Source organism: Amyelois transitella, chromosome W (assembly GCF_032362555.1).
Source record: "Amyelois transitella isolate CPQ chromosome W, ilAmyTran1.1, whole genome shotgun sequence".
Taxonomy (NCBI): domain Eukaryota; kingdom Metazoa; phylum Arthropoda; class Insecta; order Lepidoptera; family Pyralidae; genus Amyelois; species Amyelois transitella.
In genome coordinates, this window is record NC_083536.1 from 12,055,715 (window position 1) to 12,127,803 (window position 72,089).

The following is a 72,089-nucleotide window of genomic DNA, read 5'->3' on the forward strand; positions in this document are numbered from 1 at the left end:
ATGCATGTTCACCCTTGATATGCTGATAGTATTGTAAGAGTTCTGGTCTAGGTTTTGATGTCTTTGTATAGGAATATACCTGTTCTATGTAAAACAGAAGAGTTCTGATTGCCTTGACATACACAATATTTTTTTTCTATATGTTTTAATAACATCGATAATTTCAAAAAATTATTGATGTTCACCCTTAATATGCTGATAGTATTGTAAGAGTTCTGGTCTAGGTTTTGATGTTTTTGTATAGGCATATTCCTGTGCTTTGTAAAACAGAAGAGTTCTGATTGCCTAGACTTACAGAATATTTTTTTTTTTAGATGTTTTAATAACATCGATAATTTCATCAAAGTACACCCTTGATATGCTGATAGTATTATAAGAGTTCTGGTCTAGCTTTTGATGTTTTTGTATAGGTATATTTTTGTGCTTTGTTAAACAGAAGAGTTCTGATTGCCTAGGCTTAAAGAATATTTTTTTTCCAGATGTTTTAATAACATCGATAATTTCATCAAAGTATTGATGTTCTCCCTTGATACGCCGATAATATTATGAGAGTTCTGGATCAGATTTTGTTGTTTTTGTATAGATCTGTTAATATTCTAGGTAAAACAGAAGAGTTCTGATTGCCTAGGCTTACAGAATATTTTTTTTCCAGATGTTTTAATAACATCGATAATTTCATCAAAGTATGGATGTTCACCCTTGATATGCCGATAGTATTATGAGAGTTCTGGATCAGATTTTGCTGTTTTTGTATAGATCTATTAATGTTCTAGGTAAAACAGAAGAGTTCTGACTACCTAGACTTACAAAGTATTTTTTTCTAGATGTCTTAATAACATCGATAATTTCATCAAAGTATGGATGTTCACCCTTGATATGCTGATAGTTTTGTAAGAGTTCTGGTCTAGGTTTTGATGTTTTTGTATAGGCATATTCCTGTGCTTTGTAAAACAGAAGAGCTCTGATTGCCTTGACTTACAGAATATTTTTTTTCTAGATTAAATTAAATTAAATTAAAAATTTGTTTATTTTCTCTCCACATGCACATCCAAGTTTTATGTATCTTCTATAAGTTTGTACGTATGTTTATGTCAATCTATTGTAAAATCCACACCGTGCTAACTTATTTGTACTTTTCCTAATTTGTTTATATATTTATCACAATAAAATAAATTTCATTTCATTTCACATAGGTGAATATAGGTAAGTACAGACTTCTGTTGTAAAACTTATAGTGGAGAGAACTGGTGCCTGAGCTAGGTAGGATTAAACCTCCTGTATTACAAGTCACCAGGCTCTCTCACACCTAACGATACATACCTAACTAAGTAAAATTTGACATGGCAAAGAAAAGAAACATCGAAGAAATGAAATTACTAGGAAGAATAATTTTGTTTTAACACAAATAACTACTTCTAATAAACTATAACTAAGCGTAGAAAAAAAGTTCAGTATAAGATTGTGAGACGGTATGAATGGATGATAGGGTATGTTAGTGGATGTAAGTCATTGTCAGTGTTATGTCAGTGAAATAGTTCGGTACATTAGGATAAGATTTGGAGAATTTCTTCAGTGGAGTCATAGTCAAGAGATAAAAGCCATTTTGTCAGAGATCTTTTACACGAGTTTCTTGGCATTGAGTAAATATTATTAACTTTGTTGGCTTTGTTATAAAGAAGGGCTCCCAAGAAACAGAAGAATCTTCGCGCAAAACAGGTGTTGAATTTTTCAATAGAGCAAACCGTAGTTTTTCTTCTTTTATTTAAAAAGAGATTCGGATTGAAGCCAATTTGTGAGTGCATTCTCCGAAGAATGGAGAGGATGAACATTTGCCTGACCGTAAGAACCTCCCACCTCTGATACAGATCATAAGTCGGGTGTCGAAAACTCAAAAATGCAGCCACCTTTAAAATTGCTCGTTGGGCGACTTCGACCTCTTTTAGGTGTGTTTTAGCAGCTCCACCCCAAGTGCCTATGCAATATCCAATAATAGATTGGCACAGAGATTGGTAAACTAGTCTCAAAATTTTGCGGTCCACTACATGGCGAAGATTTTTAAAAATATAGATGAGTTTACGCAATTTCGCTGCTAGGTTATGCAAGTGAGGTTTAAAAGAGAGAGCTGTGTCAATGGTTACACCAAGATGTTTGATGGAATCTACACGTTCTAGAACCGGGCAAGAACAAGGAGAAAGGCTATTATCACATATATGAGCAGTAATGGAGCCACCAGTAGGATATTGGGTTTTGTTTATAGCAAAGAACATATATTTAGTTTTTGATATATTTAATGTAAGTTTGCTATCACTAACCCAGGAAGAGACAATATCAAAACCGAACTGGGCACTGCAATAAACCTCACTCCAATTCCTCCCAGTGAAAATAAGAGCGGTGTCATCCGCAAAGGTAAATATATTACAGTTGGGTATACTCAGTTTGCACAGATCGTTTATGAAGAGGAGAAAAAGAGTAGGACCCAGAATACTCCCCTGGGGAACCCCAATAGTCACAGGAAGCTCGTCGCTAACTAGATGATCAATTTTTACCCTCTGAAAACGGTCACTTAGATAATCTATAAATAGTGTCAATGGAAGTCCTCTTATCCCATTAGCTTCAAGTTTTTTGATAAGCAGGGGGACAGAAACCGTGTCGAATGCCTTTGCAAAGTCTAGAAATATACCAACACTTTTGTTACCGTTATCAATATTCCGAACAAGATCTGTGAGATCATGTACCGCATCATCAGTAGATTTGCCTCTTCTGAATCCATATTGAGATGGTGCCAATATGTAATTTTTTTCAAGATAATTAACCAGACGGATGTTGAGAAGGCGTTCCACGATCTTTGAAAGAGCAGGTAATATAGATATAGGCCTAAAATTGTCGACACAGCTTCTGTCTCCCCCCTTGTGAATGGGTTTAATTATAGCGACTTTCAATGCGCGAGGGAAAATACCTGTTGTAAAGATAAGATTGCATAAAAATGATATATACGGTGTGAGTAAATCTACATATTGTTTTAATAGTCGACTAGGAATGTTGTCTATACCGGCGGCACTATCAGTTTTGAGAGATAGAATAGTACTTCTAACCTCTTTTTCGTCGGTAGGTAGTAGGACAAATGAGCTAAGTGGAGTATTGCTTATACGATGTTCAGTAATACATAGTTTTCTAGCAACTACTTTATTTGCAAGGTTGATTCCCATATTGGCAAAAAACGAGTTAACGTTATTGACACTCTTCATAGCTTCACCAGGTAAGACCAGGTTTGAGGAATGGTCAGTCTTGTTGGTTGATTGTGTAATATCACGTATTGCATTCCAGATTTTTTTATGAGAGTTTCCCGCTTCGTGTATTAAGTTTCTGTCATAATCTCTTTTAACTTTTTTTAATATCATATTACAATAATTTCTATACCTTTTATAGGTAGTTGCTAAAATGGTGTTTTGAGGATCTCGTCTAAGTTTTTTGTGTCGGTTATCTCTATTTTTCATACATCGGAGTAATCCATTTGTTATCCATGGTTTGAGAATTCGTTTCCTAGCTGTGGTTTGCTTAATTTTAGTATTAACAGTTAAAGCTTTCTGTAATGAGTTAATGATAAAGTCTGCAGCTGTGTTGGGATCTGTCATTTGGTAAATTTGAGTAAAGTCAATATCGACAATTGATTTATCTAGTCCATCATAGTCAATTAACTTTAAAGTTTTATAGCTGTTATTTAGTGAGAGTTGAGATTTAAGATTAATATTCAGCACTATGGCTCTATGATCCGTAATCGTTGATTCAGAAATGAAGCATTGAGGTTAACATTTGGTCTTTAACATAATGTGATCTAAGCAGGTCTTTTCCCTCGTGGGAAATGTGTGACCAGCTAGTATGGAATTGGCCGCTAGCATATTTAGATAATCATGAGATCTTGGATCAAATTTTTCAGGACGGATACTGAGATTTATATCTCCGATAATGAATATATTTTTGTAATGTGAGAGTTTAGTAAGAAGTATTTCTAATGAATTGATGAAGTTAACTGCTGACAGATGATGAGGTGGTCGATATATACCAATAAGACAGGTGTCCTTATTAACATAAGCTAATACAGAGTTGGAATCCGAGATAAAAACCTGATCCGTCTTAATTTTGAGAGATTCTTTATAATATATAACAACACCTTCATTTTTTGTGAGATGAGATGAGGGAGCAGACGTGGCGAAACTGTAACCATCTAAAGGGGGTATGTTATTTGTCGATGGAAGGAAACACTCAGTCAAAACAATGATATCCCAGTCAGTTTGTGAACGAGTTAGTAAAGTCGCGAAGTTGTTCCAGTTAAATGAAATGCTTCTAATGTTTTGTGAGATAACCTTCAAGTTATTCATACCCATGTCGAATTCTTTACTTATGTTGTCTATATCACAAATAAAACTCTCTGAAATAGACAGAGAGTCTAGTTCTGAATTTAAATTCCAATTCATATTATATTTTTGTTTAAATTTTTAAAAAGAAAAAATTTATTTTGTGATTGAAACTGATATAGACAAAGTAAGCAAACCATCAAATAGGCATAAACAGGAAAGAGGTATACAAAAAGTATGTAAATAATAGTAGTTTTTTTAAGGAAGTCGGATGGGTAAGTGAGTGAGTTTGTAAAGTACTGTGTAAATTGGGTGTCGGTGAATATATGAATTTATGAGAGATGTGTGGATTACTATAACTAAACCTTTGACTACGCTTTCTATCCTATAAATTACACTAAAATAAATGATAGACATATGAATGAAAAAATAATAATTAGAACATGTAAAGTAAGGGACATGAGGAAATCTGACTAGTCACAATTCAAAAATTTTAAGGTTTTCTTCGTTGTGGATTCTAATGGCGTCTTGATCCTCGCATTGTTTTACGAAAATTCTACCATAGGAGGTCCATGTAGAATGCAGCTTCCTTTCCTTTACCAGACATCGAGCAAGGTAGGCCAGTCGTTTATTTTTAGAAGTAAGCATTTCGGAAATATAAATTGGCCGCTGGGATCCTGGGAGGCGTAGATATTCCGTGTTGAGCTGCGGTTTTTTATTCATTAAGTTGCTCTTATTAAATTTCTTGACCTCGGTGACAAACGTTTCCTTTAAAGTAGCGGTCACAAAGTCCACGACAATAGTTTCTGACTTAGTACGATAGATGTCTCTGATTTGAGAGCCTTCTACTTTTACCTCGATGCCCACTATTTTGGCCACTTCACTTACGTACCCAATATATGTCTGTTTATTTTCATGCTCCCTGCCACGTTTAGGTATGTTTCTCATTTCGATCGCAGTAACATTAGATCTTTTCTCCAACAATTCAAGACGATTTTCTAATTGAGCTATGTGTTTTACTTGCATATTATTAATTTTCTCAAGTGAGTCCACCTTATTTATTATGATGTCATGTCGACTGGAGAGAAATTTCACTGACTTTTGGAGTTCTTCATTTTTGGAAAGAAGAGCGGAATTTTGTTGTTGGATGGTGTTGAACATTTCCTTAATTTCCCACATAGAACTGTCGGAGCTGGTTGGCGGCTCGTTAATACGACGTTTAAACCTTTTTGTAATATTACCAAAAATTTCCGCACTGGTCTCTTTATCAACTTCCAAATAAGATATATTTAATGCGGAGTCCGAGCCATAACATTCCTGATTTTTTGCACTTAGCGAAGTAGGCGATACTTTAGGTGGAGTGCGTTGCAGAGACATAATAATGCTTTAAGGTGCGAGTGTGCGTGCAAGTGCACGAGAACTTAACAGCACGTACGGAAGTATGCGTCAATTAGATGAAAGGGTGAGCAGGCTGTAGCAGAGCCGTACAAGCGAGACAGAGACGGGGCGAGGCTGCGGCCACAATTATTAAGCGCAAGGAAGGTGTAACGGTGATGTGTGCTCCTACGTCAGCAGCGTTTAATGAATGATGCGGGTGTGTGCGCCTGAGCAGGCAGCGCAGTAGTTACATGCAGGCAGGATGGCAAGCCGCGCAAAATATATCTGTCACTGTCTTATATACGTATTCTTTCCTACTCACGCTACACTAGACGTTGAACTGCCTCTTGTGTTCTTCTGAGCGCCTAGTAAATCACGCACGAATTATTTGAATTAAATTTTATTAAAACTTTTGTAATTGTTTAAAAATATTTGAAAATATTCCACACAGAGTTAAACTCGACACGTCTGATCGGTACAGAATCCAAGGGGGGAGAGGATGTTTTAATAACATCGATAATTTCATCAAAGTGTTGATGTTCACCCTTGATATGCTGATAGTATTATAAGAGTTCTGGTCTAGCTTTTGATGTTTTTGTATAGGTATATTTTTTGTGCTTTGTTAAACAGAAGAGTTCTGATTGCCTAGGTTTACAGAATATTTTTTTTCCAGATGTTTTAATAACATCGATAATTTCATCAAAGTATGGATATTCACCCTTGATATGCCGATAGTATTATGAGAGTTCTGGATCAGATTTTGCTGTTTTTGTATAGATCTGTTAATATTCTAGGTAAAACAGAAGAGTTCTGATTACCTAGACTTACAAAGTATTTTTTCTAGATGTCTTAATAACATCGATAATTTCATCAACGTATGGATGTTTACCCTTGATATGCTGATAGTTTTGTTAGAGTTCTGGTCTAGATTTTGATGTTTGTGTATAGGTATATTCCTGTTGTATGTAAAAGAGAAAAGTTCTGATTGCCTAGACTTACATATTTTTTTTTCTAGATTTCTTAATAACATCGATAATTTCATCAAAGTATTCAAAATTCAAAATTCATTTATTCCTTAAAAATATGTGTACATAGAGGTGGTCAATAAAATATGGTGTCAAACATACTTTGCCATCTGAGGCGTAGGAAATAACATTATGTCAAATATAAATTAATAGATTTAGTTCACACATTGTCAATTAATAATATTTTGTACAATTGGCCTATAGGAACTCCTTAACACTATAATAACATTCCTTCAGTAAATATTCATGAACTGCATTTTTGAATCTTCGGTGTGGCAAACATTTTATTGCTTCAGGTAACTTATTATAAAGCTTTATACACATTCCGTAACAATTATTGAAATACATTTTTGTCCGCGGTACGTGACCGTGTACTAGTCTATCTCCACGTCTTGTGTTACGGGGATATATGTCAGATGCCTTCTGAAAAAGTGACAAATTCAGTTTAACAAATTTCACTATCTCTAAAATATATATACATGGCAGTGGAAGTATTTTAAATTTTTGAAAAAGAGGTTTACATGATATAAATGGAGCCACTCCTGCAATGGCTCTAACACATTTTTTTTGTACAAGAAAGGCTTTGCTGATGTCGACATTGTTTCCCCATACAATAACACCGTATCTAAGCACCGACTCAACATAACCATAGTACGCAAAAAGAGTAGATTCCAGAGAAGCTATTTTCCGCAATCTGGATAAGACATATACATATTTATTTAGTTTGCAGCAGATGTTGTTAATATGTGTTTTCCAATTAAAATTGTCGTCAATAGTAATACCTAAGAATGTTAAAATATTAGCCTGATTTAAAAGTTGTCCGTCATACTCTATATTTATTTCTTTATTTCTATTCAAACCTTTATTAAAATGCATATAGTTTGTTTTACTTAAATTAACAGAAAGATTATTTTCACTTAGCCACTTTATGACATCCTTTACGGCCATGTTTACTTCATGTTCATGTTCTGCCGATGTCTTTTCATTACCTTTTATTATTAATGAGATGTCATCAGCAAACAGAATAATTTTATGTTTTATTATACCTGGAAGATCATTAATAAAAATTATGAAGAGAAGTGGACCTAAGACACTTCCTTGAGGTACCCCAAATTTATTCGTTCTATAATATGATCTACATTGCTGCTTTACTTTTTCATCATTTATATATTCTATCTCAACACATTGTTGCCTATTTTTCAAATACGTTTGTAGCCAATTTAAAGTGTTTCCCCTAATACCATATTTTTCCAATTTGTGAAGTAATAGATCATGTGGTACCATGTCAAAAGCCTTTGACATATCAAAAAAGAATACAGTAGTTTTCATTTGTATGTCAATATTATAAATGGTATCACTTACTAATTCAAAAACAGCTCCTATAGTCGACTTGTTTCTTTGAAAACCATGCTGTTCAGATTTGATTATGTTATACTTTTCAAAGAAACAAATAAGACGCAGGTGCATACATTTTTCAAAAATCTTAGAAAATGTTGATGGCAGAGCTATTGGACGATAATTATTTAAAATATTTTTGTCACCCTTTTTATACAATGGCTTTACTAGAGAGGTCTTAAGTGATTCAGGAAAACAACCCTGCTCAAATGTCATTGTCAAAATGTCATTCAATTAGTAATGCACAAAATAAGTCTACAAGTAAGTACACATTTTCCAAACGCGAAAAGAAATTTAAAGTGCCTTGGATGACTGAAAATATAAATCGGTTGTGCGATAAGCGGGATGAGTTATTTAAGCTGTGGAGATTGAATCCTAAAGATCCCCAGCTAAAACTAGAATACAACAAAACACGAAACAGGGTTCACAAGGCACTTGAATATCGTAGGAATTCATATTGCATGAAATATATTAATGACAACTTTAATAATCATAAAAAAATATATCAGTTAATTAATAAGATTTTAGGCCGAACAACATTATCTATAGATCAAATAATTCATAAAGCATTTGCTGCGCAAGGTCTAACAACGAAATCCATTGTAGATAATTTCGCAAACGCATTTGATTCTTCAGTGAACGCCATTATTCCAAATTGCAGTACTAAATTATTAAAAGAAAATTACTCTCGACCAGTAGACTGTAGCATGTTATTTCAGAAAGCCTCTAGCAGTAAAGTATACAAAATAATACAAAAGTTAAATACAAAAAAAGCTTCCGGCCCAGACGGTGTTAAAGTGTCAGATATTAAATTAGTAGGGATAGATATATCAATTGCAATTGCAAATCTCATTAATTGCAGCATCAAAGAAGAGCTGTATCCCAAAAACTTAAAAAAGGGTTGTGTTCGTCCTATATTTAAATAAGGCAAGCATGACGACTACAATAATTATCGACCAGTAACATTATTGTCTATTATTGATAAAATTGTTGTGAAATATGTATGCGAGCAAATACACGCGTTCTATAAAGACATCGGCATAATTTACCAAAACCAATTCGGGTTCCAAAAAGGGAGGAGTACAAGCGATCTTCTAGCTAAATTCACTGATGAAGTAAATGGCTACCTTAATGATAAAAAAAACGTATTAGTTCTTTTCATTGACTTTTCACGAGCATTTGATACCCTTGATCATAAAAAACTAATTAGTAAACTTGACGAGTGCGGTATACGTGGACCGCTGCTCGGTTGGTGCAAGGATTACCTTAAGAACCGGGAATCATACGTGAGTGTCAGTAACACTCACAGTGTTCCTATAGTAGCACATCAAGGCACGGCTCAGGGCTCGGTGCTTGGTCCCTTGCACTTCCTCTCCTATGTCAACGATATGCACAAGGTTATCAAACACAGTACATGTTATCAGTTTGCGGATGATACCTGTTTGGTTATTAGAGGTAGGAATTTGAGCGCGATTCTCGAGCAGTTACAGTCGGATTTTGATAATCTTACAAAATGGTGTCATGACGTGGGGCTCGTTTTGAATGCTAACAAGACAAAACTTATAAATATCAAATCACCTTACCTCAAACAACAGCATATCAATAACCTCATAGCGCACGATCATAACTGCTTGCATGACTCGTCTTTGGACAACTGTTGCTGTCCAGTCATTGAAATGGTATCAAGCCATACTTATCTAGGCGTAGTGATAGACAATAAATTAAACTGGGGCAGACATGTTGAACGAGTATGTAATAAACTCCGTCAATTCTTAGCAAATCTTAGAATATGTGGCCTTTCAGTCTTTTCAAGACTGTTGGCTCTGTCTACCCCGCAAGGGATATAGACGTGACCATATGTATGTATGTATGTATGTATGTATGTCTTAGAATTATCAGGGATCGCATACCCTATAAAGTTAAATTAATGTTGTACAACTCTCTTGCACATTCGTATATCCAATATGGTCTCAGTAGTTATGGTCGTACATTTAATACTTATCTCGATAAAATTTATAAATTACAATTGAAAATTCTAAAACAAGTGGTAAATAAAAAAACAAGACATCAGTTCACTCAAAATGAAATTGGCTTATTCAAACATTGCAAAATACTGCCAGTGCATTCTCAAATGTCATGTAACTTTCTAAAAGAACAATTTTTTAATAACACAGTTTGTCACAAAATAAATCATCCTACATATACTCGAGCGGTTGCCAGAGAGCAACTGTGCACGTCTATATCCAACAATACGTACGGGCAGAGGACAGCGCGATATCTCCTTCCGAGATTAGTTAACGCACTACCCACCTCTGTAAAAAATGACTTGACTCCTATAAATATTAAAAAGAAACTCAAGTCTTACTTTATCGAACAATTGTGATTTAATAAAACTTACTACTAGGTACTTGTTTTTTTAAATGGTCTACGTACGTGGTTCCTATTTTTGGTCTTAATTAACTATTATGTGTATTATACAAAATATTTTATACTGACGTTGATGTTAACACTGTGGACAAACCTCTGTGGTTTTTATCAGTGTTCTTATATATGTACTAGATATATTAAAATTTTTATATACATTCAGTCAGAAAAGTATCGGGAATGGATTATTTATTTATGGTTCCAAATTCAAATTTTTGTTTTTTTTGTTGTTGTTAGATTGGCACAACTGTTTTCCATTTTGGCGCGGAGTTTGAGTTGCATCTGTTGTTTACATTAAATACAGTGCTATATTTAGTTATATCATATCTAGTGTGTATTGCTAATTTCATAATGGATAAAAACATCGAACAAAGAGTTTGTCTTAAATTTTGCATTGCCAATGGAATATCGTGTTCGGAGTCACTGAAAATGTTACAGAAGGCTTACGGTGAATCGACTTTATCAAAAACTCGTGCTTATTATGAGTGGTACAAAGCGTTCAAAAGCGGTCGAGATGTGATGGAAGATTTGCCTCGCTCTGGTAGGCCATCAACGTCTGCAACTGAAGTTAACATCGCAAAAGTGAAGGAAATAGTGACTGAAAATCCTCATTCAACTTTGAGAGAGATAGCCACCGAACTTTCTGTATCTCACGAGTCGATCCGTACCATTTTAACTAATAATTTGGGTATGAAACATGTTGCCGCTCGGCTAGTCCCAAAAGACCTGAATTTTTTTCAAAAACTCAATCGCATGAGAGTCGCTGAGGACATGCTAGAACGAGTCAATTCCGACCCAACATTCATGAAACGCATTGTTACTGGTGACGAGACGTGGGTTTACGAGTTTGACATGCAAACTAGTCAACAAGCTTCGGAGTGGCGCCTTCCAACTGAACCGAAACCGAAAAAACCACGCCAAAGTCGTTCAAAAGTCAAAGTCATGTTGACTGTTTTCTTTGACTATCGCGGTGTTGTGCACTCGGAATTCTTGCCGGAAGGTCAAACGGTAAATAAGAAATATTATTTGAGTGTTATGCGGCGTTTAAGAGAGCAAATCCGACGAAAAAGGCCAGATTTGTGGAAAGAAAATTCTTGGATTTTGCACCATGATAATGCACCTTCGCACAAGGCCATCATTGTGAACGAATTTTTAACCAAACACTCAACAAATACCATCGAGCAACCACCATATTCACCAGATATGGCTCCAGCCGACTTTTTTCTTTTTCCTAAACTCAAATTACCACTTCGTGGCACCCGTTTTCAATCGGTAGAAGACATAAAAGAGAATTCGCGGCGAGAACTGACCTCAATTCTGGAAACAGCGTTTAAAAAATGTTTTGATGATTGGATTATTCGTTGGCGTAAGTGTATCGTTTCTAAAGGAGCATATTTTGAAGGTGATAAAATAAATTTGGATGAATAACAAACAGTTTGTGTATTATTGATCTTTTCCTGCTACTTTCTTGACAGAGTAGTATATTGTGAAATAAATAAAAAAAAAAAAAAAAAAAATTACATTCCCACTAGATAAGTCAAAATAGAACCTATTTCCTCACAACAGCATTTAAGAACTAGTGTTGATATGCCGTCATAGCCCACTGCTTTGGTGTTATTTAATGAGAGAATTATAGTTTCTATTTCATACACCTCAAAGGGTTTTAAATAAATTGAATTTCGGAGTCCTATCATGTCTTTTGGTTTTTTCATGTCAATATTTGATTTTTCTGTAATGTCAATAAAATGGTTGTTAAAAATATTTGCAATGTCAGTAGGATCACTATAAGTTTTGTTTAAGTGGGATATCATTTTAATATTTTGCTGTTTGGTAGGCTGCGATGTTTCGTTTTTTATGATGTTCCAAGACGTTTTACATACATAGTTACTCCTAGACAATATTTTATTATTTGTATTTTTTCTGGCAAATATAAGACATTGTTTTAACAATTTGGAGAATTTTTTATATTTCATTTTATTATGGTCGGACTTATTCTTATAGTAATTATATCTTAATTTTCTATTTGTCTTACAACATTGACGTAAACCCTTGGATATCCAATTAATACCTGTGTTTTTATTTATCTTAATTTTAATTTCAGGAAAGCATAATTTATATAATAAACAAAATAAATCATGAAACTCATTGAATGCCCTATTAAAATCATTTTCATCGAAAACGTTATTCCAGGAAATGCTTTTAAGGTAGCCCCGAAATTTAATTATGTTTTCCAGACTATAATCTCTTTTTATTAAGAAATTACATTTAGACTCAATGTTTTTGTTTTTTAATGGTATAGTTAACATTTGAGCTGTTTTAATGGTATAGTTAGCATTTGAGATGGTCTGATAGACATAGGGGAATTGTTGAACCATTCGCCTTTTTTATATTGCTTATAATATGATCAATACACGATGACTGCCGCGTAGGTTAACCAATATGTAGAATCAAATTATTATTTTTCACAATATCTTTCAGTCTTTGTGAGTAAATTGTATCCTTTAAAGTATTAATATTTATGTCACCTAATATAATAATTTTTTTTTTACAAAACTTTTTTGTTATTGTGAATAGCATTAATTCTAGTTTATCGAAAAACGTACTTAGGTTTTTTGTGACTGGTATACGATACAAACCAATAACAATAATATTAAAATTTAAAACCTCAATGGCACAGCATTCAAATGTATTTTTTTGAGCTAATTTATCGAATTCTCTAACTTTTCTGAAATCTAGTTCATTTGCAACTAGTAAGCAAACTCCCCCTCTTTCCTTTTCTATCCTAGAGAAGGATGCTTCAAGTGTATAGCCATTTATAATGACGTTATCTTCACATCCTGACTTCACAAAAGACTCAGTAAGACAAATTATATCTGGCAATTTATCCGATTTGTCAAGTTCATCAAGCGCCAACGTAAATATTTCTTTTTTTGATATTATTCCCGCAATATTTTGGTGCAAAAGTCTAAAGAAAAAACTGCTTGGGTACTGTGTTATTGTCAGAATTTTTATTTTTTGAATCTGTGGATTGTGAATTATTTTTTCCTCTAATATACGTTTTTGCAAAATAATACGGTATAGTGCCTTTTTATATATTGTGTCTAGTTTATTTGCTGAGGTATCTAAGCACTGACTATTGAAACTATTTTTTTTATCTACACGTTTAAAATAATATGGTATTGTTCCTTTTCGGCATTTGGAATAATTGTCAATACAAGTAGCATTTTTATTAATACTAAAATTATTAAATGTCATGTTTTTTTTATTAAAGTTTAAAAATTTATAATCATAGTCCAAACAATCTATCACAAAATTAATCTTTTGACAGATCATACTTTGTAAAGCAGGCAGTGTATAACCTTTGTTACTTCTTAGAGGTAAATCTAAAAACTTACAGTTAGAAAATTGTTCACATACCAGTTTTATTTCATTGTTTAACAAATTAACATTCAAAAATCTATTTTTAATTACGCTTAAAATTATTACATCATAATCAGTTATTAATTTAAGTGTGTTATACAATTCACACACTGTTTGTAAAGGATTAGTATCATTTTCTCCTATTGAAATTACTATTTTGTCCCTTTTCTTCATTTGCATAATGTTGGTGCATCCTTTCATTATTTCTGAAGAAGCAGCATATGGTTTCGATAGACAGGATACAGTGTATCGTTTATAGTTAGTGAGATCTCGCATATCAGACAGTAAGACTCCAATTCCAGTTACTAGTTGGCTTCCATATACCCAAATTCTATTTTTTCGTTGTATATGAAGATTTTTGACTGGAGAAGAAGAAGAATTTGACAATTTTGGTTGTTCTATTACACTGTGGTTTGTTTGTGTTTCTTGATTTATTTTATTGTGAGTCCCCATCTGCAAAAGTGGCGTGCTGGTTACATTTAGGCTTCTTCCTTTATTGACTGTTGTTTCGTGATTGCTACAAAAATTCAATTTCTTTTTTATAGAACTAAGCGCTTTCTTTCTTAATGATAAGCTCTCTTTGTAGGCGCTGGACGAGCATATATGCGTAAGTTCTTTAATTTTTAAATCACGTTCGGACAATTGTTTTTTTAATTCCAAATTTTCTAAATTTAGTTTATCTATTTCATTGTGCGCACATACAAGTTCAGATTCTAGTGTTTTAATCGTGTTTTTATGCTCATTTAATTCACTTGAGTTCAACGTTGATAAGTCTGGTAGACTCCTTGCTAATTCTGTATGCGTTGAATATAAACTGCAGTTTTGAAAACTTTCTATACCATCAAAGGAATTCGTCGGAATCGCGTTTTTTTTTTTCTTATTGTTATATTTTCACTCATTTTGATAAAACAAAATAAGTAAAAATATTATATATGTATATGTTGAGTAAAATTAGAAGAATAATATTTGTTTCCCTGCCTGCGGTGAGATGCGATCTCTAGTCCCTCGAGTGCCAGGCGCGCTATGTACGGCGGAGCCAAACTGTGTCTGACGTAGGCGGGCGAATTTCTTAAAGTGTTCAGTACGCTAATTGAGAGTTGTGATTTTTGTGACCAAATAAGGTAATAACATCGGTCGTCGCGATGTCAATCCATTAGTCATCACTTCGCTTACTCACTGTATTTCTTTGTTCACTGTCACTATTTGAATTGTTTAATTATTCATTCTACTATATAATTCTTCACATTTATGATTAAGAGTTTCACATATTATTAGTCAAGATTTTAAACACAATAATAGCTAAAAATAACTTATAAACAAAGTCACTTTCTAGCGTTTAAAAATAAATGACACAGGAGCCACTTTCTTAGTATGCTCGCAGGCGGGCGGGCAGCGCGCAACATCAATTATTGATGTTCACCCTTAATATGCTGATAGTATTGTAAGAGTTCTGGTCTAGGTTTTGATGTTTTTGTATAGGTATATTCCTGTGCTTTGTAAAACAGAAGAGTTCTGATTGCCTAGGCTTACAGAATATTTTTTTTCTAGATGTTTTAATAACATCGATAATTTCATCAAAGTATTGATGTTCACCCTTGATATGCCGATAGTATTATGAGAGTTCTGGATCACATTTTGCTATTTTTATATAGATCTGTTAATGTTCTAGGTAAAACAGAAGAGTTCTGATTACCTAGACTTACAAAGTATTTTTTTCTAGATGTCTTAATAACATCGATAATTTCATCAAAGTATTGATGTTCACCCTTAATATGCTGATAGTATTATAAGAGTACTAGTCTTGGTTTTGATGTTTGTGTATAGGTATGTTCCAGTTCTTTCTAAAACAGAAGAGTTCTGATTGCCTAGGTTTACAGAATATTTTTTTTCTAGATGTTTTAATAACACCGATAATTTCATCAAAGTATGGATGTTTACCCTTGATATGCTGATAGTATTATAAGAGTTCGGGTCTAGGTTTTTATGTTTTTGTATAGGCATATACCTGTTCTTTTTAAAACAGAAGAGTTCTGATTGCCTAGGCTTACAGAATATTTTTTTTCTAGATGTTTTAATAACATCGATAATTTCATCAAAGTATTGATGTTCACCCTTGATATGCCGATAGTATTATGAGAGTTCTGGTCTAGATTTTGATGTTTGTGTATAGGTATTTTTCTGTTCTATGTAAAAAAGAAAAGTTCTGATTGCCTAGACTTAAATATTTTTTTTGTAGATATCATAATGACATCGATAATTTCATCAAAGTATTGATGTTCATCCTTAATATGCTGATAGTATTGTAAGAGTTCTGGTCTAGGTTTTGATGTTTTTGTATAGGTATATTCCTGTGCTTATTAAAACAGAAGAGTTCTGATTGCCTAGGCTTACAGAATATTTTTTTTTTATTTATTTATTTATTTATTTAAACTTCATGCACGTAAAATGTACAACAGGTGGACTTAATGCCACAAGGCATTCTCTGCCAGTCGAACCTTTGGACCAAACTGAGATGGAAGTACGGGTAGTGCGATAACGGTAAAAAAAAAAAATTATATAAATATAAATAATAATAGGTTACTTAATACACTTGCATATAATATATTACAAACATAAGTATGACTATATATATATATATATATATATACTCCATATAAAATAAACATACATATACTACATACATTGGATGATTGTGTAAAGTTTAAGGAAATCTACTGGTCAAAAAGAAGATCGTGGACTTGCTCCCTGAATGCAAATCTATTAGGCGCCTTCCGAATAGATTCAGGAAGAGAATTCCACAATCTGATGGCTTGCACTTGGAATGAATTCGACATGAATCCCAGGCGGTGAGCAGGAGTGGCCAGAAGAAGGTTTTCAGAAGAGCGAAGAGATCGAGCGTGTGTAGCGCTTAAAAGTGGGAACTTCGATTTAAGATAATCTGGAGCACAAGGGTCGTTGAGAATTGTATACAGCATGGATAGGATTCTAGCTTTGCGACGAAGAGGAATAGGCAGCCAACCAAGCTGAGAACGAAAGGAGGAGACATGGTCATATTTTCGTAAACCAAATATGAAACGAATGCAATTGTTGGCTAGTCTATCCAGCTTTAAGACAAGTTGCTGGTTCAAGTCACAGTAACATACATCTGCATAGTCAATTAAAGATAGGATAAGAGATTGACAGAGTAATTTTTTGGTGTTCTGAGGGAGGAAATTTTTAAATCTGTAAAGAGAACGAAGCGTACCAGTTACTTTGCGACTTACTTCGGTAACTTGATTTACCCAGCTGAAAGTGGGGTCAATATGCAACCCAAGATCTTTGACGCTAGGGCAGAAAGGAATATTATTATGACCAAATTTAATAGGAGACACAGTTTCACAATTTAACTTGCTAAGTTGCCCAGAACTACCCACAATGATAGCCTGACACTTTTTCGGGTTCACAAAGATACCAAACTCTTTCGACCACTCAGCAATGTGATACAGATCATTATTTAACAGCGCTACAGCTGAGTTAATATCGTTAGCATCGCATGAATGGTAAAGTTGAAGATCGTCAGCATATAGATGGTAAGAAGTGGAAAGTCGAGTTGTAAGGGAATCAATGAAAATAGAGAAGAGTAGTGGAGACAGGATTCCACCCTGAGGGACACCAGAAGACAGATCTCGCCACGAAGAAAGGGTCTGGTCGAGGCGGACAGCTTGTTGTCGACCGCGGAGATAGGATGACAGCCAATCTAGGACGGTCGTGGAGAGATTATAGAGTGACATAAGCGCTAGCAGGACCTCGTAGTCAACTGTGTTGAATGCGTTGGAGAAATCAATAAGGACAAGCACAGTTATCTTACCGTGGTCCATACCAACTCTAATGTCCTCAGTAACCTTGAGCAGGGCAGTACTGGTGCTATGACCAAGGCGGAATCCAGACTGAAAATGGCTAAGCAGGCTGTTGGACATGACGAGGGAAGATAATTGGGATAGAGCAAGTATTTCTAGAACTTTTGAAAAATAAGGCAAAATAGAAATGGGCCGAAGGTCGCTTAATGAAGTGGGGTTGGTGATTTTTGGCAAGGGCAGCACAAAAGCTTTACGCCACAAGGAAGGGAATGCTCCCGTACTTAGCGAAAAGTTTATTATATGGGTAAGAACAGGGAGAATGAAATCAAGAAGGAGCAAAACCATTTGATGACTAATAGCATCATGACCAACAGCCTTAGATTTAATGGAAAGTAAGGCTTTGCGCACATCGTCAGAAGATACCAAAGAGAAAGAAAAAGACTCGAAAAGAAGGAGTGGCATAGAAGTAATATTAGAAATGGTTTGTGTTCTAGTAGTATCATCAAGGCAGGAGGCAGACGAAAAGTGAGTATTGATATCATCAGAGGAGAAAGGAAGGTTAAGAGCCTTGGATACACTTTTACCAAACCCAAGACTTTTGAGAAACTTCCAGGTGTCGGCCGCGGATAAATTGGATATATGGTCATGAAAGTAATGACGTTTAGCAGATCTTACCATCTGGTTGCAACGATTTCTTGCCTCTTTGTAGAAAGTCCAGTTAATCTCTGAGCGATCGCGCTTAAACTTGCTGAATGCTTTATTGCGCTTTCTCATAGCCATTCGAACTCCCAGAGTGATCCATGGACATGGTGGTCTTTTAAGTTTAACCATACGAAGTGGGGCATGACGATCAAAGAGTGTAACAATGGTCTCATTCAATAGGCTTACCTTCTCATTTATGGAGTCGGCTGCCACGATCGTGCTCCAGTCAGTGCCAGCGGCGTCTACACAGAGGGCTTCCTTGTTGAGTCTAGCATAATTGCGCATCAACACAGCAGCAGGCTTGTGTTTCCTAGTATGAATGTTGTATGACGCATAGATAAGGTCATGACGTGAGAACTCAGGGGCCGGATATTGACCGTGTAGAAGGACATCAGAGATTGAAGATGTTAAAATAAGGTCAAGCCAAGTGTCATCAGTATGTAGATTCTGATGCGTAGCGTTAAGGTGGAGAACAGAAAGGTTGAACGAATTAGAGAGTTGAAGAAACTTCGAAGAGAGGGAGTCGTCTAACATGTTATGATTAAAATCGCCGAGCAATAAGAAATGAGAGTGAAAAGCAACAAAAGGCTCCAAGGCTGATTCGAAACAAGAATAGAGATTAGAACGAGAAACATTGGGGGCGGAGTAAAAAACCCCAAGAAACAATTTTACCCGATTTACTTCCACTTCTAAAAAGAGGTACTCCGGGGATGCAGTGTGCGAATAAGTGGATTTGCTCAGTAACTTATACGGAAAATGGCTACGTAAGTATATGGCCACACCACCGCCTCGACCAATACCTCGATCATTCCTTATGATTATAAATCCTGGAACTGTAAAAAAAGATGAGTTCAAACTAGAGTTAAGCCAAGTTTCAGAGATCAGAATTGCATCAAGGTGTTCAACGGAAGCAAGATCCAGAAGACTTGAATAATGTGCTGGTACACTCTGTGCATTTATATGGCATACATTAAAATACTTTTTGACAGGTAACAGGTCATTATTTAAAAGAGTGTGAAGTGAATCACTGTCGTGAAATGTGGAGTCATTATCACTACAAGCAGTATGAAAAGAATCATCCATAATAATGTTATAATAATATAAATATTAATAAATAAAAATATATATATATATATATGTAAATCTAATTTAATTTAAAAATAAATAAAAGCCAAATTCAGCATTGGTCTGCCGGCTTACACAAAAATTACGTCACGTCAACAGTTTAAAAAATCAATATTACCAAAATGTCAATGTCATTCACAAATGACACTGACAGCCCGTGACAGTTAACGTACAAAACAAAGTAGGTAGGTAGCTATGGCGAAAAATGTAAACAAACTATACAACACTGAATAAACAACTACCTACAGGAAATAGTAATATTTACCAAAAAGAGAAAAAAATAATTGAATAAGTACGTAATTAAAGCAATTTACTACTTAAGTTTGGTAGCCGCTCGTTTCACTCGCTGCTGTCTGTCACCAGACCCAGGTGCAACTTCGCACGTCTTGGGGGGATGTTGGCGATGTTGTTTTAAAACCACCCCAGTCCCAGATGAGAAAGCAACAGGTGCAGTTTCCGCAAATGCATTTCCGGCCTGATCTAGATCCTCCAGTGCATTTATGTTGATGGGCTTCCCCGAGGGTGGTTTAACAAAAATGGAACCATCGAATGTCCAGCATTTGGTCATGCCGAATCGCCTACGAGCCTCGGTGAACAGAGCCTGCCGACGACGGGTGAGGAACTCGGAAACTACTGTCGTCGTTCCTTTGAGGACTGTCTTCTTACGCCATACAGTGTTCTTTATGGTAGGACAAACAAAACGCACAAGAATTGGCCTGGGACGGCTATTGTTCTTTGATCCCATTCTATGACACGCTTCAAAAGAACTAGACGAGATCCCCTCCATATGAAACCTTTCGCCTAGGATGGCGGAGATTACTGCAGAAGCATCTTCATTTGCGCCATTTTCAGCTTCCTTGATGCCTCCAAACAGTAAACATCTTCTCCGATGCCTCATCTCAATATTGTCTACGGATCTGACTAACTCCTCAAGCTGTTGTTGGAGAAGCTGCATGATATCACGGACATCACTCTTAAACTTACTGTAGTCTTCCCAGAGCTTGTTGAGTGATGCTGGCTCCTTTGACATCTTCAGCTGGTTCTCAAATTCAGTCATTCTCCGCAGTAGATCGGTCTGGAGAGATTTCTGGATCTGTTGGACGGCTTCTAAGGAGGTCATCTTGTGGGATTTACAGATGTGAAGTGATGAAAATAGTAGGCAGTGAGAAAGTGTTGTGCAAGCCGACAGTGAGTGCTTTATTATATGCTAATTAGTGCATATGGCTTATGGATTATAATACCCCAGAATAACTGCACTAAGGGAAGCAAGATAACAGTATTGCAAGGTAAAATAGTGAATTTAAAATAATTAATAAATAAATTTAAATTGGAACAACTTGTGTTTTTCTAGATGTTTTAATAACATCGATAATTTCATCAAAGTATTGATGTTCACCCTTGATATGCTGATAGAATTATGAGAGTTCTGGATCACATTTTGCTGTTTTTGTATAGATCTGTTAATGTTTTAGGTAAAACAGAAGAGTTCTGATTACCTAGACTTACAAAGTATTTTTTTCTAGATGTCTTAATAACATCGATAATTTCATCAAAGTATGGATGTTGACCCTTGATATGCTGATAGTTTTGTTAGAGTTCTGGTCTAGATTTTGATATTTGTGTATAGGTATATTCCTGTTCTATGTAAAAAAGAAAAGTTCTGATTGCCTAGGCTTACAGAATATTTTTTTTCTAGATGTTTTAATAACATCGATAATTTCATCAAAGTATGGATGTTTACCCTTGATATGCTGATAGTATTATAAGAGTTCGGGTCGAGGTTTTGATGTTTTTGTATAGGCATATATTTGTTCTTTTTAAAACAGAAGAGTTCTGATTGCCTAGGCTTACAGAATATTTTTTTTTAGATGTTTTAATAACATCGATAATTTCATCAAAGTATGCATGTTCACCCTTGATATGCTGATAGTATTGTAAGAGTTCTGGTCTAGGTTTTGATGTTTGTGTATAGATATATACCTGTTCTATGTAAAACAGAAGAGTTCTGATTGCCTTGACTTACAGAATATTTTTTTTCTAGATGTTTTAATAACATCGATAATTTCATCAAAGTATTGATGTTCACCCTTGATATGCTGATAGTATTGTAAAAGTTCTGGTCTAGGTTTTGATGTTTTGTACAGGTTTATAACGTTAAGTATCCAATGTCCGACAGACCACCAATGATCGACACATAAAAAGTAAAATAAAAAAAGGATATACTAATGTTGTGTATTTGAACGTAAACGAAGCATAGGTTATACACAAGGTTCATCCAGCTCTTATTGCAAGTGTCACTTTCTACATTCGGTTATTTTGATAAAAAATGGTTGACCTTTAAATATCGACCGGCAGAAGTTTTTAACGGAAAGCCAGTTTTATTAGTGAAATCACTAAGGAGGTGAGTAAGGTTTATTGCTCATATTTTTTTTCGGTTTAAAGCTACCATTTGAAAATTTTCAGCTGGGTGCACGATTAATAGACCGTTAAATATTGGGTGTCCATAAATAGAACATGTCGATTACTAGATCTCGATTATTGGAACATGTCGAAAACCGGTTGTCGGTAAATGGATTTCTGCAGTCGACTTTTAGGCCAAAAATACCATAAATCTATATTGGTATATCTTGTAAATTTTTATATCATATTCATTTCTACTTTAATATATCATGCAAAATACCCTAAAATTTTACTCAAAGTTTCAAAATATGATAAAATTATAAAAATAAAACAAATATTGTAAAAATACTAGAGTTCGTGCGTTAAAGTGTCGATGATTGGAGGTTTTACCGTACCTGTTCTTTGTAAAATAGAAGAGTTCTGATTGCCTTGACTTACAGAATAATTTTTTTCTAGATGTCTTAATAACATCAACATCGATAATTTCATCAAAGTATGGATGTTCACCCTTGATATGCTGATAGTTTTGTTAGAGTTCTGGTCTAGATTTTGATGTTTGTGTATAAGTATGTTCCTGTTCTATGTAAAAAAGAAAAGTTCTGATTGCCTAGACTTACATATTTTTTTTCTAGATGTCTGAATAACATCGATAATGTCATCAAAGTATTGATGTTCACCCTTGATATGCTGATAGTATTTGAAGAGTTCTGGTCTAGGTTTTGATGTTTTTGTATATGTTGGCAATCGTGATATCCGGCGGCTGTTGACTTCGAAAAATTGAAAAAGATGGCGCCACTGCATCGAGCCGGAAGTCAAAAATACAACGGTGACGATTTACGAAGAGGGCGCTACTGTGGCGAGCTAACGAAGTGACCGCGCAGTCGCCCGAGATTCATTGCTTTGTCAGACTTCGTACTGTGAACTTGCTCCTCACGAAATATTGTCATATAGTTGAATTAATAGTGAGTTAATAAAGTTCTACTTACTCAGTTATCGCCCGTGTTATAATTTCCTAACATCAGAAGTGTGATGTGACCTGCGCATCATGGGAAGGCGAAGGAAGCAGAAAAAGCGGCAGTCTAGGAAAAGGGCACGCTCTACTTCGAGTTCTAGTACTACGAGCAGTGCCAGGACTCCATCACCGCCACGAAAACAAAGGAAGAGGGTATCACGTAAGGCTGATACCCCAACTGTAAGCTCAAATAACAATTTCACTTTGAATAATATAATTCCCGAATTTGACCCCCTTAAAGATGATATAAATGCATGGCTTAGTATTATCCAGTCTTACTCTCAAACGTTTGCATGGTCGGACGAAATGATTCGATATCAAGCTCTAAATAAATTGAAAGGGTCGGCAAAAGTCTGGTATGATTCATTATTACGTACTGAAAATCAATGGCCTTCTTGGCTATGGGGAGATTGGAAAAATAAATTAGCATCAAGTTTTCAAATTCGTCGTAACATGTTCGAATTACTAAAAGAAATAATAGATAAGAAACCATCTGAACATCAGTCGTTATATGAGTTTTACTTTGACCAAAAATGCAAAATCGATCGCCTCTCATTAGGATTCTCGGAACAAGATATAATTTCTATAATTATTGGAAACTTAGGTGATAGCAGTTTAGGCGCGTCAGTCGAAGCGAGCAATTTTGCCACTTGCGATAGCTTAGCTAGCTTTTTACATGGCCGTATTTATAAATCAAAAGTATTAAAGCAAACCAATATAAATATGCGAGATAATAATATAAATAAACCAACTAGCTTGTCCATGACACAAACACCCACTCCTTCAACGTCTACCCTACCTTCCGCGACGATTTCAAACCAAAATATACCCACTAAACATGACTCTAGCCAAACACAGTATCTATACACCTATTAAATGTTATTTGTGTGGTGGTAATCATAAAAGGAATCAATGTGAATCTAATAAATGTGCATTTTGTGGCAAACGCGGTCATTTAGAAGCTGTGTGTTATCATAAACAAAACGCATTAAAATCGGAAAAACAAGAAACTAAGGCAGTGTCAATGTCAAACTCACGAAACAAGTTTGTTAAAACTGTGTGCATTAACGACTTCAATTACGATGATTGATACGGGTAGTAGTTGCTCTTTAATATCGGATTCCTTAGCAAAAACAAAATCTTTACAGTACATAAAATTACCCTCCCCCGTTCATTTGCAAGGATTTTCAAAATAGAATGTAAAATCAGTTTGTCACAAGGTAACTGTTAATTTAAAAATTGATTCTGTTTCTTTGGAAAATGTGGACCTTTATATTATTGATGATTTAGTGGATTGTGAGATTCTCATAGGAAGGAATGTGACCAAACGGCCTGACCTAATGTACTCGCGTATAGGGAATGTTCTTAAATTCGATTATGCAAAAACATTTACTGAATTTTGTAACTTTTTAACCGACCTTGAAGTCGATTGCAATAATTATCAAAATGAGTTAATGAGCCTTCTCCATAAATATAGTGATTGCATTGCAACGAACGTAAAAGAGTTAGGCAGAGTTCATGACCATAAAATGGTAATTAATTTGATTACTTCTCAACCGATTCAATGCAGACCCTATAGAGCCTCACATTCGGATAGGAAAGTCATACGCGAAATGGTAAATGAGCTGCTGGATAATAATATCATAAGAGAAAGCCATTTTCCGTATGCTAGTCCTGCGTTGCTTGTCAGCAAAAAAAATGGTGAGAAAAGGCTCTGTATTGATTATCGGCAGCTAAATAAAATTACTGTTATGGATAAGTACCCGATGCCACGCATCGAGGATTTGGTTGATAGGTTGCAGGGCTGTAAATATTTTACTTGCTTGGATTTAAAAAGTGGCTACTACCAAATTATGATGAGCGAAAAAGAACAATCTATCGAAAAAACTGCGTTTATTACTGAGGACGGGCATTATGAGTTTTTGAGGCTTCCGTTTGGTTTGGCAAATGCACCATCCTGTTTTCAACAAATGATGAATAAGGTTTTGGGCAATTTAAGATTCGAGAACGTTATTTTATATTTGGATGACGTTTATTTAGTTACAAAAACGGTCGAAGAGAATATAAAATTATTAGAAAAGGTATTGCAAATTTTCAAAAACAACGGGTTAACACTTAATATAAAGAAATGCCATTTTTTTCAAAACAGAAATAGAGTTTTTGGGATATAAAATAAAACAGGATTGTGTTATGCCAAACGAAACCAAATTAGACGCTGTGAAAAATTTTTCAACTCCTAAGACAGTGCACCAACTCCGCCAATTTCTAGGCTTGACCAGTTATTTTAGAAAGTTTATTAAAAATTGCGCCATGATTTCTGCGCCTTTGACAAAATTATTAAAAAAAGACACTGAATGGGTTTGGGGCACTGCCGAAGAACAAGCTTTCCAATCACTAAAAGTCAAGTTGACTTCGGATAGTGTTTTGTCAATTTTTGATCCGAGCAAGGAAAACATTTTATATACGGATGCCAGTAGGGATGGTATTGCCGGAATACTTGTGCAAGTAACAAACGAAGGAGAGAAACCTGTGCATTATTATAGCAGGCAGACAACGGAAGACGAAAAAAAGTATCATTCTTTTGAATTAGAATTATTGGCCATTGTCTGTTCCCTGCAAAAGTTTAGGCTATACCTGTTAGGATCACCTTTCAAAATAATTACTGACTGTAATGCAGTCCGGTACGCGTTGACAAAAAAGGAGATTATTCCCCGGGTAGCACGGTGGGTATTATCTACTCAAGAATTCTCATATGATATTGTTCATCGCGAAGGGTCTCGAATGCAGCACGTGGACGCGCTAAGCAGAAACCCCGTGCCATCCGGAGAAAAATCCGAAAGCGAGATCATATTGTCAATAACTTAAGCAGACTGGTTGCTAACGGTTCAGCTACAGGACCCTAAAATACAACAAATTAAATCTATTTTAGAATCAGGAGATATTGATAATAACAAAGATATTTTTGATAAATATGAACTGCTAGGTAGTAAAATTTATAGAAGGACATCACGTGGTCGACGTTGGGTGGTCCCAAAAAAATATATTTGGCAAGTTATAAGATGTAACCACGACGACTTAGGTCATTTTTCAGTAGATAAAACCATTGAACGAATAGGTCATCAGTATTGGTTTCCTAAAATGCGTCACGTTATAAAAAAGTACATAAAAAACTGCCTTAACTGCATCTATTATAAGAACAAAAGCGGTCCTAAGGAAGGTGAGCTGTACCCCTTGCCAAAGTATGCACAACCATTCCATACACTTCATCTTGATCATTTAGGCCCTTTTATTGAAACTAAAGACAAAAATAAATATTTGTTGGTAACTGTAGATGCCTTTACAAAATTTGTGTTTGTCTCTGCTGTACGAACAACTAAAAGTTCTTGCATTATAAAACAATTAGAAAATATTACAAAAATATTCGGAAACCCTAAAAGACTTATCACAGACGCAGGAACTGGGTTTACCTCCGATCAATTTATTCATTATTGCAAAGACAAAAACATTCGCTTACATACTGTGGCCACGGGTATGCCTCGCTCCAATGGTCAAGTCGAGCGTTTCAATAAGACAATTTTAGAATCCTTAAAAGCTATTGGGGCTAACACAACTGAAGACGGCTGGGATCAGTATATAAAGGTGTTACAGCAAGGTCTAAATAGTACAATTCATAAAATTACAAAAGCCGTCCCTAGTGAGGTATTTTTTGGATACCGATTACGCACAGACAGTGATAGTTTAGCTCCTCAACTTGATGATGAGAACATTTTCGATGTGACTAGCTTGCGAGAGAGAGTAGACGCTAACTTAAAAGCCAATGCCAAGGTACAGAAAGAAAGATTTGATAGGGGTCGAATAAATGCACGTACTTATGCCGAGGGAGACTTGGTACATATCAAAATTCAAAGTCAGAGCAATGATGGTAAAAGTCGCAAACTGTTACCGGTCTTCAAAGGTCCATTCAAAGTCAAAAAACTCATGGGAAATGACAGATATGAGGTAACGGACCTTAAAGGCAGTGAAAGATCCTTTAAAAAGTATACTGGCGTGATAGCGGCTGAGAATATGAAGCCGTGGATGAAAATAGATAACTGGAATGATTCTGAATAATTACGTGATTATATGTATATAATAGATATGCGTGTTGGCAAGGTAATATACTATTTTTCTATCTTACCTAATGAACAATTTATTAAAATAGTACAAATAAATAAAACAAAATCATTTAAATATAATTATGTGTACAAGTAAAATATATCATCAGGCATAATAATTAAGTTTATTAAATATTAAAAAAAAAAAAGAGGTACACGTAAGGTTTGCGAGTCAAGATAAAATGCTTTAACTTATATTTATGTCACACATTAAGAATTGTTGTAAATATATTGGAAGTTACATACATAGGCACAATTTTGAGTGAACTTGGTACGTTCAAGTGTGGTATATGTATATCCCTTTGAGTGCAAGTGGCTCTATTGTGCAGGGTGGAAGACTAATTTGGTCTCTTAAGTGCGGCAGAGTCCCTTTAAGTGCAAGTAGTTTTCTAACACATAAACGAATGTGGAAACAATTATTTATGTGTGATATTAGCAACAATATGACCGCATTACCTTACACCTTTATTAAGTGTCGCAGTCTAATATATACTTATGTTTCAGCATTTAATCTAGACTCGGGAGGCGCCTGGGACAGGCACCGCGCAGAATGGCCGTGTTGGCAATCGTGATATCCGGCGGCTGTTGACTTCGAAAAATTGAAAAAGATGGCGCCACTGCATCGAGCCGGAAGTCAAAAATACAACGGTGACGATTTACGAAGAGGGCGCTACTGTGGCGAGCTAACGAAGTGACCGCGCAGTCGCCCGAGATTCATTGCTTTGTCAGACTACTTACGTACTGTGAACTTGCTCCTCACGAAATATTGTCATATAGTTGAATTAATAGTGATTTAATAAAGTTCTACTTACTCAGTGGACGAAACGAGTCGTAGTGTGGAAGGGACCTGTAGGAAAGAGAAGAAGGGGAAAACCACAACAAAGATGGGTCGATGACATAAAAGGAAAAGCAGGAGAAAACTGGTACAACAAGGCAAAAGACAGAAAGAACTGGTTACAAATGGAGGAGGCCTTTACCCTAGAGAGGGGTTCTCATTCAAAAAAAAAAAAAAAATTTATATAAATAAATAAATAACAAACTGATAATGAAATTAATATAAATCCATAAATTGAAAATACTTAATTAACATACTTTTATAATTTGAATGCGAAATGAATAAGAATCAATGAATTGCATGAAACTAAACAAATAATGTAGCATGAAATGAGAAATTTATTTATTTAATAAAAGGCTTTTTTATTTTTTTTATTTTTTATTTACTCAGTTATCGCCCGGGTTATAATTTCCTAACATATAGGTGTATACCTGTTCTTTGTAAAACAGAAGAGTTCTGATTGCCTAGACTTACACAGTATTTTTTTTCTAGATGTTTTAATAACATCGATAATTTCATCAAAGTATGGATGTTCACCCTTGATATGCTGATAGTATTGTTAGAGTTCTGGTCTAGATTTTGATGTTTGTGTATAGGTATATACCTGTTCTTTGTAAAACAGAAGAGTTCTGATTGCCTTGACTTACAGAATATTTTTTTTCTAGATGTTTTAATAACATCGATAATTTCAGCAAAGTATTGATGTTCACCCTTGATATGCTGATAGTATTGTAAGAGTTCTGGTCTAGATTTTGATGTTTGTGTATAGGTATATACCTGTTCTATATAAAACAGAAGAGTTCTGATTGCCTAGACTTAGAAAATATTTTTTTTCTAGATGTTTTACATACATCGATAATTTCATCAAAGTACTGATATGGTGATAGTATTGTAAGAGATTGATGTTTCTGTAATAAAAAATGTTTTTATTTGTTATGATTTATGATTTTTATGAGTTACACTTCTACAGTATTATTGCAGTTTGTATTTTGCTAGAATAAAATGTTTACTCTTTCGAAAGAATTTCATATAATACCGTTAAATTGAACTTTCATCCGTCTTGGGCTTGTTTTTACTCTCACACAGTTTTTTATTTCAATATAATTATTTTAATTTGGTGTACAAGACTTAAAACAAGAAAGTTTTTTTCTTCTGTTACAGTTAAATAAATATATTATTCAATTTTGTGAAATCATGTCGTCTAGGTACATGTTCCCATTAATATTTTTTTCCGAAGCAAATAAACCAGAACTTTTTGTTAGAAGTACCTAGAACTATAAAAGTGATCCTTATGAATAATTAACAACCAAAAAAGTTGCAATTGGTTCGAAATGATATGCTACCGGAAGTTGGCATATCATTTTTCCAAAAATTTTAAAAAAAATCATTTTACTAGAACTTTTTCTAAAAACCACCAGGAACTATAGAACTATTGTGGATGCGAATAGAAATCTTATAAAATTTTGATATGCTGAAAGTTGTTATGCCAACTTCACGCACACAAAAATTTTTACCCCTGTGATGAGAAATTTCAGTTACTTACTCGTAAAGGTGTATATCCGTACGAGTACATGAGCTCATGGGAACGTTATCAAGAAAGTCAACTTCCACCAAAAGAATTATTTTACAGTTCGCTGAATGACGAACATATCTCCGATGAGGATTACAGGTAGCAAATTTAATTTTGTCAACCTTTAAAATTTCTGACCTAGGTTCGTATACTGATCTCTATTTGAAAACTGATGTGCTATTACTATCAGATATTTTTGAAAATTTTCGTCGGACTTGCAAACAGCATTATCAGTTGGATTCAGCATTTTATTTGACCGCACCTAGTCTATCTTTTGATGCAATGTTGCTTAAAACAGCCGTTCAGTTAGAGCTTATCAATGATTTATCTATGATTCGAATGTTACAACAGGGCATTCGCGGCGGTGTGTGCCTATGTTCCCATAGACATGCTAAAGCAAATAATTCTTTCTTACCTGATTACAAACCCTTAGAGCCTACATCGTATATTACTTATATCGATTGCAACAATTTATATGGGTTCAGTATGTGTAAATTTTTACCATTATCCAATTTTAGGTTTCTTAATCAAAATGAAATCAATACATTGGATATAATTCAAGTAGAAAATGATGCTGACTATGGGTTTATACTAGAAGTAGACCTAGTTTATCCTAAGCACTAGCATAATTTACATAATGATTTACCATTTTGTCCAGAAAAATGCATTCCACCTGGTGGTAAAAATCACAAACTCATTCCGAATTTATATGATAAATTTTATTATGTAATTCATTACATTCATTTAAAAACTTGTTTAAAACATGGGCTGATTTTGAAAAAAATACAAAGGGTAATAACATTTAGACAAAGACCGTATTTAAAACAATATATTGATTTGAATACTACTTTAAGACAAAAAAGTTCATCCGCTTTTGAATAAGATTTTTTTAAACTGTTGAACAATAGCGTTTTTGGAAAAACTTTAGAAAACAATGAGAAGCGAGTTAATGTGCACCTGGTTAATCAGTGGGATGATAATGAAAATCTTACTAAAAAAAGAAATTGTGCTCAAAAACTTATCGCACGTCGATATTTCCACAGTGCAACAGTTTTTTCTGATAGTTTAGTAGCTGTTCAATTAAACCCTGTAGAAATTATTTTGAACAAACCCATTTACATTGGTTTTACTGTTTTAGAACTTTCTAAAAGTCATATGTATGATTTTCATTACTCAGTTATACAACCCCATAAAAGTCATGTTAAGATGTGTTACACTGATACAGATAGTTTTATATATCATATACAAACAAATAACTTTTATTATGATTTAAAAAATACTTTTTACAATATTTTGTTACTAATAATTTTGAAAGTAATGAATATAGTTTACCAATTCAAAATAAAAAAGTTCCTGGTCTATTTAAACTTGAAATGGGGACTAAAGTTATAACCGAATTTGTTGGACTTCGATCGAAGTTATATTGTATTAAAACTATAATAAAACAACGTTTCTATTGAAGGTAGTAGAACGACTAATTTTTTTATTGTAAACCAAAGTTATACATAGATGGCAGCACTCAATTCAAATTATTAGATATTGACATTACATCACCACCACTATATCTAATAATTTACCAAAGTAAAAATTCAAACAATTTGTACCCCTAACTTATCTAAAAATTTATAATGTTTAACAGAACATAAACTTTTGGTGAACAAATCTGCAGGCATTTCAGCCGTTGGTAAATACTTAACATTCACAATATTATTTGCTACACATTCTCTACAAAAATGATATCTAATGTCTATGTGTTTGGTTCTTTTGTGGAAAACTGGATTAACAGTCAACTTTTGTGCACTCTGGTTGTCATTAAAAATATCAATAGTATAATATTTTTGTGTAATTTCATATAACAAATTTCTTAAGTAAACTGCTTCTTTGCAAGCTTCTGTAATTGCCATATATTCTGCTTCACTACTAGACAGCGCAACAGTTTTCTGTTTTTTTGTTTCCCATGATATAACACAGCCCGATAAAGTAAAACAAATTCCAGTGTATGATCTCCTATCAATTTCGTTCCCACCCCAATCAGAATCTACAAAACCTTCTAATATTGAGCTTCCTTCAGCTGAATACTTCAGACCATAACTTCTAGTATATTTTAAATATCTCAATAATCGCTTTACATAGGCACAATGCTCTTTGGAAAAACAGTTATTAAATTGACTTAAAAAGGCCACTGCAAATACAATATCAGGTCTCGTCAATACAGCCAAATACATTAAACTTCCTATGATTTGCTGATATGGAAAATTATCTATACAATGTTCATTCTTAGATAAATTTAACTTGAGCTCCATTGGTGTCCTGACAGGTTTGCTTTGACTCATATTAAACTTATGCAACAGCTGATCAATATAATCTCTTTGACTTAAGGTCACTGTTTGCTCAGATTTATTAACATTTACATTAACTCCGAGACATTTTTTTATTTCTCCTAAGTCTTTAATTTTAAACTGACTAGCTAACATTTGCTTCAAATTTTTTGTCTCAGAAATATCATTTGAAAAAATAAAGAAATCGTCAACAAATAAAGTTACAATAGTTTTCAATTGATCTTGCATTTTTGTATACATACATGGTTCTATCTTTGATTGAGTATAATTCATGTTTAATAAACACTCATCTACTTTCTTATTCCATGCTCTTGAGGACTGTTTTAATCCATAAATGGCCTTTTTTAATTTAAGTACCTGACCATTCTTACATTTTTCAGAAAAACCTTTAGGTATTTGCATATAAATACTTTCCTCAAGAGTACCATTCAAAAATGCAGTTGTTACATCTAGATGTGTAGTACTTAAACCTAGTTTTACTGACAATGCAAAAAGTAACCTCAAAGTGGTATGTCTCACTACCGGAGAAAAAGTTTCTGTAAAGTCCACACCTTCGATTTGCGAAAAACCTTTAGCTACTAATCGTGCACGAAAGCGAACTTTATTCTCAATATCATATTTTTTACGAAGCACCCACTTGCATTTTACAATTCTACCATCTTTTGGAGCTTCACTTAACTCCCACGCATCATTGTCTTTAAAACACTGTAACTCTTCCTGCATTGCCGACTGCCACTGCTCCCTCTCTGGTCCATTCAAGGCATCATGTACTGACAAGCCAGCCGCATCATCATATGTCTCACTGTCAACACACAGGTTAGAGAACCCAAATCTCTCTGGTGCCTTCCTTGTCCTTGTAGACCGCGATTGTTTGCTATTCTCTTGAACCTCTTCGAGTGTGCTGTCTGCATCCTCATAGTCGCTTGGAATATATGTCTCATCATCAGACTGCAAGCTGTTTAAAAAACTTTCAGAGTCATTTTGAGTGGATGTTGACATACTCTTATGTTGCTCAGGCGAACTTTGGCTAGCTCTTGATTCGGGATCATCAGACTTATCTCTATCCCCCACTGAATCAACATTCTGAACTTGCACTTCAATGAGATGCTCAGGATTTGATTCCTTCTCGATGATGATCACGTCTCTACTGGTTGTTACAGTCTTTGTTTCTGGATTGTATACTCTGTATCCCTTTATATTATCTGGATATCCAATGAGAATACATTTCGAAGACTTCTTATCCCATTTCTTCCTCTTTTCTTTTGCAACATGGACCATAACAGTGCTTCCAAAGATTCTTATATGACTTATATCAGGTTTAGAGCCAGTCCACAGCTCATATGGGGTTCTATTGTTTAATGCAGCTGCCACAATTCGATTCTGCAGATACACTGCAGTATTCGTGGCTTCAGCCCAGAACTCTTTTCCTAAAACGGCATCAAATAGTAGACATCTGGCTTTTTCTACTATTGTACGATTGAATCGTTCACATAATCCATTTTGTTGAGGAGTGTATGGATTGGTCTTCTGATGTTTCACGCCAAAACTATTCAGGTAATCTTCAAATTCTTTACTGCAGAACTCCAGGCCATTATCACTTCTTAATACTTTGATTGTTCTCTTTGTTTCATTTTCCACTTGAGCTTTAAAAATCTTGAAATACTTCAAAGCCTCATTCTTGTGTTTCAGAAAATAAACAAATGTCATCCGACTATGATCGTCGACAAACAACAAGAAGTATCTTGAGCCACCTATAGACATATTCTCCATAGGTCCACATATATCCGTATGGACAATATCTAATATGTTACTGCTTCTCTGACCAGTGCTCTTGAACGGTAACCGAGATTGTTTACCTTCACAGCATGTTGAACAGGAAGATTTGCTAATGTCAACTTTTTCATCAAGTGACATACCTTGGACGGCGTTCTTCATCTGATTCAAATAATCTTTATTTACGTGTCCTAATCTGCGATGCCATGTTACTCCTGACACAACTGATGCTGCTAAACTAACTTGTTTTAGCAGATTAACCTTATACACACCATTTACTAACGCTGCTGTGGCGACCAAATTATTATTTTTGTTGTAAACTGAGCAACCACTTTCGTTGAAAGAGATATTGTTACCATTCTTTATTAATTGGCTTACTGATAACAAGTTTGTTGTCAGACTTGGCACACATAATACGTTGCGTACTTCAATGTCGTAATCATGATTTTCTGTTGTAGTCGTAATTTTCACATCTCCAGAACACAATATTGACACCTTTTCACTGTTAGCAACAATTATTTCTCTGTTTTGTTCATATTGTGCATTCATAACCCAACTTTCATTGGCTGTGAGGTGTACACTTGCGCCCGAGTCGATATACCATTCATCTTTGTTGAAGTTTCCACTCAAAAACACTACGCTAAAAGCATTTGATTGCATTCTCTCCTTATTTTTCTGATTTGACGAGTTATTTTCGTTTTTACACTGATTTTTATAGTGGCCGACTTGTTTACATCGATAGCATTTTATCTGTTTGACATTTGACATATCAGTGCTACCAACATTATTTTTTCTGGCCTTATACAAATTTGTGTTGTTTTTCTTTTTTGACTGAATAGCGAATGCACCGCTAACTTCACTCTCGTCATGACTTGCTAAATCCATATCCAACAGTTTTGTTTTGATTGAATCTGCCGTTATAGGAATGCCGGAATGCTCTATTGCCATGATCATAGGGGCAAATCGATCAGGCAATCCCGCTAATAGCAATGATCCTGTCCATAAATCGTTGATTTCAAAACCTGTTCCGCTGAGTTTCTGTGCTGTATCAATAATCTGCGTCACGTAAGACGTCATCGAACTGCAATTCTCTCGGCGAATCGAAATCAAATTCCTTAGTAGACTTATCCTTCGTGAAAATCCACTGTCATCGAATAATTGTTTCAGCTTCTCCCACAATTCTTTGGATGATGAAACATTTTTCACGTGAACGTATAATGACGGGTCGATCGTCATAATCAATTTCGCTCTGGTTTTTTCGTCATCTGCGGTTTTAATTTCTTGATTTAATTCTGGCTTGATACAATGTTTCATGCCTTCAAGAATTAAAAAATTCTCCGCCGCGAAACACCATTCACTGTAGTTATCGCGCCCCGTAAGCTTCGGCACATTGACAAGATAGTTAGCAGACATTTTTGCGATGCACTTTATCTTGTACCCTGCGATGATACGGCAAAATAACAACAGTTTGTCACTATACAGTTCTATCACGTCCTTTTCACTGAATAATATTGCAAAACTACTATTTTAACGCGAAATTATGAGCGTAAGGGCCATAACCTATAATAAAACAACGTTTCTATTGAAGGTAGTAGAACGACTAATTTTTTTATTGTAAACCAAAGTTATACATAGATGGCAGCACTCAATTCAAATTATTAGATATTGACATTACATCAAAAACCACCAATAGCACTATAAAAAAGCAAAAATTCAAAATTCAAAATTCAAAATTTTTTATTCATTATTATAGGATATTATTATATCGCTTAATAATTGTCGTATGGTTTAACAACTTGGTTGACGTCAAATAAATTACTTAAAAACTAAGTTTACTGCCGCTTCCAAGGCGTCAGTGCAGAAGAAGCGGTAACAAACTGCACTGCAGCATTTTCTTCAACAACGTCAACTTCACAATATTAAATTATACTTAGAATAAATGTGGACGGGAGAATACATTGTTCACGGGAGATTTATATATTTATGAGATTTAATATTGAAAAAAGAAAAATATATATATATATATTATTATTTATATTATATTTATAAATATATATTTTATGGATTGCCAATTTTAAAAAGATTTATGTACAGAGTGTACTGAAATTTTGATTTAAGTTCAAATTAAACTACAATTAATTATGAGGTTCCTGTGCCAAGCTCGAGCCAGATGATTTTATCATTAAGATAATCATCAGTCCTATAATAAGCCTTCTCACAAAGTACTTTCTTTACATACTCTTTGAATTTTCGGTTGGGCATATCAAGAACAGACTCCGGCAACCTATTATAAAATCGTATACAGTTCCCCATAAATGATTTACTGACTTTGCTAAGCCTATGAAACGGCATGACTAATTTATGTTTATTACGTAAATTTCTATCAGTTGTGGCACTAACTTTTTGAAAAAAAGAGGTATTTTTCCTAACATACATTATAAGGCCAATCTAAGGTCTGCCGCGCCGATGGATGCATGGCTAGGGGCGAGCCTAGTCTCGAGCGTGCCACTTCCGCCATGGGGTTGGGCGACCCCCAGGTAATGGCTAGCCTTACCCTGGCATGCGGGGCTCTGCTGGGGCGGACAAAATTGTTCCCTTGCGTCTCGTGGGAATCGCAGGGATGCAAATTTTTTGAAAGAGCACCTAAATGGCGGCGATGGTGTCCGCACCCCATCACGTCTCGTTCCCGGCGGGAGCGGTATGCGGTCTGCTGAAAGCCGTTTTGCGACGATGAATGTAAGAGGAGGAATGAAGGATAAAATTGAGGAAGTATGTCAGATGATGGGTGAAAGACGGTTGGATGTGTTGTGCGTGAATGAAACGAAGCGGAAAGGATGCGACGCGACGCAGCACGGCCCTTACACGGCGTATTGGCCTGGAATTTCCAGTACCAGCCGAGGCTGTCAAGGGGTCGGTCTAATCCTTTCTGCACGAATGGCTGAGTGTGTGAATGAGTATGAGTGTGTCAGCCCTCGTCTTCTATGGATTAGGCTGAAAGTTGGAATCACTCGGATCTTCGTTTTAGGTGTTTATGCACCGTGGGATGTGAGTTCGAGGGGTACAACATCAGCAAAAAGCGAAAACGAGGAGTTCTGGAATAGTGTAAGAGAAGTATTGAAAGTTACCAAGCCAAATGAGAAGATTATTATGTTAGGTGATTTTAATGGATGGGTGGGTGTAAAGCGTGATGGATATGAAAAGGTGCTTGGTGCGTTTGGTGACGAAAAGGTGAATGATAATGGAAGAAGTGTATTAGAAATTTGTCTAGAGTGGGATCTTTTTGTGTCGAACTCAATGTTTCAACATAAAGAGATCCACACCTACACAAAAGTGGAAGGTATTTTAAAAAGTATGATAGACTTTGTGATTGTAGATGAAAGATTGAAGAACAAAGTGCTGGATACCCGTGCATATCGTGGTGCTGGCATTGACTCGGACCATTTACTGGTGATATCCCGGATAAGGGGTATCTTCAATCGCTGGCGGCACAGGGTAAGGGAGCAAACCAGCGCTTTGGAAAGAGTGAAAGTAGAAAATTTGCAAGATATGGATGTAGGTAAGAAGTATATTAATAGACTGAAGGATGAAATTGAAGATTTAGATGAGAGGAGCAATATTGAAGATGGATGGAAGGAATTTAAAGAAAGAATTGTGAAAGTAGCTGTTGAAGTGTGTGGTGTAAGTAGAAGAAGGAAAGGGAAAAATCACAAAAATGCGTGGATGAGTAAAGATGTGCAAGAACTTGTGCGATTAAAGAAGAAAGCATGGCTGGATTTGTTAGCAGCAAAAGCTAACTTAAGAATGCAAGAGGTTATAGATGAGGATGTGAATGAAGCACGTAAGGAATATAAAAAAATGAAAGATTTGGTTAAGAAAGCTGTGATTAGAAAGAAAGAAGAGTATAAAGAGGATTTTGATAAAAGGCTATCAGAAGACTTTCAGTCAAATCTGAAAGTATTCTGGAAATCCGTAAGGTCAGCCCGAGGAAAATCTATAACCAGAGAGCTGACTAGGATCAGATGCCAGGATGGTAGCGTTGTGAAAGGAGAAGAATGTGTGCTAAAGATATGGAAGGACTATTTTGAGAGTTTATTATAGCACTTAAGAGAATGAAAGCGGGTAAGGCTGCTGGGTGTGATAGAGTGTCGGTCGAGATGCTTAAAGCAGGAAAAGGCGTCGTAGCTAGACAGTTGTACTGCCTTTTCAATTTGTGTTGGAGAAGCGGCCGAGTACCAAAAGATTGGTGTAAGGCTGTTATTGTGCCACTTTACAAAGGAAAAGGGTCACAACTGGACTGCAAAAATTATCGTGGTATAAGCCTGCTTAGCGTCGTCGGCAAATTGTATGCTAAGGTATTGATTAATAGAGTCAGGAATGAAACTGATGACAAAATATGGGATGCTCAAGCGGGATTTCGAAAGGGAATGGGATGTACTGATCAGGTCTTTTCTTTGCGGTGCATAGCCGAAAAGTTTTTGGCCAAGAGTCAAAAAGTCTATTGCACATTCGTGGATTTGGAAAAGGCCTATGACAGAGTTGAGAGGAATGAATTGTGGTCAGCACTTTCGATGCATGGGGTGAGCAGTCTCTTGATACGAGCACTGAAATCCTTATATGAGGATTCGAGTGCTTGTGTCAGGATAAACGGAGCGCACACTGAGTGGTTTAAGATTGAGAAAGGTGTTAGGCAGGGATGTGTTGCGTCACCGTGGCTGTTCAACCTATTTATGGATAGTTGTTTGACAGATTTGAAAGAGTCTGAAAGTGGATTAAGGATGAATGAATTACTCGTCAAATGTCTGCTCTATGCCGACGATCAGGTTATACTGGCGTCATCAGCGGAGGAGTTACAGGAGATGGTAAACTGTATGCATGAAGCTTTAAAAGAGAAAGGAATGAAAGTGAACGTAAGTAAAACTAAAACACTGGTTTTTGAAATGGAGAAAGAAATGACAGCATGTAATATTTTGATTGGAGGAGAAAAAGTTGAGCAAGTGAAAGAGTTTGTATATCTAGGATCAAAGTTTACATCAGATGGCAAGTGTGATAGTGATATTGAAAGGAGAGTGAACGCGGGAAACATGGTGAATGGAGCTTTGCATGCCTTTATGAGCAGTCAGAAACTATCCAAAAAGGCTCGACTGGCTGTGCACAGGGGCGTGTTGGTCCCGACATTAATGTATGGGAGTGAAAGTTGGGTATGGCAAAAGAAGCACGAAAGCAGAATAAATGCAGTGGAAATGAGAGCGTTAAGGAGTATGTTGGGTGTGAAATTGAGTGACCGGATAAGGAACAGCGTGATAAGGGAATGTTGTGATGTGAAAGAAGATGTAGTTACAGGAATAGAAAAGGGTATGTTGAGATGGTTCGGTCATGTGGAGAGGATGAATGAAAACAGGTTGACTAAGCAGATATACAAGGAGAGTGTGGAGGGAAAGGTCGGGGTGGGAAGACCTAGACGAACATATCTTGATCAAATTAAGGACGTCCTGGTGAAGGGTCAGGTCAAAAGTGCCCGAAACCGCCGAGCTTGCATGAAGAGAGTTATGAATGTGGATGAAGCAAAGGAAGTATGCAGGGATCGTGGCAAGTGGAAAGAGGTAGTCTCTGCCTACCCCTCCGGGAAAGAGGCGTGAGTTTATGTATGTATGTATGTATACATTATAAGATCAAAAATGTACTAGGACGCTACTGTAGGTATGTTTATTTTCTTAAAGAGTTGTCTTAACGAGTCTCTTGGTCCTAAGCCGTAAATTGCGCGAACGGCCCTTTTCTGAATTATAAAAATAGTTTGTATATCAGCCGCGCTACCCCATAAAAGTAAACCATAAGATAACAAGCTATGAAAATAGCTGAAATAAACAAGACTAGCTGTAGCTACATCTGTCAATTGTCGGATCCTCCTAACAGCATAAGCGGCAGAGCTAAGTCTATTGGATAGTTTAGAAATATGAGCACCCCACTGTAGCTTTGCATCAATTATAATTCCTAAAAACTTTGTATTTTCAACAAATTCTAATTTCTGGCCTTCCAGTGTTATGTCAGTATTGGCCTGCCTTACGTTTGGAAGGGTAAATTTAATGCATTGGGTCTTATTAGCATTTAAAAGAAGATTGTTGGTTGAGAACCAGATAGATATGGCCGACAGTATATTATTAACCGAACTTACATTTTCGCTATGGCGATCTAATTTAAATATTAAAGAAGTGTCATCGGCAAACAGCACTATACCCGCCTGTTTTTCCACCATAAAAGGCAGGTCATTGACATATACCAAGAAGAGGAATGGTCCTAAAATTGAGCCCTGAGGAACACCCATTGAGACGCTTGATCCGCTTGACTTTACTCCATTAATATCTACAGTTTGAAGCCTATCAGTCAAATAGGATGCCATTAGTTTAGTTGATTTGTGGTCAAACCCATATTGACGAAGTTTACGCAAAAGTGTCTGATGATCTACGCAATCAAATGCTTTAGAGAGATCGCAAAAGACGCCAACTGAATCCTGTGAACTCTCCCACGCGTCATAGATTTGAGTAACAAGTGCTACTCCCGCATCAGTGGTGGACTTCCCGGCAGTGAACCCATATTGTTGGGAATGGAAAATGTTATTGATTTTAAAATATTGTTGCATTTGATTAAGCATCATCTTCTCAAACACCTTGCTCAAAACTGGCAATATAGAAATAGGTCTATAATTGCCAAGGACTGTTTTCTCCCCTTTTTTGAATAGAGGTATTAATTTGCTACATTTCATTAAATTTGGAAAAATACCCTCATCAATACATTCATTAAATATAAAAGCTAGATCAGATGCAATAATATCTATGATTTGACTTATGATACTAACAGACATACCCCAATGGTCTTCAGACTTTTTCAAATTAAGTTGTTTGAACGCCTTTAATATATTATCAGAGTTAACATATTTAAATTTAAAGACAGATTTGATGGGAGTTGTGTTATTATTAAGTAGGGTTTCAGCGCGCAATGGACAAGAGTCAACGTCAGAAGTTAGCTCCACAGGGATTTTTGCAAAGAAATTATCAAAAGCATTTACTATGTCCTGAGTTTTAGAAATACTTTTGTTACCGGATGATATTTGTTTAATACTGTCTCTATCTTTGATTTTGCCAGATTCTTTATTAATAATGTTCCATGTTTCTTTAATTTTATTTGGTGCGTTGTTTATTTTACTACTTATGTGAAAAGACTTGGCTTGCCTGCAAACTTTTTTAAATAATTTTGAATAATTTTTGACATATTCTACAAAACTGGGGTCAAAATTGTATTGTTTCTGGGCATATAAGTCATATAACTTATTCCTACTCTTGGGAATACCTAATGTAGCCCATTCACTGAACTGTAATCTATTACGAATATTGACTTGTTTCTGCTTGAACCTTTTTGAGTATTCAGCAGAAATCATATTAAATAAATTGTTATAATGTTCATTAGGATTATTTCCAGAATATGTTAAAGTATTTAATTGATTTGCAATGTTTATTTTAAATTTTCTTATGTTTTTGGAAGAAAGAGGTCTACACATAATTTTATCATTATTTAAATTGTTTAAGGACTCTTTCTCAAAGGTAACATATTGACCGGTGTGATCCGAGGGCAATTTGTGAATAATTGATTTCCGTATATAAAGATTATTGCAAAAAAAAATAATCAAGACACTTGGCAGATGTAGATGTTATTCGGGTTGGTTCAAAAAAAACATACTCTAAATTATAAGATTTAAACAAATTAATAAATTGTATACTAGCAGTTGATTTAACTAAAATGTCAATGTTTTGTTAAAATCACCACAAATAATTAATTTTTTATTACATTTTGAGGTAACATGTAACACTTGATCCATTATTTTTAAAAATTGTTTAAATTCACTGTTTGGGGGACTGTACACACAAACAATTATATGATGATCTAGCTCGGCACAGGTCACTTCGGCACACCGCTCAACCGAAAGTCTGGTTATGTCTGTTCGCTCTTTACAGCGAAGACCGCATTTGATAAATATCATAGACCCACCTCTAATTGCAGACTTTCTGTTTAAACAGCTCACAATATTATAATTGTTTAGGATGAACATTATCTCCCCCTCCATAAGCCAATGCTCAGTCAAACATAAAATGTCCACATTTAATTCTTCTAAAACTAGTTGTACTTCTAATTCTTTGCCGGGAAGACCTTGTATATTTTGATGGATAATTCTTAACCCTCGAGGGTTTCCCGTTGTCTGAGTGTGCAGTTTAAATTAACTGTCAAGTCAACAGAGTTACCATCACACAGAGTTGGCAATTCTGTAGTCAACTTATAATTAATATTTCGCTTACAATGTAAACTCGTCCAAACATTAATATTACTAGCTACCAATGTAGCAATTTTGTTCTTATGGTATCTGGATAGAAATATTCTATCATTGGTCTTAAAACAATCACCTATGAAATTGTTTGTGTCAAAAAACACAAATTTGTCACTGTGACGACATGTCAACGAATGCATAAAATTATTGAGTAGGTGAATGTTTTTATTAAGTTTTGGAGACTGGCAACTCATATATGGAAAAGCACATAAAATTATTTGGTTAACTTTTAATTTATTCAAAGATTCAAAACAGTATAGCAAACCGTAGCGCCAAATATCCGGTACGAGCGAATCGCGCATGCGCGCCACGGCGATATCGAGACTAATCCAATAGTTATCGACTCTGACATCGCCGTCCAATCATAGGCCACGACGCACGCGCCACCACTACTAGTTCCCACCGCGTACGTCCGCCATGTTTATGACTCTCTTCCGCCCTTTCTTCTCTTTTGGTAAGTCACCGCGTGCGCGTCTTTCCTAACACTGTCTTGTTAAATACCTTAGTCAGGGCTAATTAATTTTAAGAACTCAACCCTTGTTCTCATTAAAATAGTTTTTATATATATATTCTGTGTAGTGTACCAAATAAACCTTTTATCAACAAAGTGACTTTTTATCATCTACAACACTACCTCATATGTGGCGCTCCAACGTTAGTTTTTTCATACAGTGTTAGTGTTCAGTTTTTTTTCCCGGTGACTCAAAATGCCGATAACAAGGAGTCGTGCGGCAAGTCTAACTCGCAAGGAAGATACACCAGAGGTATTTCAAGACCCTTCGCGACCAACGTCGCCGTCTGCCAATTTTCAATATGGCAGCGACGCCGCCGCTTCATCGCCAACGCTACGTACCGACGCCACGTTTTCGGGAGAAAACGTCGCAACCATAATCGCGTCACTTCAGCGATCTCAAACCGAAGCATTCAGAGACTTGCTGGAGTCCGTAACGAGGGCAAACTCCACTCCAATATCGGTTCCGCTAGGTCAAGGAAACCTAGCGCGCTGCACATCTACATTCGCGGGCAAACCTCAAGAAAGCGTTGAGGCATTCATAGACGCTGTCGAAGCCTACAGCGATTGTGCCCAAGTCGCGGATGCTAACATCATAAAAGGGCTATCGTTCCTTTTCAAAGACGAAGCTGCCACGTGGTGGCAAGGAATCAAACACTCGGTGTTGCGGGTCGAGGTGGCAGTATAACCCTGACTAGGTACCTGCCTCCCCTAGCCTCCCCTTCACTTATAGGGAGTCCCGAATTCCGCTCCAGTAGAAGTCCGCCCCCCCGCTGGTATGAGACGTCAACGGCTGCGGACGCGGCAGTGAGGCCAACAAAGAATCCTCGGATGGTAGGTTGTGTAGAAATGGGGTCATCAACCTCTTCCAAAAGCCTATGTCTAATTTCACTGGATTGTCAATAATTTACTATACGTGGGGTCATTGACCTTACTTACTGAGTGTCTATTCACTATATGATCACTAAATATTGAGTCTCTCTTTCTAATTAAAGTCTATGTCACTTAATACTGTCTGAAATACTCACGGTTTAAGAATTCAGTCACTGAAATCCAATAGCACTATCACTAATTGGAATACCTACTCACTATGTTCAAGTCTTATTGGAATCCACTAAACTAATTGAAGAACAAAAACAATATACACAATTTGTCCGTCCACTAACCACGCACAACACCTTATACTAATTCCCTAATACTATAAACTATTTCACTAAGAGGTATTATTCCGACTTAATTTTCTTGAAGACTTTTTCTTTCTTGAAGACTTTTTCTTTCTTGAGGACTTTTTCTTTCTTGAGGTCTTCTTTTTCTTGATTTTTCACTTTAAACTGGAACAATTGCACTACGATCCCTCTGCCGCAGATTTTAATATTGTAAGTCGGAGTAATACCTTAACGCGAACCTCAAATTTCGTGACGATTTCTGGTGTTGTGCATAGCTTCGCTTAGGCGATATTTATTAACTTTTCTCAATTTTACATGATATAAACATAACAATTTCCATTTTCCGTATAAACTAACAAAAATTCTCATCACATAAAATAGTTTACACATATCACAATTTCTTTCTCATACATACATACATACATAAAATCACGCCTCTTTCCCGGAGGGGTAGGCAGAGACTACCTCTTTCCACTTGCCACGATCTCTGCATACTTCTTTCGCTTCGTCCACATTCATAACTCTCTTCATACAAGCTCGGCGGTTTCGGGTACTTTTGACCTGACCCTTTACCAGGACGTCCTTAATTTGATCAAGATACGTTCGTCTAGGTCTTCCCACTCCGACCTTTCCCTCCACACTCTCCTTGTATATCTGCTTAGTCAACCTGCTTTCATTCATCCTCTCCACATGACCGAACCATCTTAACATACCCTTTTCTATTCCTGTAACTACATCTTCTTTCACATCACAACATTCCCTTATCACGCTGTTCCTTATCCTGTCACTCAATTTCACACCCATCATACTCCTTAACGCTCTCATTTCCACTGCATTTATTCTGCTTTCATGCTTCTTTTGCCATACCCAACTTTCACTCCCATACATTAATGTCGGGACCAACACGCCCCTGTGCACAGCCAGTCGAGCCTTTTTGGATAGTTTCTGACTGCTCATAAAGGCATGCAAAGCTCCATTCACCATGTTCCCCGCGTTCACTCTCCTTTCAATATCACTATCATACTTGCCATCTGATGTAAACTTTGATCCTAGATATACAAACTCTTTCACTTGCTCCACTTTTTCTCCTCCAATCAAAATATTACATGCTGTCATTTCTTTCTCCATTTCAAAAACCAGTGTTTTAGTTTTACTTACGTTCACTTTCATTCCTTTCTCTTTTAAAGCTTCATGCATACAGTTTACCATCTCCTGTAACTCCTCCGCTGATGACGCCAGTATAACCTGATCGTCGGCATAGAGCAGACATTTGACGAGTAACTCATTCATCCTTAATCCACTTTTAGACTCTTTCAAATCTGTCAAACAGCTATCCATAAATAGGTTGAACAGCCACGGTGACGCAACACATCCTTGCCTAACGCCTTTCTCAATCTTAAACCACTCAGTGTGCGCTCCGTTTATCCTGACACAAGCACTCGAATCCTCATATAAGGATTTCAGTGCTCGTATTAAGAGACTGCTCACCCCATGCATAGAAAGTGCTGACCACAATTCATTCCTCTCAACTCTGTCATAGGCCTTTTCCAGATCTACGAATGTGCAATAGACTTTTTGACTCTTGGCCAAAAACTTTTCGGCTATGCACCGCAAGGAAAAGACCTGATCAGTACATCCCATTCCCTTTCGAAATCCCGCTTGAGCATCCTATATTTTGTCATCAATTTCATTTCTGACTCTATTAATCAATACCTTAGCATACAATTTGCCGACGACGCTAAGCAGGCTTATACCACGATAATTTTTGCAGTCCAGCTGTGACCCTTTTCCTTTGTAAAGTGGCACGATAACAGCCTTACACCAATCTTTTGGTACTCGGCCGCTTCTCCAACACAAATTGAAAAGGCAGTACAACTGACTAGCTACTACGCCTTTTCCTGCTTTAAGCATCTCGACCGACACTCTATCACACCCAGCAGCCTTTCCCGCTTTCATTCTCTTAAGTGCTTCCACAATTTCGAACACTTCAATTTCGCCTTCCATCTCATTCTCTTTTTCTTCGCTATAGCAGAAATCTTTCTTATTTCCTTCCTTTTTTTCAAATAAACTTTCAAAATAGTCCTTCCATATCTTTAGTACACATTCTTCTCCTTTCACAACGCTACCATCCTGGCATCTGATCCTAGTCAGCTCTCTGGTTATAGTATTTCCTCGGGCTGACCTTACGGATTTCCAGAATACTTTCAGATTTGACTGAAAGTCTTCTGATAGCCTTTTATCAAAATCCTCTTTATACTCTTCTTTCTTTCTAATCACAGCTTTCTTAACCAAATCTTTCATTTTCTTATATTCCTTACGTGCTTCATTCACATCTTCATCTATAACCTCTTGCATTCTTAAGTTAGCTTTTGCTGCTAACAAATCCAGCCATGCTTTCTTCTTTAATCGCACAAGTTCTTGCACATCTTTACTCATCCACGCATTTTTGTGATTTTTTCCTTTCCTTCTTCTACTTACACCACACACTTCAACAGCTACTTTCACAATTCTTTCTTTAAATTCCTTCCATCCATCTTCAATATCGCTCATTTCCTCTAAATCTTCAAATTCATCCTTCAGTCTATTAATATACTTCTTACCTACATCCATATCTTGCAAATTTTCTACTTTTACTCTTTCCAAAGCGCTGGTTTGCTCCCTTACCCTGTGCCGCCAGCGATTGAAGATACCCCTTATCCGGGATATCACCAGTAAATGGTCCGAGTCAATGCCAGCACCGCGATATGCACGGGTATCCAGCACTTTGTTCTTCAATCTTTCATCTACAATCACAAAGTCTATCATACTTTTTAAAATACCTTCCACTCTTGTGTAGGTGTGGATCTCTTTATGTTGAAACATTGAGTTCGACACAAAAAGATCCCACTCTAGACAAATTTCTAATACACTTCTTCCATTATCATTCACCTTTTCGTCACCAAACGCACCAAGCACCTTTTCATATCCATCACGCTTTACACCCACCCATCCATTAAAATCACCTAACATAATAATCTTCTCATTTGGCTTGGTAACTTTCAATACTTCTCTTACACTATTCCAGAACTCCTCGTTTTCGCTTTTTGCTGATGTTGTACCCCTCGAACCCACATCCCAAGGTGCATAAACACCTAGAACGAAGATCCGAGTGATTCCAACTTTCAGCCTAATCCATAGAAGACGAGGGCTGACACACTCATACTCATTCACGCACTCAGCCATTCGTGCAGAAAGAATTAGACCGACCCCTTGACAGCCTCGGCTGGTACTGGACATTCCAGACCAATACGCCGTGTAAGGGCCGTGCTGCGTCGCGTCGCATCCTTTCCGCTTCGTTTCATTCACGCACAACACATCCAAACGTCTTTCATCCATCATCTGACATAGTTCCTCAATCTTATCCTTCATTCCTCCTCTTACATTCATCGTCGCAAAGCGGCTTTCAGCAGACCGCATACCGCTCCCGCCGGGAACGAGACGTGATGGGGTGCGGACACCATCGCCGCCATTTATATGCTTTTTAAGGTTCATAATGCGATTCCCACGAGACGCTAGGGAAAAATTTTGTCCGCCCCAGCAGAGCCCCGCATGCCAGGGTAAGGCTAGCCATTACCTGGGGGTCGCCCAACCCCATGGCGGAAGTGGCACGCTCGAGACTAGGCCCGCCCCTAGCCATGCATCCATCGGCGCGGCAGACCTTAGATTGGCAGGGATTTACATTAAAGAGGAATCCCAAGTCTATCCCTTAGTCGGCTCTTACGACATCCGTGGGAAAGAGATGGAGTGGTCCTATTCTTTTGTAATGGTGCCGGGAACCACACGGCCAAAGAGATTTTAACTTTTCTTTCTCAAAGAGATTTTAACAAAAGTTTGTCTTCAACCTATGCTTTCAGCAAAATTTCCTGTCAACTTTTAAATATTTCTCGAATATACAATATAAGACTCTAATAAGTTTTAAGTTATACAAAAAACATATATCATACTTTCTTATTACAATACTTTCGTTTCTATAAACAATATACTTTTCGAGAAATTTACTTACATTTGTTGACATCAAAAAACATTATCCAATTATTGACCTCGTGTCCTTGACTTTTATAAAAATAGCGTTATCACTTATCTATGACGGTCTGCGTTATCGTTTATCAATTAGGTTTCATAAATAATAATAACAATATCTAAAATATGCCTCTAAAGTGCTCATTCGCTTTCTAGTGTACTATCTAATGCAATTGACCGTCGTAGTGGGGGTATTGTCTGATCTCGCTTCCTTTGTTCTATACAATACAATACTTAATGAGTGTGCTAAAATATGACAATGTTTAATGAGTGTGCGCTATGTTAAATTTAATGTGTCGCTAACAACCTCGTGCTGCGCACAAACTCTTGAAGCGACATCAAACGTTTCTTATTCTACTTATGCTATTACATCTTTGCTATAATGTCCATGCACTTTTATTTCACTTGTACTTTCACTAAATTTCACTTTGCTCTGCTTTGTTTTCACTATTCACTGGCACTATCACTACTAGCTTCGAAGCTGGCCGTCGCAGAATGCCAAATGTTGACCTTTTCTCAACGTAGCTATTTCAGCTTTGAAACTTTCTTCTTGACTTCGTCGCATCAATAGTTCCTCTGCTTTCGCTAATTGATGCGTTTCCAATGGAATAAAGAGTTTTTGTTGCTCTTTTGAAATCTTTTTTAGAACAATTGGAGCCTTCTTCCTTTTCCTGTTCTTCCTCCATGGTTCATCTTTCTTAGTCGCGTTGACTTTCTCTTTTTCTTGCTTATTATTTCTTAATATTTCGATGAATTGAACCACTCTTGCCGTGGACCTTAGGAGTCTATTCCAACTTGAGAATCTTTTCGGATCTGGCGTAGAAAATTCTTTCTGTCTCGTTGTTGCTACTTTTTTTACGTTGTCTTCTTGTCCTCTTCGTGCGGTTCTCTCTTGATTTCTTTCGGCTTCGGCCAATGTTCCTCAGTTTGTTTTAAGAATTCAGGCCCTTCAAACCATCTGTGTCTTTCGTTGAAGTTTTCGGGCACATCCCTGGTTGCATCGTCAGCCAGGTTTTGGTTTGTCGGTACCCATCTCCAATCTTGTGGTTTCGAAAGTTCTTCGATTTCGGCCAAGCGATGTGCCACGAACGTCTTAAATGTCCCCGGGTCTGATTTGATCCATGAAAGAACCGTCGTTGAGTCTGTCCAAAAAGTGTTTTTTACTACTGTCAGATCCATTTCTTTTTCAATTGCGCGTGCTAGTCTGCAACCTAACAGTGCTGCTTGAAGTTCCAGTCTTGGAACGGACATCGGTTTTAGAGGAGTTACCCTGTTCTTTGCTGCGATCAACGAGGTTTTTGTATCTTCTTCTATCGTTTTCCAATATGCTGAGGCTTCATAGGACGTTTCGCTTGCATCCGTGAAGACGTGTAGCTCTCCCTCGGTGTGGTGAGGAGAGATGCATCGTGGTATTGTGAGCTCTTCTATTGTCTTCATGTGTTGTAGATATTTACGCCATTCGTCTTCTTCTGATGCCAAAATCTCGGTGTCCCATCCAACTCCGCTTCTCCAGATATTCTGCATTAGTTTCTTACCTTGAATAAGAACTGGAGCTATTAATCCCAAGGGATCAAATGTTGACATGATTGCGCTGACCACTTGTCTTTTCGTAGGGGTCTTTTCTCCTCGTAAAATTTCCCTTGGTACGTTTCTCATAGCTACTCGAAATGAGAAGCAGTCTTCTTTCACTTTCCATTTCATTCCGAGCGTTTTCTCTTCTTGCTGACCAAGTTCTAATTCCTTTTCCAGACTATTATCTCCGTTGATCCTTTTCAATACGTTAGGACGGTTGGATGCCCATCCTCTTAAATGGAAACTTGCTTTCTTATGTATTTCGTCGACTGTCGTGGCGACTTCTATCGCATGTTCTTCTTTCCAAAAACTTTGTAGATAATCGTCCATGTAATGATTCTTTTCTATCGCTTTGATGGCCTCCTGGTGCCCTTGTCCATTGTCTTTCGCGTTTTTGTTTTTCACAAATATTGCTGTACTGGGTGATGAGGCCGCTCCGAATATCACAGTTTTAAGACGATACTCCTTCATTGGTCCTGTCCTGTCGCCTCCTCTCCATAAGAATCGCAAACTATCTCTGTCGTCTTCTCTCATAAGGATTTGCAGGAACATCTCTTTAATGTCAGCTACGACTGCTATAGGACCTTGACGAAAGCGTATTAACACACCCCATAACGACTGAAGCAGATCCGGTCCAGATAAGAGCGCGTCGTTCAGACACTTCCCATTGGATCTTGCTGCTGCATCAAATACTATCCTTCTTTTCTTTTTCGTTGGGTGAGTGACGGCGAAGTGCGGTAAGTACCACAATCTCGTGGATTTACTTTGATTCGGAGCTTCTTCTGCGTAGTCTGAATCCAACAAATGTTGTATCTGTTTCTCGTAGTCGGCTTTCAATTCAGGATCTTTATCCAACTTTTTCTCTAAGTTTCTCATTCTGCTTTCCGCAGTTGATCGATTGTCTGGAAGAGTTTCGTCTTCCGCTTTCCAGATTAATCCCGCTTCGTATTTATCGACAGCAACTTTTCGCACGACTTCTTCCAATTTCTTTGTTGCTCTCTCTTCAATGTCAGACGATGGCTTCCTTTCAGTGACACCTAGTGCTTCTATTGCGAAGTGTTCTTTAATTATGGCATCCAAATTGTCGTCTTGACTTTTCAGATGCGCACATCTCATAAACTGTACTTGTTTCGTTATCCCACCATCGCAACCGTGTAATACCCATCCCAGCTTCGTGAATGAAGCAACGGGTTCGTCCTTCTTGCGTTTCCTAGTGTGTCTCGATACGATCAGTTCCCAATTGTCCTGACCTATTAACATTTTCGGAGGCATGTCTTCGTAACATATTTTGTCGATAAGAGGCTTTAGGTGTGGACAGGCTTCCAATCTCGCCCTATCCACTGTTTGCGGTGACAACTGGATTTCTTTAATTGTTCTCACGTTATTTATATTCATTTTCTTCCGTTGGTGGACGCCTTTAATCTTCAAATTGATTCTTTCAGAATCCGTGTTTCTTATCGTATTTCCACCAACTGTTTCTAGAGCAAGGATTTCTTTCGGTCCTGTGGCTCCTATTTCTTTTGCTGTAGCTTCGTCCAGCAATGTGACTGTCGAACCTTCATCCAGAAGTGCTAATACTTTCACAGATTTCGTTGGCCCGTATAGCAGTACGGGCATTATTTTCAATAGCGCTTGTGGTGTTTTCAAAGTGTTGACAGTTCCAGTAACACCAGCTTCTTCTTTCTTCTTTTCCTGTACTGTTTTCTTTCTTATATTCCTTATGAAGAAGCGCATGGTGTAATCTCTTACATTGTCGGCAGGGTCTAGACCTGCAATCATCCTTTCGATGTCGTCCTCTTAGGCAATTGAAGCAAACTTTTAACTTTTTTACCATTTCCCACCTTTCGTCGATACTTGCGTTTTTCAATTCTTTGCATTCCGAAAAATAGTGATCTCCTTTGCATTGAATACATTGAATTCCCCTTCTCATGGGTTGTTCAACTGCTACGTGTGCTGACTGCCTCTTCGGTTGTATCATTTTCTTCTTTTCGTTTGATAGCAGCACAACACTTCTATCGGCTTCTTTGTTCAGGAAGTTAGCTAATATTTCGAAATCAGGTTCATCTTCGTCGTATTGTGCGATATAATCGCACCATCTAAATTGAATAAACGCTGGTAATTTTTCTGTGATTTGTTTCACTATTTCCGGTGAGTGTAGGTACTTGTTTTTCTTTAACCCTTTGATACTTGTCACACTGTTGTTGACTTTACATGAGAATGCACTAAGTTCTTGTACATTTTCACTTACACGAGGAAGCGCCCTTAATTTATCTAATTCGGCTGTGACTAATAAGTCCGCTCTACCGAATCTTCTCCTTAATGCTTCCATGACGTCATTGGGTTGAGAATCCGAATACAATATATTTTTCACTGCTTCTCTTGCTTGTCCCACGATGCTTTTTCTTAGTCGAGCCATATTCTGAACTGCCGAAAACATAGTAGATGTTTCGGTGTATACTGTTAGGAAAGCTAGCCATTCTGCACTATCTCCATTGAATGTTGGTAACTCAATCATGTACTTCGGTGGCAACGATTTGTGTTTAGAAGTAGCTTTCTCGAATGCCGCTACTATAGCTGAAGCGAGGTTGTTCATTGGTAGATCTTCATTTCTGTTGAATGGAACTTCCATACATGACGCGTTGTCTTGTGTGCCAGCCATCCAACTTCGTACACGATCCGCCCTGTCCTCTGGTTCCTCTAGGTCGGAATCAGATTCTTCCTCAAGAAGTTTCGCCTCTGCTTCCCTTTTCGCGGTTTCTGCTTTTATTTGTTCTAATTTGAGTTCCGCAATTTCTTTTTCCAATTGAAGTTTCCTTCTTGTTTTCACTGACTTGCTTGTTCCTGCTCTCTTGCTCCTAGATGGGGAGCGCGTTGTCTGCGTAGGCTCGCTATCTCTCGGTTCCATTGGAACTAATGTCATCGTGCTTCCCGGTAGTGCTTGTTCTCGCGTTCCAGTTTGCATGCTTGTGTTTGTGGAGTCCTCAGTTCCACTTGTAGTTCCTCGACTTGTAGGAGTTCTATGTGTTGTGCCTGTTTCTTCACTTGTTGTAGTAGGTGGACGTAATGGTTCCATTTTGCCTTTCTGGCTTCTCGTTACTGGCATTTTGAAAGATATTGAAGATCCGGCTCGAAGGACCACGCCTTTGTTGCGGGTCGAGGTGGCAGTATAACCCTGACTAGGTACCTGCCTCCCCTAGCCTCCCCTTCACTTATAGGGAGTCCCGAATTCCGCTCCAGTAGAAGTCCGCCCCCCCGCTGGTATGAGACGTCAACGGCTGCGGACGCGGCAGTGAGGCCAACAAAGAATCCTCGGATGGTAGGTTGTGTAGAAATGGGGTCATCAACCTCTTCCAAAAGCCTATGTCTAATTTCACTGGATTGTCAATAATTTACTATACGTGGGGTCATTGACCTTACTTACTGAGTGTCTATTCACTATATGATCACTAAATATTGAGTCTCTCTTTCTAATTAAAGTCTATGTCACTTAATACTGTCTGAAATACTCACGGTTTAAGAATTCAGTCACTGAAATCCAATAGCACTATCACTAATTGGAATACCTACTCACTATGTTCAAGTCTTATTGGAATCCACTAAACTAATTGAAGAACAAAAACAATATACACAATTTGTCCGTCCACTAACCACGCACAACACCTTATACTAATTCCCTAATACTATAAACTATTTCACTAAGAGGTATTATTCCGACTTAATTTTCTTGAAGACTTTTTCTTTCTTGAAGACTTTTTCTTTCTTGAGGACTTTTTCTTTCTTGAGGTCTTCTTTTTCTTGATTTTTCACTTTAAACTGGAACAATTGCACTACGATCCCTCTGCCGCAGATTTTAATATTGTAAGTCGGAGTAATACCTTAACGCGAACCTCAAATTTCGTGACGATTTCTGGTGTTGTGCATAGCTTCGCTTAGGCGATATTTATTAACTTTTCTCAATTTTACATGATATAAACATAACAATTTCCATTTTCCGTATAAACTAACAAAAATTCTCATCACATAAAATAGTTTACACATATCACAATTTCTTTCTCAAAGAGATTTTAACAAAAGTTTGTCTTCAACCTATGCTTTCAGCAAAATTTCCTGTCAACTTTTAAATATTTCTCGAATATACAATATAAGACTCTAATAAGTTTTAAGTTATACAAAAATACATATATCATACTTTCTTATTACAATACTTTCGTTTCTATAAACAATATACTTTTCGAGAAATTTACTTACATTTGTTGACATCAAAAAACATAATCCAATTATTGACCTCGTGTCCTTGACTTTTATAAAAATAGCGTTATCACTTATCTATGACGGTCTGCGTTATCGTTTATCAATTAGGTTTCATAAATAATAATAACAATATCTAAAATATGCCTCTAAAGTGCTCATTCGCTTTCTAGTGTACTATCTAATGCAATTGACCGTCGTAGTGGGGGTATTGTCTGATCTCGCTTCCTTTGTTCTATACAATACAATACTTAATGAGTGTGCTAAAATATGACAATGTTTAATGAGTGTGCGCTATGTTAAATTTAATGTGTCGCTAACACTCGGTGTCGTCATGGCAGGAAGCCAAAAATAATCTCATCAGTGCATTTGGTGATCGACGGCCACCTCATCGTATTTATCTGGAAATATTTGCTAAACCGCAGAAGGAAGAAAATACGGACATATTCATATCACGTATTCGTGCCCTTCTCGCCCGGCTGCCGAAAGGCGACCTGTCTGTGTCCGCGCAACTAGACATAACATACGGGTTGCTCCACAGCCGTATTAGGAAAAGAATACGAAGAGAAGAATTTAATAATTTTGCCGATTTGCTCCGCCTGGCGCGAACCATCGAGGATTCATTCGACGAGGCCCGGAGGCCTAGTTCAGGTCCCGCCATCCCTCCTCCCCCGTCTTCTGATACCGCACCCGCACGCGTTCCGACCGTAGCCGCGCGCGCACCCGCGCGCCCCTCGGCGCGGCCTCCACCTCCTTCAGCTCCGGTGCGACAACCACCTGCGTCAGCTGCCCCGACGGCGACGCAAACGCAGGAGTCCGCCGCCGTCACTAAGAAATCCCGGCCAACGTGTGTTTACTGCAAACGTTTCGGACATACCAGGGACCAGTGTCGTAAGTTGAAGAATCAAAGTGAGTCGCAATCTTTTAATAACTTTGCGGAAGTGCATAACGATAATAATAGTGCTAGTGAAATATCAAGTGCGCAAAACCAAGCATTTTATTCTTTAAATTCACGGGACATACAAAGTGTTTCGTCGCGTTTTTCATCCAAAAACTGTAGTCATAAATCATGTAATAGTAGGCATAATCAAATATCTAGTTATAAGTAACATTCTCCACATAATTTTATAAGTAATAATAATTCGCATTTTTCTGATGACGTATTTTGTGCTCCTAATGACAACAGATGTAACTCCAAAATTCCAAAAAACTATTTTTCCCAATTTTGTCAAACATCATGTTGTAATTCGAAATCTTGTTTATGTGAGTTATCAAATTGTCCAAATATAAAGTGCCATAAGCCTAAAAATACAAAAATAATTTTTTGCACTAAATCTTGTAAGGAAAATTGTCTTAATTCAAATTTTTCAAATAATGATGTAACTACTAAACATTCCATTCAAAGTAACAATTCTATTTTGCCTATATCTGTTTGTGACAATTCGAATTTTAATTCAAAAAGATGTTTATGGACTTGCTCCCTGAATGCAAATCGGTTAGGCGCCTTCCGAATAGATTCAGGAAGGCAATTCCATAGTCAGATGGCTTACACTTGGAATGAATTCGACATGAATCCAAGGCGGTAGTGGCAGGAGTGGCCGGAAGAAGGTTATCAGTAGAGCGAAGTGATCGAGCGTGGGTAACGCTTAAAAGTGGGAACTTCGATTTAAGATAATCTGGAGCGAAAGGGTCGTTGAGAATAGTATACAGCATGGATAGGATTCTAGCTTTGCGACGAAGAGGAATAGGCAGCCAACCAAGCTGAGAACGAAAAGAGGAGACATGGTCATATTTTCGTAAATCAAATATGAAACGGATGCAATTATTGACTAGTCTATCCAGCTTTAAGACAAGTGACTGATTCAAAACACAGTAACACACATCTGCATAGTCAATTAAAGGAAGGATAAGGGATTGGCAGAGTAAATTTTTGGTGTTCTGAGGAAGGAAGTTTTTAAATCTGTAGAGAGAACGGAGTGTTCCAGTTACTTTACGACTAACTTCGGTAACCTGATTTACCCAGCTGAGAGTGGAGTCAATATGCAGGCCAAGATCTTTGACACTAGGGCAGTAAGGAATAATATTATTGCCAAATTTAATGGGAGGCATAGTTTTAAGATTTAATTTGCTAAGTTGCCCTGAACTTCCCACAATGATGGCCTGACACTTATTCGGGTTCACAAAGATACCAAACTCTCTTGACCACTCAGCAATGTGATACAGATCAGTATTTAACAGGGCTACAGCTGAGTTAACATCATTAGCATCGCAAGAATGGTAGAGTTGAAGATCGTCAGCATATAGATGGTGAGAAGTGGAAAGTCGAGTTGTAAGGGAGTCGATGAAAATAGAGAAGAGTAGTGGAGATAGGATTCCGCCCTGAGGGACGCCAGAAGACAGATCTCGCCACGAAGAAAGGGTCTGGTCGAGGCGGACAGCTTGTTGTCGACCGCGAAGATAGGATGACAACAAATCTAGGGCGGTCGTAGAGAGATTATAAAGTGACATAAGCGCTAGCAGGACTTCATGGTCAACTGTGTTGAATGCGTTGGAGAAATCAATAAGGACAAGCACAGTTACCTTACCATGGTCCATACCAACTCTCATGTCGATGGCTCCCAAGTATACTATCGTATGTCTTAAAATGTAACTTTACAGGAGACGCGATTGAACGTGTTAGAGTGTGTAGTTCCTGTAAATTTCAAGCTAGACACATGATTTTTTTTCTACAATTACTTGAAATATAGTGTATATGAATATAATAACATTCTTTTATAAATGTGTTATAGTTTCTGAGATATTGTTGTTAGGATACTTTACGTTGAAACGAATAATTTTTAAAAATCGTAACTTATCTATACAATTATTTACTTTGTATAATTTGTCGATCAAAAAATCGTAACTTTCCTTTACGAGTATTTACTTTGTATATTTGTCAACAAAAAATGTGGTATGAGTTACTTACTGCTTTTTATGGGAATATAAGATTTTTGTTTAAGCACGTATGTTGGGATATTATATTGAAAACTTCTTTAAAACTTAAATTTCATTATGATAATAGGCAGTTGATTGTAAGGTATTAATATTATGTGCATAGTAAATTATTACACCAATTAATATTTTAGGAATTTTTCATTCATAATCAAAGAATCACAGATTATTTTTTACAACAAAATTACAACAAAACCATTTTATTTTCATACTTTTAGAACATTATAATTGCACATAAAATAAACATTTTGTCCAGAATAAAAAAAAAACAACTAAAATTAAATTCATCTTGATATAATAATATTTCTTTATGATTTTTGTGTTATTAATGCAAACAATATGCACATAAAACTCAAATTACAAACCAAAAAACTCACTCAATCCCACTATTTGAACAAATAAAGAGATAACATATTATTATACGATATATTATCACGTCTTTGCGGTAATATACTCTTGCGGGGAAAACAGAGCCAACAGTTATCAAAAGAGCCCACGGTCAACCGCTTGGCTTACATACATACATACATATGGTCACGTCTATTTCCCTTGCGAGGCAGACAGAGCCAACAGTCTTGAAAAGACTGAATGGCCACGTTCAGCTATTTGGCTTAATGATAAGATTGAGATTCAAATAGTGACAGGTTTCTAGCCCATCGCCTAAAAGAGGAATCCCAAGTATATAAGCCTATCCCTTAGTTAAAGTTATGATGAACTGCTGGAATGATTGAACTATTGCAAAGACTTATTAGGTCATTTTTAGCCAAAGATATGGGGAGCACATAATCATAAAGTGGAAAAATATGAGTTATGTGCTCAGTCTTGCAGTCGTCGTCTTGTATTTGGTCATGTATTAGGATTCATCTAAATTATATTTATAGAGAAATTTATTAGGCTCAGAAGAAAAAACATTTATTTCTTTTATGTTTATCCATTGCACTACTTCACTGTTAATATTTTCAGACCAATTTTTAATGCCCAAATTTGATTTATAATTCAATAACTTGGTATGATCCATCTCAACAACATTATAAGGTTTTCCATCTTGCTTAGCCCTTATGCAAACTATTCGAAAGGAGTATAGTTATATTTATTATTGTCAGTTCTTTTAATCAATGCATGAACACTGTCTTCTTCTTGTTGTATATTTATTGTTTCCAATAAATCCAAATAAAAAACACAAACATTACATGTTGTTAACAGCTTACAGCTGCATAATCTATTCTATTCCGGTTTACCCTGTGGCGGTATCTGACCAAAACCTAGATTCGACTGCCCCTGCATCTACTTCTTTAAATATGAAATCGGACAACTAAAGACCGCGCAAAGAGCATAAGTAAAATTATCTTTTCGAGAATAATTGGATTCAACACGTTGGAAGCATTTGATATGGTCACATAGGTACGCTTTTTCTGGCATCAGCAGATATTTACATGGATAATTTTAATGCTTGCCTCGATATCAGTAGAAACAGTACCTGTAGAAGAGTCTGTCTTCTGTATTACTGTGTAAACAAATTGTTCACTAATCATCAGCGTAGATAAGAACTGTTTTGCAAACTATAATGTAATTTCATCTATACTATCTGACTCGGGAATATAAGAATCTGGTATATAAGTATTGATTACCCCAATCATTATATTTTCGGTGGGATCGGGTATGAATATAAACTCTTTGCTTAAGATTTCGGCTTACTAGATTAGATACATAAATCCATCGTTCAAATTTCCAGAAAGCCAACGCAAAAATTGCTTTTCTTTGGTCAGTTGGATACATTTTTGAAACATTTTAATCGACATTTACACGGTGATTTTATTTCTTTTTTCGGATTTTGTATACCTTCACGAGTCACGTACACCTTACCAAGTTTTTTTTCTCTTTGCTTATATCCATTCATTCTTATACTGTCTTCTAATAAATGTACTGTTTTCTAATGGCCCTTGTCTGTTTAGTTACCTTTTTTTATTTTGAGAGTAGGTGTAACATCACTAAAATATGTTGACGGCGTGTTTGCTAAGGATGTCGAATAGATCTGATCACCAATATAGTAAAATCATGCCTATTTATTCTACATGCTTAGTTGTATATTCAGGGGACGACGGGTACTGTGTGTTTGAAGACTTTGGTGAAAAAATTGTTAAGTACTCTATGAACAGGGGAATGCTGCAAGTGATCAATTAGAGTTACAAATAAATTGCTTAAAGTGTTTCCCGAAAATATAATAACTGATAAAATCTACTATTGTGATATACTATTGCCGTGTGGTTCCCGGCACCATTACAAAAGAATAGGACCACTCCATCTCTTTCCCACGGATGTCGTAAGAGCCGACTAAGGGATAGACTTGGGATTCCTCTTTAATGTAAATCCCTGCCAATCTAAGGTCTGCCGCGCCGATGGATGCATGGCTAGGGGCGAGCCTAGTCTCGAGTGTGCCACTTCCGCCATGGGGTTGGGCGACCCCCAGGTAATGGCTAGCCTTACCCTGGCATGCGGGGCTCTGCTGGGGCGGACAAAATTTTTCCCTAGCGTCTCGTGGGAATCGCATTATGAACCTTAAAAAGCATATAAATGGCGGCGATGGTGTCCGCACCCCATCACGTCTCGTTCCCGGCGGGAGCGGTATGCGGTCTGCTGAAAGCCGCTTTGCGACGATGAATGTAAGAGGAGGAATGAAGGATAAGATTGAGGAAGTATGCCAGATGATGGATGAAAGACGTTTGGATGTGTTGTGCGTGAATGAAACGAAGCGGAAAGGATGCGACGCGACGCAGCACGGCCCTTACACGGCGTATTGGTCTGGAATTTCCAGTACCAGCCGAGGCTGTCAAGGGGTCGGTCTAATTCTTTCTGCACGAATGGCTGAGTGCGTGAATGAGTATGAGTGTGTCAGCCCTCGTCTTCTATGGATTAGGCTGAAAGTTGGAATCACTCGGATCTTCGTTCTAGGTGTTTATGCACCTTGGGATGTGGGTTCGAGGGGTACAACATCAGCAAAAAGCGAAAACGAGGAGTTCTGGAATAGTGTAAGAGAAGTATTGAAAGTTACCAAGCCAAATGAGAAGATTATTATGTTAGGTGATTTTAATGGATGGGTGGGTGTAAAGCGTGATGGATATGAAAAGGTGCTTGGTGCGTTTGGTGACGAAAAGGTGAATGATAATGGAAGAAGTGTATTAGAAATTTGTCTAGAGTGAGATCTTTTTGTGTCGAACTCAATGTTTCAACATAAAGAGATCCACACCTACACAAGAGTGGAAGGTATTTTAAAAAGTATGATAGACTTTGTGATTGTAGATGAAAGATTGAAGAACAAAGTGCTGGATACCCGTGCATATCGCGGTGCTGGCATTGACTCGGACCATTTACTGGTGATATCCCGGATAAGGGGTATCTTCAATCGCTGGCGGCACAGGGTAAGGGAGCAAACCAGCGCTTTGGAAAGAGTAAAAGTAGAAAATTTGCAAGATATGGATGTAGGGAAGAAGTATATTAATAGACTGAAGGATGAATTTGAAGATTTAGAGGAAATGAGCGATATTGAAGATGGATGGAAGGAATTTAAAGAAAGAATTGTGAAAGTAGCTGTTGAAGTGTGTGGTGTAAGTAGAAGAAGGAAAGGAAAAAATCACAAAAATGCGTGGATGAGTAAAGATGTGCAAGAACTTGTGCGATTAAAGAAGAAAGCATGGCTGGATTTGTTAGCAGCAAAAGCTAACTTAAGAATGCAAGAGGTTATAGATGAAGATGTGAATGAAGCACGTAAGGAATATAAGAAAATGAAAGATTTGGTTAAGAAAGCTGTGATTAGAAAGAAAGAAGAGTATAAAGAGGATTTTGATAAAAGGCTATCAGAAGACTTTCAGTCAAATCTGAAAGTATTCTGGAAATCCGTAAGGTCAGCCCGAGGAAATACTATAACCAGAGAGCTGACTAGGATCAGATGCCAGGATGGTAGCGTTGTGAAAGGAGAAGAATGTGTACTAAAGATATGGAAGGACTATTTTGAAAGTTTATTTGAAAAAAAGGAAGGAAATAAGAAAGATTTCTGCTATAGCGAAGAAAAAGAGAATGAGATGGAAGGCGAAATTGAAATGTTCGAAATTGTGGAAGCACTTAAGAGTATGAAAGCGGGAAAGGCTGCTGGGTGTGATAGAATGTCGGTCGAGATGCTTAAAGCAGGAAAAGGCGTAGTAGCTAGTCAGTTGTACTGCCTTTTCAATTTGTGTTGGAGAAGCGGCCGAGTACCAAAAGATTGGTGTAAGGCTGTTATCGTGCCACTTTACAAAGGAAAAGGGTCACAGCTGGACTGCAAAAATTATCGTGGTATAAGCCTGCTTAGCGTCGTCGGCAAATTGTATGCTAAGGTATTGATTAATAGAGTCAGGAATGAAACTGATGACAAAATATGGGATGCTCAAGCGGGATTTCGAAAGGGAATGGGATGTACTGATCAGGTCTTTTCCTTGCGGTGCATAGCCGAAAAGTTTTTGGCCAAGAGTCAAAAAGTCTATTGCACATTCGTAGATCTGGAAAAGGCCTATGACAGAGTTGAGAGGAATGAATTGTGGTCAGCACTTTCTATGCATGGGGTGAGCAGTCTCTTAATACGAGCACTGAAATCCTTATATGAGGATTCGAGTGCTTGTGTCAGGATAAACGGAGCGCACACTGAGTGGTTTAAGATTGAGAAAGGCGTTAGGCAAGGATGTGTTGCGTCACCGTGGCTGTTCAACCTATTTATGGATAGCTGTTTGACAGATTTGAAAGAGTCTAAAAGTGGATTAAGGATGAATGAGTTACTCGTCAAATGTCTGCTCTATGCCGACGATCAGGTTATACTGGCGTCATCAGCGGAGGAGTTACAGGAGATGGTAAACTGTATGCATGAAGCTTTAAAAGAGAAAGGAATGAAAGTGAACGTAAGTAAAACTAAAACACTGGTTTTTGAAATGGAGAAAGAAATGACAGCATGTAATATTTTGATTGGAGGAGAAAAAGTGGAGCAAGTGAAAGAGTTCGTATATCTAGGATCAAAGTTTACATCAGATGGCAAGTATGATAGTGATATTGAAAGGAGAGTGAACGCGGGGAACATGGTGAATGGAGCTTTGCATGCCTTTATGAGCAGTCAGAAACTGTCCAAAAAGGCTCGACTGGCTGTGCACAGGGGCGTGTTGGTCCCGACATTAATGTATGGGAGTGAAAGTTGGGTATGGCAAAAGAAGCATGAAAGCAGAATAAATGCAGTGGAAATGAGAGCGTTAAGGAGTATGATGGGTGTGAAATTGAGTGACAGGATAAGGAACAGCGTGATAAGGGAATGTTGTGATGTGAAAGAAGATGTAGTTACAGGAATAGAAAAGGGTATGTTAAGATGGTTCGGTCATGTGGAGAGGATGAATGAAAGCAGGTTGACTAAACAGATATACAAGGAGAGTGTGGAGGGAAAGGTCGGAGTGGGAAGACCTAGACGAACGTATCTTGATCAAATTAAGGACGTCCTGGTAAAGGGTCAGGTCAAAAGTACCCGAAACCGCCGAGCTTGTATGAAGAGAGTTATGAATGTGGACGAAGCGAAAGAAGTATGCAGAGATCGTGGCAAGTGGAAAGAGGTAGTCTCTGCCTACCCCTCCGGGAAAGAGGCGTGATGTTATGTATGTATGTATGTATGTATTGTGATATTTACATATTCCAATAGTAGATTAAAAATATTAGTTGTAACAATTGCATCAAAATACCGGCATCATATTCAGTTTAGAAAGTGTGTCAATTTATTATAAATCTGCTTCTTCTGATAATGATGAGTATAAAAAAATTGAAATAGCACGTGAGTAATTCCGTAAGATTTATTAATGGCCGCTTTGTTAAATAAAATGATACATAAGATACATATTTATTTTGCATCTAAGACGTAAACAATCTTAACTAAACATTACTATCAATAAAAAAATATAGTTAAACAACGTAAATTGAAGTAAAGTGTAAATGCTATAATAAATATTTCAATATTAACCACGTAAAAAATCGTATGTATTGCATACGATAAAAAAAAAGTTTTGATGACAATGTAAATAATAGTAAATGATACTTACGATACTTGTTAAATACAAATGAATAACGTAAACAATCGTGTGTTATATTTACTATAGTTTAATTTTTAACTATTGGCAAAAAATAAGCAAATACTTAAATATTACAAATTTCTTGTCAGAATACTTACTCAGTACTCTTCCAGTTTCTTCTACATTATTATTGAGCAACGCCAAATCATAGGTGACAGAAATTGATTCAGAAACAACAGTGTCATTTCTTGCCGTTGTCGTTTTTAATGTAATATCGCATAATTTTCGACCTCTAGCGTGTTGTTTTGAATAATCAATCCTATACTTATTACTCATTCTTAACATACATCAATTTAGTTATTGTATTTTGTGTGAAATCTGCAGACGCGCTGTACGAAAATATCGCGCTTCTTTGCAGCGTACCAAACCGCAAGTAATCGTTACGATTGCCAACTCCGCTCCCGCCTTCCCCGTAGCCGATCGTATAAGACATTACGACGGTATACTGTGCAGGAAACGGCAACATACTATTATATACGTGTGAAAACTTTTTAATTATAAATGATAGAATTTTTTTTGTTTGTGAATTAGATAGTTTATAATAAAATATTTCGGAAATACTAATAAAACGAAAATGGCTATTTTGTGGATTACGATAGTATACGTAGGAGCCATCGATGTCTTCAGTGACCTTGAGCAAGGCAGTGCTAGTGCTATGACCGAGGCGGAATCCCGACTGAAAATGGCTAAGCAGGCTGTTAGACATGACGAAGGAAGATAATTGGGATAAAGCAAGTGATTCTAGAATTTTTTGAAAATAAGGCAAAATAGAAATGGGCCGAAGGTCACTTAAGGTGGCGGGATTGACGATTTTTGGCAAGGGTAGCACAAAAGCTTTACGCCACACAGAGGGAAATGCTCCAGTACTCAGTGAGAAATTTATTATATGGGTAAGGACAGGGAGAATAAAATCAAGAAGAAGCAAAACCATTTGATGACTAATAGCATCGTGACCAACAGCCTTAGATTTGATGGAAAGTAATGCTTTGTGCACATCGTCTAAAGATTAGTTATTTCGACAAACACTATAACATCATAGTCCAAAATATACAAGGTATCGGTAATAAACTGCACTTAATAGAACAATTAGTATCATCCTTAAAATTTGACGTCATTTCATTGTCAGAAATCAGCAGAAAAAGGGAATTTTGTGAGTCAATTAAATTACCTAGTTATACCTTAGTTTCCAAATATTGTCGAGAAATTCACAAGCTCGGCGGAGTCTGTATATTTGTTAACAGTAATATTGAATGTATAGAGAGGCAAGATATTGTTAAATTTTCTAAAGAATTTGTTATTAAGTTTAGTGCAATAGAGATACCCCAAAGCAACACTGTTATTATAGGACTGTATAGAGCGAGGAGAAAAATTAATATTTTTTATGAACAAATGACACGACTACTAACACAAATAAATAAGACTGACTATAAAAAATATGTTCTAACTTGAGGCGACTTTAATATAGACCAATTAAATAAAAAGAATAGGAAAGCTGCAAGAAAATTAATTAATTTCATGAAGTCATATAATTTCCACCAATCAATCAAAGATCCAACTAGAGTTACAAAGAAAACTTCGACAATAATAGATTTAATTTTTTCAAATAATATTGACCTGGTCAAGGAATCGGCAGTAAAAGACCACGGACTATCAGATCACAAGTCTGTAAATATAAAAATTGAGGGAAAACATCAAACTTCTACAAAAACCAAAATACCAACTATAAAGAAACGACTTTTTTCAAATAAAAACATCACCGAATTTAAAAATTCACTAAGAGAAATAGACTGGAAATATATTTTAAGAGACAAATCAACTGATCTTCAAAATAATTATAATAAATTTCACCTTTTGATACAAGATCTCTTAAACAAACATATCCCCATACAAAAAATTACATTAAAAAATAAACCTAAGAATCCATGGCTAACTAAAAGTTTGAAAAATGCGTGCCGACATAAGAGAACGTTAAAAATAATACTTAATGAAACAAATAGTGAGGTCATAAGGAAATACTACGAAAATTATAGTAAAATATTAAAAAAGTCGGTAAAAATATCCAAAAAACAAACATTTACGAGACTAATAAATAATTCGGATAATAAATATAAAATAATGTGGAAAATCATAAACACAAAAACTAGAAAATCCTCTGTAAAAAGAAACAAAAACATGACATTAATAATAGAAAACGACATAATAGATAACCCTAATAAAATTTGCGAAACATTCAATGACATTTTTAGTATTGCAGGAGAAAACGTAGCTCCAAATCCAAAAAATCTGTATAGAATTCAGCTGCGAAACAAAGAAAACCAATTAAACTCAATGTTTTTAACGGCAGTTGATGAAAGAGAAATAATAAAAATCATTAAAGACATGAAAAATAAACATAGTTATAATTCCCCTCTCGTCCGAGCATTAGAAATGAACAGACGTGTGTTGTGTCTTTTTCCATTAATTAATTATTAAAATTACTAAAATACAATATAAATTCGTGACGAGTACTAGGAGAGCAGAAGCCCGACGTAGTGGAAGACAAGGACAGGACAGTTGAAACGAGCGAAACAAATAGTGAGTCACACTTCCTACTTTAACTACACTCGAACTGGTGGTCAACACCACAATAACTGTGGACCTGTCTCAATTTTTCGGTAAAAAAAAAAAAAAAAAAAAAAAAAAAAAAAAAAAAAAAAAAAAAAAAAATGCCTCGAGTAGAGAGATCACCTCCATCCACACCTGCTCACACTTCTGAGTCTGAGGCTGCCCCATGTGATGACAGAATAACGGAAGGTGTCACAAAGCGACAAAAAAGAAAAAAGGATTCTCCTCCAAGTTCCTCAGGAAAACCACGAGATGATATCATGAATATGCTTAACAACTGGAAGTCCGGCCAGGATAAAGATATAAAAAACCTTTGTTCAAGTATGGCGGACATTTCAACACAGATGTCAAAAATGACGCAATCACATGACGAAATTATGAAACTGGTGGACTTCATCTCAAAACAATATGATGATATGAAGCTTAAAGTAGAATCACTGGAGAAAGAACGTAACCTTCAAAAAGAACACATCGTATCACTGGAAGCTAGGGTCGAGGATTTACAACGACAACAAAAATCTTCTCAAATTGAAATTCGCAATGTGCAGACAGCTAAGTTGAAAAGCAAGGTAGAACTTTGTGCGTTTACTGAAAAATGTTGCGAGGCCCTAGAGGTGCCAATCAAATCCTCAGATATCAGAGACATTTACCAGTTTAACGACAAGAAGGGAAATAGCACCATTGTGACCGAATTCCACTCAGTCCTCACCAAGGACAAAATAGTTGATGCAGCCAGGACCTACAATAGGAGATCTGCGACTGAAGAATTTAACTCCTCCAAGATTGGCTACAATAGCCCCAGTTTTCCCATATACATCTCCGAAAGCCTAACACCTAAGACCAAGAGAATGCTATTCCTGGCACGGGGCGTGGCAAATGATAGCGGGTACAAATTTTGCTGGACCGTGAGAGGGCGAATATTCCTGCGCAAGGACGTTGGCCTCCCTGCCATCGAAATTAGAAGTGAGTCACAGCTGCAAGCACTAAGAGAAAAAACCAAATGACTAGTCAGAGTCCACCAGCTAATCTGGCCCTTGACAGTGGGCATTTCCCCAGGCATGGTCCTTGGGTATGCTGTGTATTCGTACTACTATTTTACCTTCATACAATATTTGCAATTGTGTAGTTTTTTTGAATTTGTCTGTTTTTGTTTTCAACTTTCTTGTGTGGACTATTGTAAGGTTGTGCGCTTTGTGAGTAACTTATCTAAAATAATAGGACTTTTCTTTTCAAACAGTGAATTAACTAAAACGATTTTAAACTCAGAGTCGATTAACCCCAAACTTCAAAATTCGATTGTGTAAACCAACTTCTTAACAGTATTGACGATGTCTCTAATAATAATTCTAGCATGTGTAGCCCTGAGCAATGCCCTTCGTTGCCTTTCAAAAACAAACTGAAAGTAATAACGCAGAATATAAGAAGTGTATCGCACAATTTCGACCAATTTCAATTACTTTTAGCGCGAATAAAAGTAGAATTTGATATTGTTGTACTCACAGAAACCTGGAATTCTACAGTTGTTGTTTTTCCTACTCTTGAAAATTATACAATACACTTCACGACAAAATACAAAAATCAAAATGACGGTCTTGTTGTATACACAAAAGCTGACTTACCTTGTTCAATCGAGGAAATACCAATGATTGATGCCACGTGCATGACTATTAAAGTAAACTATGATACTCTTATTATTGCTATATATAGATCACCATCATTTAAAAACATTTCTAATTTTCTTGAATCATTAAATGACATTCTAACACGTTTTAAGTCTTTCTCAAATATTCTGATAACTGGTGATATTAATATTAACATCAAACCTGAAAGTACCAACACTGACTCATCCGACTACCTTAATTTGTTAGCTTCACACGGTTTGATAGCGGGGCATACTTTGTGTACTCGTGAAGATAGATGTCTGGATCACTCGATGGTTAAGTCTATAAATTCGACCACAAACATAGTTTTAAACCCCCCGATAACCGACCATAATGCAGTCATTGTTGGACTTGACCTTAGAGTAAAGAGAAACAAAGCTCAAACTCACATCAAGCACATCAATTTTGAAACCACTGTTACGGACATAAGCAACACTGATTTTAGTAGTATTCTATCGTCGAGTGATCCGGAATGGTCCGCCGAAGAACTCGTTAATATCTTATCTACGTGTATCACCAAAAACACATCCCTTAAAAAGATTCCGAGACAAAAAAGAAATATAAAACCGTGGATTACGCCAGGGCTAATGCGATGTATTTTAAAAAGAGATAAAATGCACATGCAATGCAGGTCAGAACCAAATAACCATACTCTAAAAGAAGAATACAATTTGTATAAAAATCATTGCAACGATTTACTTAAAAGACTAAAGAAACTATATGAAAAAAATGAACTTGAAAGACACAAAAACGATCCTAAAATGACATGGAAGACAATAAATTCAATCACAAATTTGAAATCTCAAAAAACACCGCCAAGGAATTTACTCAATATTTCGGCTACTCCTGAATCGTCCTTAGACCAAATAAACAACTATTTTGCAAACGTTGGAAGAAACTTGGCAGAAAAAATACCCAATAACGATAACTGCCCCGGTGCTTCAAATGGTGGAAACTTGGTATGTAACTCATTGTTTTTGGATTGTACTACTGAATACGAAGTTGGCTCGATACTGTGCAAATTGAAAACCGATTGTGCTGTGGGTTGGGATGGCATATCCTCTAAAATTTTGAAAATGACTCACCCTAAATTAGTTCCAGTTATCACGCACATATTCAATCTTTGCCTATCTGCAGGTGTTTTCCCGCGGGTATTCAAAAAGGCACTTATCCACCCCATACATAAATCCGGAGATAAGAACGTAATAAGCAATTATAGACCCATCTCAGTACTCTCAGCTCTCTCAAAAATATTGGAAAAAATCATGAATAAAAGATTAGTAGAATACCTTAATAAAAATAACATCATTTCCAAAAAACAATTTGGATTCCAAGCTGGAATGTCAACTGAAGATGGAGTGGTCGAGCTTACAGAACATGTCGCAAAATTAATAGATAATAAAAAGAAATCCTTAGGCATCTTCTTAGATTTGGCTAAAGCGTTCGACACGGTCTCTATTCCTAAGCTCTTAAAACAAATGGAACGGCTGGGTATTCGTGGTCTGGCTCTAAAACTGTTTAGGGACTATCTTTCTAATAGAACGCAAAGAGTTGTCATTGATGACTATGCTAGCTCCGATGCTGCAGTAACATTTGGAGTACCACAAGGCAGCGTGCTTGGGCCAAGCCTCTTCTTAATATATATTAATAACCTGTGCAACATGAACTTATTCAAGGGAGAAATATTCGCATTTGCCGACGATACCGCACTAATATTTCATGGTGACACTTGGGAAGAAACTCGTAAAAACGCTGAGGTAGGGCTGGGACAGGTAATGAGTTGGTTATGTGCTAATACCCTTACACTAAATGTTAAGAAAACTAACTTTATTACATTTGGTATAAACCGTAACCAATTGCCATCCTCCTCAAAATTCCAAATTAAAGCCCACACCTGTAACCTCAATGCTCATTCAGGATGTGCCTGTAGCTCTTTGGAAAGATCTAGTAACATTAAATACCTAGGAGTACTTCTTGACGAAACGCTTTCATGGCAACCCCAAATAAATGCACTTACCGCGAGGATTAGGCGTCTAATACCAATCTTTAGGAAACTGAGGCACGTCGCTGATATTAAGCTTCTAAGATCCGTCTACTTTGCGCTAGGACAATCCATTTTAACATACTGTATAAGAGCATGGGGTGGTACCAGAAAGACAACTCTTTTGATTCTGGAAAGAGCACAGCGTAGTCTATTGAAGGTACTCCATTTCAGGCCATTCAAGTATCCGACCCAAGCACTATACACAGAAAGCGATGTTTTGAGTGTGCGACAGCTTTATGTAGCAAACATCGTTAAGTTTCAGCATAAAACAACACCCCTTAAACTTGATCAATATAATTTGATGCGTAGAAAAGATAAAGTCTACCCAACATTTAGTCGTAAAACCTATTTTATTACAAAATTTCAATGTTTTACAGGACCTAAACTTTACAATAAAGTAAACGGAATAACTGAAATACACAACCTTAATAAATATCTAATGAAGAAAAAACTACAAAGATGGCTTAAAACCTTAAATTACGATGACACGGAAAATCTTCTATCAATCTTGTCATAATAAAGTTGTAATCTATATTAATATATAAATCATAATGATAATACTTAAATATTAAAAATACATTTTTAAATATCATATATATCCTAATTACATAACTTACTATATATACATATATTATACTTTACCACATAATATAAACTAATAAAATACCTTTCAAAATCAAACTTAATATGTTAATAAACTTTGTACTAAACTAAAATACTAACAACCTGAATTTATATAAATAAAAGCGTTAACTTATTTGCCACACTCCATATTCTTCGTAGTCTAACTAAAATGAATTGAATGCTCACAGTCGCACGGCGCATGAGTCATGCTTGTTTACACCAATCTTGGGATATTTTGTACCTCCGTGGTAATTATGTAGGTAGTTTGAATTGTTTAATTAGTTAGACACCTTTATGTTCGTAATATATTATAATTTTGTACTTAACTTGAGAAAATAATAAATGTTCTTTCTAAATGTAAATAAATATTCCTAAAATGTTATTTTGTGAAGGGACCTAGTGTTTATAATACAGGCTCGGCCTAGTTAAACACTAGTGTGATGGACTCAACCAATAATTATGTGATTACGATTACCTAAATACATTATTACTGTACCTAATTAGACGTAAGTCCAAATATGTATGTTTTTATGAAATAAATAAATTATTATTATTATTATTATTATTATTATTATCGACGACATTCCTCCAACTCTAATAAAAAAATGCGCGTAAGAGTTAGTTCTACCACTGACACTCCTTGTGAATGAAAGTTTCGAAAGCGATGAATTTCCGGACTTCATAACATCACCATAAAAAAGGAGATACCACCTTACCCTAAAATTATAGGCCTATAGCGCTCTTGCCGAGCTTATCAAAAATATTTGAAAAAGCAATGTGCAATCGTTTATACGCTTTTCTGGAAAAATACAATATACTGGACGATTGCCAGAATGGCTTTAGAAAAACAAGGTCCACAACAAAGGCCGTATACAAATATATCCAAACCGCTCTATTGCACTTAAACGAAAAAAAATACGGACTGGGACTGCTACTAGATATGAGCAAAGCTTACGAAAGTGTAGACTATCGCATTTTATTGGCAAAACTACACAGCGTCGGGGTTCGCGGGACAGCTCTACACTGGTTCAAATCCTACCTACACGATCGAAAGCAAAGTGTAAATAGAACATCTGAATACCAAAACGAGATAGAAACGGTAAGATCTCAGGAAAAAGTCCTAACTTGTTCTATACCCCAAGGAAGCGTTTTAGGATGTGTATTGTTCCTTATATACATAAATGACCTCCCAAAAATAATAAAAAAGAATGACATAGTCCTACCTGTACTTTTCGCAGACGACATTTCAATATTAATAAAATGTGACAACTCTGAGGAAGCACACGAATTATTACATGACACAATCCAAACAGTGACTGCCTGGCTTCAAAAACATAACCTCAACGTAAACTATTTAAAAACAAAAATTATTCAATTTAGACCCTACGTAAAAAAACCTTTAAAAATTAATTTAAATATTAGTAACCAAAAAATTGAATGCGTAGACACATTCAAATTACTTGGCATAATGATAGATACTCACCATAATTGGAAGGCCCATGTAGAGTTAGTTAAGTCAAGACTATCTAGCTTTACGTACGCCCTGTATGAGCTAGTATAGAGCACCAGCACAGAGGCAGCGCTATCCGCATACTGTGCATATGCCTACTCTCAACTCAAATATGGCATAATGCTCTGGGGTAACAGTGCGGATGTCGGAGATCTATTTATCCCTTTAATTCGCAACGTTAGATATACATAACACACACATTTCGAAAATTCTACCTTCAAAACAATATCGATTCTACAGCGGTTTTTTCGATAAGTTAGTTAAAGACATCACTACCCACCCATAGCAAAATATAAAACGTTATTTAGTTCTACATTTTGAAATTGAGGTACAAAATAGCGTCCCGCCCACGAACTGCTTCCGCGCACAAGGTAAGAAATATAATTTTTGTTTAATTAAAAGCATGATTTTTCGTTATATTTTACATTAAATATGTTTTTATGTTTGCATTCTACAATTATTAGTACAAAATATTACTAACAAAGTCATTTTGTGCTTTCTATAACATGTAAAAGTGGAATGTTAGCTATAATGAACATTGCGAAGCTAACGGTGATTGAGGCGAAGTTACGAATGTTAACAATAACTAACATTGCGAAATGATGAGCAATATATTTAGGCTTTTTTATTTTAAATAACCATGGTGTTGGAGGGTGTTTGCATGAATGGTGGCTTGATTTTGTTCTAGCATAAGTTGCGCTTAGAGCGTGTGAAGAAGATTCTGGTCCTCATCCCTCCACGTAATGCTTCTTCTAGTGATAGCAGTATATCAAACGGTGACAAAGACATAGTAAAAGACGATACTGTTTATAGTTCTGCACTTCCCTCTCTAGATTCGTCTTTGGAGCGTCTGAATATTATAGA

General features: G+C 36.5%; 2 protein-coding genes and 1 pseudogene across 2 annotated transcripts; 2 read left to right on the forward strand and 1 right to left on the reverse strand.

Annotated features, from left to right (window-relative positions):
* Nucleotides 1–19,969: 19,969 nt before the first annotated feature.
* LOC132904215 (uncharacterized) lies at nt 19,970–20,776 on the reverse strand. The gene has a single exon (XM_060954133.1). It carries the CDS (start codon nt 20,774–20,776, stop codon nt 19,970–19,972), a length of 807 nt encoding a protein of 268 aa, XP_060810116.1.
* A 2,325-nt stretch (nt 20,777–23,101) lies between these two features.
* Nucleotides 23,102–25,933, forward strand: LOC132904216 (uncharacterized; annotated as a pseudogene).
* Nucleotides 25,934–42,660: 16,727 nt separating this feature from the next.
* Nucleotides 42,661–54,775, forward strand: LOC132904217 (activity-regulated cytoskeleton associated protein 1-like). Its single transcript, XM_060954134.1, has 2 exons — nt 42,661–43,297; nt 54,008–54,775. The coding sequence occupies exons 1-2, from the start codon at nt 42,818–42,820 to the stop codon at nt 54,773–54,775; spliced, it is 1,248 nt and encodes a 415-aa protein (XP_060810117.1). The 5' UTR covers nt 42,661–42,817.
* The last annotated feature ends 17,314 nt before the right edge of the window (nt 54,776–72,089 follow it).

Excerpts from the sequence above, each read along its gene's own strand:
- LOC132904215 (XM_060954133.1), bottom strand. The coding sequence starts at position 20,776 with ATGACCTCCTTAGAAGCCGTCCAACAGATCCAGAAATCTCTCCAGACC.
- LOC132904217 (XM_060954134.1), top strand. The coding sequence starts at position 42,818 with ATGCCGATAACAAGGAGTCGTGCGGCAAGTCTAACTCGCAAGGAAGAT. Across the intron at positions 43,298-54,007 it reads ACTCGGTGTTGCGGGTCGAG|GAAGCCAAAAATAATCTCAT; the intron begins GTGGCAGTATAA and ends TCGTCATGGCAG.